Genomic DNA, 72,089 nt, shown 5'->3' on the forward strand with positions numbered 1-72,089 from the left:
TCAACAAAACGAGACAAAGTGAACATGAATGTAACAAGAAAATTTTCAGGGAAAATAAAAAAGAATCCTTTTTTTTTTTGTTTGTTTCACACACAAATATATTGTGGGTCTATATAAAAGCACCTAGCCATAAGGACCACTTTGATTATTAATTTGTATTTTTGGATCATTTTTTTAAAAGAGGGTTAAGTCTGAATTGTCAGGATAAACACACTCAGGTTGAAGGTCACTGGCATCAAACCTGCTTTGAACCTTAACTAACCAACCTTTTAAATCTTAACTACCCCAGAGATAACCTCCAGCCTTTTGGGTAAAACTTTACAATAAGGTTCATTAGTTAACATTATTAGCATTGATAAACATGATAAACATGAACTAAACAATACATATACAGCATTTATTAATATTAGTTAATGCTAATTTCGGCTTTATAAAAACCCTGAGTAGTGTATTTTTTATCTATTTTTTATCTGTGACCTAACATGAACTAACAAGGAGTGTAACAAAAATGAATGAATACTGTAACAAATGTATTGTTCATCGTTTGTTCGTGTTAGTTAATAGTTAAGTGTTGCCACCTTTTGCTTTCTCATTTAACTGTGTAGGGAATGTAGTCGGTTGTTTGGGGAGGACGGGATGTCTCTGAAGGTGTTTCTGAAGAGAACGGCGCCTTTCTCCATCTTGTGGACGCTCACTAACTACCTGTACCTGTTAGCACTGAGAAAACTAACTGCTACGGACGTCTCAGCGCTCTACTGCTGCCACAAGGCCTTTGTCTTCCTCTTGTCGTGGATTGTCCTCAAGGATCGCTTCATGGGTGTGCGGGTAGGTGGAATATAACCCTAATTATTGCTCAGTTAGTTGCAGTATTTCATGTATTAGGGATTCACGTATCAAGGTCATTTTACCTCAGCGACTGTTTGATTATGTTCGAAGTTGAAATATGGTTTCTTTGGTACAAATGATAAATGTGAGCCCGGAACTAAAACCTACCTTTTAGAACCTTTCATTAAATCATCTGGAGACACTCTGGACAACAAGTTATAATTGGTTCGTACGTTGTCTGAGCACATTCATTAATTGTTAATTCATTCATGCATTTGGGGCAACAAGAAGCTTCCCAAAGCTTTGCTGCTGTGATCAGGGAAGTTGAAACACATAATAGATATAAATGGAGAGTCAATGAGAAATCGTTTTTCGTTCAAGTTATGCTTACATCAGAAATCTTTACTTTCAATGCACTTGACGTTTCAGATCTGGTATCCGATATTTATTGTGGTATAAACCTTAATCCTTAAATATTGATTAACAGTGTCTTTGTAATCTTTCCTTATAGATTGTGGCCGCCATTATGGCTATAACAGGCATTGTGATGATGGCTTATGCTGACGGCTTTCACGGGGATTCCTTTATGGGTGTGGCTTTAGCAGTCGGCTCCGCCTCCACTTCTGCTCTCTACAAGGTGAGTGCAGCTGAAAATAACAGTTCCCAGAAGATCCTTGATGACCATTAAGACTCCTTCACTATTGATATGCTTTTCCTGCAAAACCACTCAGGTGCTGTTTAAGATGTTCCTCGGCAGTGCTAATCTGGGCGAGGCCGCTCATTTCTTCTCCACCATGGGCTTTTTCAATCTCATCTTCATCTCCTGCGTTCCACTCATCCTGTACTTCACCAAAGTGGAGCATTGGGGTTCCCTCTCCTCTTTGCCCTGGGGTTACCTCTGCGGGCTGGCAGGCCTTTGGCTAGGTAATGTGTAATTATGGAAACTGATTCTTTAGCCAATATATTCAATATTAGCTCATTTAAAAAAATATATGTAACCCTGGACCACAAATCCAGCCGTAAAAGTAAAATTGAGATTTATACTTCATCCGGAAGCTGGAAAAAAAGCTTTCCTTTACTAATCAAAAATTAAGTTTTGATATTCATGGTAGGAACTATACAAAATATCTTCATGGAACAAGATCTTTACCTAATAATTTTTGGCATAAAAGAACAATCGATCATTATACAGTGTATTTTTTGCTATTGCTAAAAAATAAACTTGTGCAATATGGCTTTGTCGTCCTGGACCGCATATAACATTTACAATAATTCAATGAAATATTGTATTTTTTCTTTCTTGTGCACAAGAAAAATAAAAATAATACTCCATATGTTACTTAGGTCACTCTTATATTTTAAGGTCAGATTCTCGCTATTACCAAACCATTACCTATGACTTTTGCCTCAATAAACAATAAAGAATATGGCCATGCAGAATATGTCATTACTTATAAACAGCCAATATACTAGTATGCTAATAAACAGCTAGTTAAGAGTGAGAATTGGTGAAAAACAATTGAAAAATATGTTTTTGGTAATGTAATGATGCGCCATCTACAGTACTAAATGGCAAATGCTAACCAGCTGGGGGAAAATAATAAATAAATAAAAGGTTTAGTTTGTATACATGCGCAGGCGTTAAATCACGCTGACGGTTTACCACTTGATCACTGCTGGTTTAGACGTGAGTTATTGTTGTAGGGGATCAAATACAACCCTTAAGTACACTACCAAGAGTGCTTTAAGTGCTTAGTAAGTGAGAGAAATCAGGTTAGAATCATCAGTTTACACCTCGAAGTGGCATTTCTTAGATATCCAATATGTGCTGCATCAGTCTATGTGGAGCATAATAGTAACAGATCCACTTATATTTACTGTATATTTGAGCTGAAGTGGAGCTCTGTATCTCTAGGGTGTTTTAAGGATAATGTGATATCCATTAACTTTTGTCACTCGTCCAAATCATGTGAAGTTCTCTGTGTATTTGGCCACTTAGAGAGGATTGAATGACAAAAGATGCTATATGGCCAAATCATAACATAAAGTTCCTATTTTTGACTCTCTCTCTCTCTCTCTCTCTCTCTCTCTCTCTCTCTCTCATAGTATTTAACATCCTGGTCAATGTAGGAGTGGTACTCACGTATCCTATTCTGATATCCATTGGGACGTTACTCAGTGTTCCAGGCAATGCAGGTGAGTCCATGCTGTACATCATTAGTGCTTGAAAATAATTACACACACACACACACACACACACACACACACACATATATATATATATAGAGAGAGAGAGAGATTGCATATAAATATACACACACAAAATGTTAGATCAAAGTCATAGATTTTTCTTATATGCCAGAATCATTAAGATATTAAGTAAAGATCATGTTCCATGAAGATATTTTAGAAACATCATACTGTAATTGTATCTTATTTTTTTATTAATAATATGCATTGCTAAGAACTTTGTTTGGACAACTTTAAAGGCAATTTAAAATTTTCAGATCAGATTCCAGATTTATAAATCTGTCCATATAAATCTAATTAGCATAATTTGGTCTTTTGAGGGTTTTTTTGCTGTAATTTTTGTCATATACATTATATTTTATTGTATTAATTAGATATGTATTTATTATTTTTGTATAATTATTGAACGTATCACAACAACATCATTTCTGTAACACATTTTTTCATATTTATTTAGGTTATTTTTAACGTTTACTATTTAAACAATTTTTTCTTACACTGTGGTAAGGAGACTTTGTGTGTAAAATATTCTTAACTGACATTAAAATAATGTCATAAGGCAAAAAATAGCAATAATTTTCTTCACTCAAAGCAAACAGCCGAGCCAATGGCAAAGGGGTGTTGAGGTTGCCAAGGTGACAGTAAAAGCCTTAAGAGGGTGCTTGTCTATAAAAAAAAAGTCTTTCAAGGTCAGTTTGTTAAATTACATGTGGCTTTTCTTCAGAAAAGAATTTATGCTTAATTATTATTTTAAACCATTTCACATTTCCATAGCCAGTAATTAGAAATCAAGGCTATTAACTTGATCTTATTTTTGTTTTTATGAGCAACGGTTTATTTTGTAGTCAACAAATAGCCACAGGATTGCAAATACTATTCATCTAAAGAGTTCTCCTTCTTAAATAACAGTAACTAATGCTGAACATATTTCCACTTTTATGAAATTTATTTGACTGGAGTTAATTGGTCAGTAATATTCTCACAGAGATTTGGACAGTCTGGGCACAAGGTCCCATTTAAATGATAGAAACTCACTCTTGTGTATAGTTTAAAAATGTATAAGAGTTTCTAACTAAACACTGCACTGTCAAAAGAAGAAAACCTGCAATTGTTAATTACATTAAATAAGTAATACGGTTCTCACCCAAGGCTGGTTAATCTCTCGTTTATGCCTAATTAATTTTATAGTTTGCTTTGACTTCTGTTACTTTAATAAGCAATCAGCCTGAAAGATGATAAAACGGACATAAAAATCGAAGATTTACTGTCTCTAGGGATCACAATATTGTGGGCACCTTTGAATGAACAAACATTAACCACCTTGCAATTCCCTAATAACCACCCAGAAGAATTACAACAAACATTCAAAACACCTTAATAATGATTTACACTACAATAAAAACTCACCTGTTTAAGGTCCTTGCACACTGAGTCCGAAATGTTTTGTATCCGTTTTGTATTTTTTTTTCTTGTACTTGTCATCTTTTCCATAAAAATTCATGATGAGGATGCAAAAAAAGTTGAAAAATCGAACATGATCAAACATTTTCTGTAAAGGGTGTAAAGTTTGGGATTTTAAAATCTTAAATATACATTTTTTTTTTTAATTTCTGAAATTAAAAATGATCCTGATTTCACAACAACAATACCTAATTCAATTAGTATAATTAAAATACCATTATACATTTTCTTTATATTTTAATGTTTAATTTTTTAATTTTTTGATTTTCTGTTATTTATTATATTATAAAAATATTATATTATTTTTCTAAGTTTTTATTTCAGTTATAGTTTTAGCTAAATCACCTTGCTATATATATATATATATATATATATATATATATATATATATATATATATATATATATATATATATATATATATAAACACATGTATACATACAGAGAGAGCTAGGTTGTAACGGATTAAGTGTAATCTGGATTGCATAATTAGATTCCATCATTTCATATTTATGTATATAAAATGCTTAGTTTATAAAATAGTGTATCGTTTAGTTTGCATAAATTTTATTTCAAGCAAAAAAAATGTTTATGGTTTCAGTTAACTACAATACTCCTTGATAGTTTGTCATAATGTCCAAAAAACATATTTGATTAATACATTTAAAATAAATAAATGTACTTGAAATTTCTGAAATGATATTAAAGTTGTTCCAAACCATATGAAACTGGCATGAATGCATTTAAGAGGTACGTTTAAGAACTCTGCACGTGTGTTTCTCTCTCCAGCTATCGACGTGCTGAAGCATGAGGTCATCTTCAGCGTGGTGCGTCTGGCTGCCACCTGCATCATCTGCCTGGGCTTCCTGCTGCTGCTGCTCCCTGAGGAGTGGGATACGGTCACCCTGCGCTTCCTCACCACCCTCGCCGACAAGAAGACGGAGGAGCACGGCGAGGAGCTCACGGAGTCCAGCGTCCACACGCGCAGCCGGAGTAGAGCCAACGGAGCCGTATCAATCCCTATGGCATGACCTTTGACCTGTGAATGAACAGCCAGCGATCGACACCGATCCTCCCTGTGGCAGCCTATGTATGTGCCAGTTTGATTGTACTTGTATTTTAGAAACACAAAAGAGAATAAGCAAAACGAAGTAGGAGGATGTTTTTTTTTCTTCAATAATCACAAGATCAACCGATCAGAACGCTAATGCCACGCTGTCCAGCTCTTTAAAGGGTCGTTCCACCCCAAAAGGACAGTTTTGTCATTAATCCAATATCCTTGTAACTTCATAATATTACTGTTTTACTGACGACAGAGAATTCAAATTACGTCTTTCATACTTTTCTGCACCTTGACAGCCGTAATTGTTCGACAGTCAATGGGACAGTCGCATCAAAAATATCTTAAATTGCGTTTCCAAGACGATCTAAGCTTTTACGGGTTTGGAACGACATGGGGGTAATTGATTCATAACAAAAAAAAATCTTACATTTTGGGGTGGAGCAAGCCTTTAATAGAGCTGAGAGCGGAGGCTAGAGTGTTCACTTACTGACAGTATTTGTTTTATTTTACAGAAGGGATCTAGCAATCTCTTCCCTGCAATCTCTATGGGAAGATACGCATCCATTCCATAGAAATGGACTTTCAGACTTTGGTCTCCCGCTGCACGACAAACCCCGCCCCTGAACCCCTCCGCTAGCCCCTTCCCATGGAATGTATTCTGTGAATATCGACTCTGTCAGGGCCAGTTCGGCTCACTGTACACATGAATGCATTCAGAGATTGGATATATATATATATATGTATATGAAGTATGAGGATTATTTGCATTGCACGTAGTAGTGTAATACATGTAGGAGTAATATATTATGCTTTAATGAATGAGCCTTTCTTTTCTTTTTATAATAAAAGACAAAAATCTGCTTTGAAAAGCGCTTGTTATTTTTTGACACTTGACGCGTAGAGCTGCAATCAATATTCTTTTCTTTATTTCAGAGAAACCTAACACGAGAAATGGGGACACTCCATACTCTAGGCCCTCCTATCCTTTCAACAAATATGTATATGTCTGAATGTTTTACAATAAATTTAAAACGCCATTCAAAAGTGAAAAATCATAGAAAAATTAAATTGATGAAAAGCTACAGTAAAGACACATCGTTATGAAAATAAAAGGCTGGAGTAATGGCTGCGTCACAAAAATACATTTGTATTTTAAATATTATTAAAATTAGAAAACCATAGAAGCCGTTTCCATCACTAAATTAAAAAACATTAGTAATAATAATTGTGACTTTTTATGTCATTCAGAAAATTACTTATCTAATACAGAAAATTAAAATTATTTTATGTAATAAAGAAAATGTGAGTTTAAAACCCGAAAGCTGTTAGACTGTTTTTGACATTATTACTTATACTTATTAACAGAAAAGAAATCAGAATTGACTTTTCACAGGGAGGCTGAATTAGGGGTGATATGACCAGTCGTTATATAGAATTTTTTTATATAGAACAGTTTTGTTTGACAAACAAACCGGACAGGAGAGAAGGCCTGCATCCCAATATACAAACTATCCATGCTAAATTCTATTTGATATTAGTAATTTGAGCAGATAGTTGTTGGACTTGAACTTGGTATGTACCGACATCTTTCCGTGTTCAAACAAGATAGACAGAACAAGACAGACCAGCTTATGTTTCATATGAAATAAAGACTCGGCTGTCATTTTTATCAGAAATGCATACAATAACTACAGTTACACATACATACAGTGGCTAACGTTTTCAACGATTTCAAGATGCATGTCAGCCGTTTATCTCTTCCTCTTTACTAATTACAGCACAAAATAAACATGAATGAGCATCTGAAGATATCCTGTTTCAACCCCAGAAAGACACCAGTACACACTTTTTGTCAAGTTCTGTCGTTAATTAACTCTCCCATCTAGTATGTTTATCCGACAAAAATGGCAGATTCTGCATTATGATTGGTCAGATCACCTGTCAATCAAACTCTCCTCAAAGGGTCAATTGTGAAGAAAAAAAACCCTTGCGATTCTGAGAAACAAAGTCAGACTTATCTGACAAGAGACCTCCTTAAAAAAAACAAACTACCAACTATGAGAAAAGTGTCAGAATAACCTAGTTTTATTTTTTATTCAATCCGAGAAATGGGCTTCCATGGAAAAACATTTTTTATATATTTTAATAAATACAACACTGGTCAGCGTACTAAACGTAACTCAAAAAAAACACTTAAACTTAAAAACAATGAAAATACATGAGTTTTATTTTATAATCACAAATCTTGGTTTCTAATCCGAGTGTTGTAAATTGAAGCATCAGTTTATCTTGTCACATTTGCCTTCTTGTATAAGAAACTAAAAAGATGGGAAAGTGGAGGAGGAATGGTATCTGTAATTGACACAGAATGGATTCGACCCTGCGTCACATGAGCATGAACGCTCTACAGGTTTTATGAGAAGGTGCGCTGGTCACTGTGCCACAGCTCTGCCTAAGATACACACCATAAAAAAACGAAACTCAAACATGCTGACCGACTAAGACAAACCTTTCATTCCCTTAATTCTCCCTGCAATAAACACGCTAGGACACCTTCACAGTCCTGCGACAGCCGCTCTGTGTGAATGCATAACGACCTCGCTTTCTTGGAAATGTAATGAGATATTAGCTGAGTGGACAGGCTGAACATCTTCAGACCTCTGGAGAAGTCCATTAAACCAAATGAAGCATAGAAAAGGAAGTGAGGGGTAACAGAAGGGGAGGTATGAAAAGCACAGAGGAAGTCTTTAAATCCAAATTATGGTGTCCAGTTCCTTCACTCTGGGAGGTGGCGATAACAGTCCCTATGCTGACACAGTTCATCAGATTTACAGCCATTTTTATGGCCTATTCAAAAGTTTGGGCTCAGTACGATTTTTAAATGTTTTTTTAAATAAAGTAGTCTCTTCTGCTTACAAAGGTGAGCCGATAAAGAAAAACATAATATGATAAAATATTATTAGGAATTTAAATAATTATTGGGCATTTAAATACATATAAATATATATTAACAAAGTTGCAACGCTTAATTTTCAGCATTTCAAATATGAAATAATTCTAATATTTGGTGTTTAAGCAGTATTTATTATTATTACCAATGATAAAAAAATATCTGTGCTGATACAAATCATTCGTTGTGGGAAAAAAACATCTCCATTCTTTCATGAATATATAGCTTTTTAGAAACATTTTAGATATTCCTGTTCATCGTAGTCATAAAGGAGCGTATCACTCAGTGGTTTTAGCAAGCAGTTTTTGTTTATTTAAAAGAAAAAAAATACTATGAAGGAGCATAATTACATTGCTGTGTAATAACTGCAGCCAAGCTTGGTTGGGTTTCTCTAATATCAAGTTATATCTGCTCTAATCAAACAAACAGAAAACTGTCACTAATTCCGTCAATCATCAAGCTTGGCTCCCTGAGCAGTCACATGCCTGAGCAATCAGTGGAGAGACGGGCCCTCTCACCGCCGTCCAACCATTAACACACAGTTATAAAGTAACCTGTGGGGACAGTCACCATGGAAACTTGCCTCATTACGCCAAAACCGAGAAATATAAAGCAAGAGAGGGGGGCACGCACCTGCCATTTCACAACACAACTTTACAGGAGTTTCATTTTGTACAGTTAAGCAGAACTGAGGGGGAATATTCTTTGTTTAGGTTAAGTCAAAACATAACTGAACAGTTTAACTGGATCGGATGCAAGTGGACATTTCTGAAGAGAACACACCATGATCTTCAGCAGTACATATGTATGGACTCCTGGATACGACATTCAGATGGAGTGAGGCCTGGATTATACCCTGAAAAGCAGGTCAAGAAATGGAGTTGAGGAACCTATTTTGATATATAACTTAACCTTGGATGGGAGTGTAAGTGCAGCATGGGGAATAGCAACTCCAGGCCAAAGATTTGCCAAGTTGCACCATCTCGTAGTGAACCAATGGAGGATGAGCCTTCACTGTTTCCAACCTCATCATGGATGATCACTTCTGTAAAAGGCACAGAGATGCAAGAGAAGGGGATTGTGGAACAGAGGAAGACCAACCATCTGCCTCCTTTAACAGGAAGACACAAAATACCATATTCTGATCATTTACAACCAGGTGAGTGTGTAATTTTTCACATTTAGCACTAATTATGGACAATATTATTATATGGTTGCGCATTCCGCGGTGCAACACCACAGTTCTAACCTTTTGAAGATCAATTTTAAACCAATTTCAGACTTTCAGCCAAATAGCACCAACTATCAAGCCTACTAATGACATTGTTAAAAGAATGCACTTTTCTACAGGCTGACATAACAACATTGACTCAGCCAATGATGTGGGATTAGGGTGGGACTATTATTTTATTTGACCAATGGCAGATAGGAGAAGTTTTCAGGATAACCTGTTTAAAAGTCACATTTTTTTACATGCAGTTCCTTTTAGTGCTATAGTAGAGAAGATACTATACACTTCGTTTTTTTGCTTTTACTATGTTTTATTAATAAGCGTAGTATGATCATGATCATTTTATTATTTCATTCATGCTTGTGAGTTTATGTTGCGTCACCAACAGGATCTCAGAGTGACTGTGATAAAACTGGTCACAGCATTATTAAGCCTCATCCACCACAACCAGCAAAGATCTGAACGTACTTTAAAGAAGGTAAATCCGAGAACACCTAATACCTCTCCTTTTAGTAAAAAAACATACATTTTGTTCTTGACAGGACAGGGAATGGAAAGATGGGCCTGTCCACTGCTATTCCACTCCCAGCCTGAGAGGGCACTGTGGCGCAAACAAAACACTAAAGGTACATTTAAATAAAACATTCATGAAACCAAACTAGTTTGAGTCTTCTCAAAGTTACAGCTAAATTCATAGACAAGACAAGTTTTACATATAAGGAACAAGGTACAGCAGAAATTCTCAACTCTGGCCCTCAAGATCCACATTAATGCAGTTTTAGCTCCCAACTTGATCAAACTCACCTGCCTGTAACTTTAAAGCAGTCATGAAGTCATGATTAGCTTGTTCAGGTGTTCGGTTAGGATTAGAACTAAACTCTGCGGGACCTCGAGAGCCAGAGTTCAGATCCCCTCATTTACAGCCACCTGTAATATTCTCAAAATACTGAAGCACATTGAAGAACATTAGTGTAATTCGTTCACTCAAACTCAATTAATGGAGGGCCACAGTTTTGCTCCACTCCTAATCAAACACACCTGATCCTCAAGGTCTTCATGATCACTAGAAACTTCCATGCATGTGTGATTTGGAGCTGTGGCCCTCCAGGAATTGAGTTTTAGACCAATTGTTCAGTTGTAAAACACTGATCTTCATCTTGCATTTTGTATTTATCCAGAAAAGGATATAAATATGAGGTATCTGATGAGTTTGTTAAGGTGTTTTAAATCTAAAAGATGTAGATAAAAAAGGAGAAGACTGACATCTGGTGAGCACTGAGCCTTGCCCTGTGGTCCCACTAGATCTGATTACTGTGTTGTTGGAGTGGAAAGTATGTTGGGGTGCTCCTGTGTTACCTTCAACTCTGGGATCCATCATCAGAGGACAGGGGACCAGGAGTAGATCCCTTTTTCAAACTCTGGAATTCCCAGGCACAGGGAAAGATCTTGCACCATCATCCAACTCATTATTTTTCTCAACGAACCTTTCCAGTTTTTTTTAATTGTACATTTGCGTCACTGAAGCCATATCTCAGTCTCTCAATCTCTAAGCTAAGGGTTTGAAACTTTCTACCGATGCTTTCATTAATGTTTGAAGTGTCATGACAAGATTTTAGCAACTACTTACAAATGCCACTTGGAATTACATTAACACGTTGAGGCTATTCTTAGGTGGATCACTCGAGCATTCTTGACCTTCGCAGGGAAACACGAAAGGTCTCCTGCTGGCACAGACGATGCTCAGTCGCCAAGCAACCAAGAAGCGGCAAGCTCAGCAGAGGTGCTTTAGGGAAAGTCAAGGGAAGCAGAAGGGGGTGTACACCTCTTATTGTGAGTCCCTTTGTTCAATCATTTTACAGATTGTTGAATTGCCCAAATAGACCTTTCCATTTTGGTTGAGTACTTCACATAACTGAAGTCTTGTCTAACAGGTGCGATAGAGGGTTTGTTTTGTGTCCAAGCCAACGCAACAAAAATCTTCTGGGATGAGTCTGAAGGACTGAAGTAGCAGTCGGGATACAATGAGTGATAAACCACCAGTGTTGGGGAAAGTTACTTTTAAAAGTAATGCCTTACAATATTGCGTTACTTCCTAAAAAAGTAACAAATTGCGTTACCTAGTTATTTTTATGGAAAGTAATATTGCGTTAATTTTTTGTGTTACTTTTTAAATATGAGCATGGCTTGATTTATTGTTTTATCTATTTATAGCAAATGTAAAAGGCCTTTCACACCAAAAAGTGTAATAAATAAACCAATAAATGTAATAAATAAATGTAATAAATAATAAATAAACCAAATAAACCTCCCAGAGTGAAGGAACTGGACACAATAATTTGGATTTAAAGACTTTTTTTAAACTTGCTTTTCATACCTCCCCTTCTGTTACCCCTCACTTCCTTTTGTATGAAAAGTAAATCCATGTTTGTACAGTAGAATACAGTAGAAGGTTCAATACTTTTCAGCAATTAAAAATAAAATCAAGCACAATTGTTAGTTTATCTAAAGTCATTTTTGCTTATTAGTATGGTTAAACTGGTTCAAGACATTGGTAAATAAAATGGCATTAATAACATATGTAATTATTGCAGGGTTGCATCATTTTTTGCATTTCGCTGTTTTAATTAATTTTGATGAATGTTTTTTTGCAAGCGGGATGAACTAATGCACATTCACATTTAGTCTAGAACTACACTGTATTCACACACAATGCCTCTGACCTTCTGATTTCTCAACCTGTCATCAATAAACGGGAAAGCAAAGTAAGCTTTACTAGCATTACTTTTTGAAAAATTAATGCGTTACTTTACTAGTTAACAATTTGACATAAACAATTTGATTATGTAACATGCGTTACCCCCAACGCTGCAAACCACTAATGGAAAATGGAATTTGAAGACCAGAAATGTAGAGTTCTGCGGAAGGAAGGAATTCTGTAAATTCTACAAGGAGCAGAACAAATCTGGACAGAGATGTGACTGGAACTGCGCCAAGGAATTCAAATGCAAACATGATGTCCCTTCGACATAGTGAAAATGAGTATGGTTATTATTCTGGTTCTCCCATCAAGATATATCTACAGGAAGAATGAGAAGTTACTGAGAGGTTTTTAACAGGCCGACTCCGAAAAGCACCGACAGTCTGAGAGGATGCAAGCACAAAGTGTCCATGAAGGAATGTTTCAATCTAATTTGTACTGCATCTGTGGCATGTTGTCTATTACTCAGACAACATTGACTCATCCTTGGGTTCATAAATGATCGGGAAATGTGATTACAGTTGTACACTTCTGGTATAGCTACTACAGCGAGCAGGCCATACCTGCTTATAATTCCTGTGGAGTCTGCAGAATTTGTGGAGGAATCTGAAGCATCTGAAGGAAACCCACACCAACATGTGAGAACAAACTTGACGCAGAATGTCCTGCTGACTCAAGAGAGACTTGGGGAACTTCTAGTTGTGTCTTCTTTTTTAAAAAAATAAAATCATCAGGTAAAAAGCTTTCTTTTAAACTTATAAACAAATAGTTACACATGATGTGGAATTATGACTATGCAAGTTAGAGTTCATGTGAATCCTTATCCTACATTTGCAGTTTGACTGTAAACAGGAGTAAATGTAGCCTGAGGTCTTGTGCAATTATGTTAAAATAAACACTGTGGTGGTTCTGAGTACAGCTGCCTCCTCTTGACAACAAATTAATTTTAACAGATTTAAATTAGCGTACTTATACATACAAATTAACATCAATGGAAAAATCAAGCACCTCAGATGCTATAAATAAAGCTACTGCATCGGAGAACAACTAATGAGAAACTTTGCTACTTTTGCTAGGATGACCTTTTTTATTTTTACTGGAGTAAGCAAGATTTAAAGGTGAAGTTTGTAATTGAGGCACTACAAGCGGCATAAAAAATTCTCTCTCACTCATATATATATATATATATATATATAAATAAAGGAAGGAAATCATAACATTAATAATTAGTTTAATTTTATAAAGAACGAGCTACAACATTTGCTTAAAAATCAAATAATTTATTTATAATTTTTAAACCAGGTCTGTTGTCCACTTGAAAACAAAGAAACTTTTGCAAGACATTTTGTCAAGGGTGAAAGTGGGAGAAAGAAGGGTGGAGAAAATGCAAACATGCAAACAGTCGCTCTATCCCCAACAAAATGGATCCATGTTTGTGGAGCAGGTCTCACTTGTCCAAATCAGCTGAAAGTACAAGAGTAACACTAACTACAACATAAACTCCACCGTTTACAGGGATGAGAATTAGCCACAAGTGCAGATTGAAAATTAGTCCCGTCAATGAATAAATCCCCAAAACAGAAGCCAGTCAGATTAGTGTCCACATCATTTAAATATGAGATCTTACCCAGCTAGAACCTGCCAGCTGTTCGGTCTAAAGCTGTTAAATGGCCATAACATTTGATGGACAGCTTACAGTAATATAATCCATAAGTCAGATATTGGCAGTGTGAAAAAAAACATCATTGTGCCAACCACAATTTGACAATACAAAAAAAAAAAAAAAAAAAAAAAAAAAGGGCAGCACTGAATGGTGAGCATCGACAGCCAGAAATGCATTATTGTCTGTCAAGGTTGGCACCCTGGGAAAGGTTTTGAATTTTATTAATAAACCTGCTGCAATTTACTCACCCTAATAGAGTTACGAGCCTGTATGACTTTCTTCTTTCAGCAGAACATCACGGAACATATTCTGAAGGACGTTTCAACTGCTTTCGTCCATACAATAAAAGTCAATGGGATCCAATGTTGTTCTGAACCCAAGCGACACTTAACTCTATATGGACAAGAAAAAAAACGATTTATCAAAATATCTTCTACAGAAAACAAAAATGCGCAGGTTTGGAACAATATGAGGGTGAGTAAATGATGATGGGAATCTAAACTATCCCTAAGTTTACAATCTGCAATCTATAGACTGACTTTGACGGTTTGTTTGGATGAAACCTACTCGGAGGCTCTCAGATTTCCATTTTAACGTCGACTGTCCACAAATCAAAAGGAATAAAAGTCCTTACAAAGACAAGTTGGCTGTTGCTAACCACCGGGACCTTGAAAGGAGCCCCTGACAAGTGAAAGGAGAATTGAACACAAACCAAACACCTGAGGCCTTACTGACAGACAGCACACGGTCTGATGCGTCAAACGGGGTTGATAGGACATTATATTTCTGGGAGATGTATTACATTTTAAGGTTAAATTAAAAAAACAAAAACAAACAAAAAAAATTCCTCTTCCCATAAATCCATCAGCAAATATCTGTTTTCAAGCGCAAATTTATAAAGCAACCCATCCATATTCTCAACAACAGAGAGCAACAGCTCTATGGGGAACTTTTCCAATGACGATCAAAAACGACAAATCAAACTTCCATATGTACATTTAGCAAATCAAAAAAAACTTGTTTCCCACTCCAAACTTGAAAAAAAAAACACAAAAAAGGTTTTCTTCCAAGAACAACTCATGAGCCAGCAGCAAAGCAAAATGGGGGTCTATTGGCAATGACATAGAAACACTTACATACAACATGGTGATGGTACAACCTGCCACAGCACGCTACTGTTAAACACAAACCCATAAAATCGCTTACCTCCGGAAACTTCCTCCGTTAAATTTTAAAACGCCTCTAAACAATGTCATCTTGCATATAAATCAATCCGTTTCATGACTTTAAAGCAACTATTTGCATGAGTCCATTGAAGCAACTGAGCTGGTGAGATCTGTATTCTGCCACCTACTGGTCCACTAACGCAGTGGCGGACGAGGAATTACATCCCATCTAATCAGTGCAAAAATGAGAAGTGCGTCCGTTTGAGGTTCATTCGTCAAGGCCAGCAAATCTGAATATCCAAACATCGTCTCAGACATGGAAAGGGAAAATCGATGATGACGGGGGTTGGGGGAACACAGGGAATACTCTTCTTTTAAGCCCGTTTAGTATCTAATTTTGTTGTACAAAACACTCATGAAGAAGCATCGAGATTTGTGTCAGAATCACAAGTCACATAAACCAATACGGCATAATGTGAGTTAATAAGACCAACTTAAAAAAAAAAAAAGCAGAGTCGCCATCTGCACTGCTTCGCAGCATTCAGGTTAAAGTGTTTCTGAATGGGTGTATGTTAGTTCGTCACAGATCGAACTTCTAAAGTGGACAAAGCTCTGCTCAGTGTTTTCCAAAACATAAAATTAAACACATAAAATAAACCACAGACCCCCGTACGCAAAAAAAAAAAAAAAAAAAAAAAAAAGCAAAAGCAGCAGGGTACAAAACAATTGTAGCCTGCAATGCTCCCGTGCACCCTCTTTAAAGAAAAAAACGAAAATTTGAGAAGTTGAGTTGAGTCGGTTTAAACACATTTTCATCCTTCAGTTTGTGATTGTTTAAAAAAAAAAAAAAAAAAAAAAGAAAAAAAGGTGTGGTGCATTGTTTGCTTTCAACATTTCCATCAACGTGTTCGGCCCAGCCCATCTCCGCTGGCCGACACAAATACACACAGGCCTTGAGTCAAGCTGTTGACACCTGAACATAGAAGCCACCGCGTTTTCCTTTTCGGTGTCGGCGTCATATTAGTACCTGACTTTTTTTTTTATCTTTTTCATTTTTTGCAATAACCTCTCGTTCTTTCGCGCAAAAGTTCTTAAAACACTTTATTATGATTGGTTGATTTTTTTTTCCTCAGAGTTTGCCCTTTGTGGCTCAGCAGAGGTCGAGTGTCTTTCTATCGATGGGAAGTCATGTGATCCGAGCCGGAGGACTGGGGCGGAGGAAGAGTAGGCCGAAGGGATGGAGAAAGAGTTGAGGGACCCCGTAGTTTGATCTAGCGAAGCCAGAGTTTGAGCCGAAGTGCGTCCACTCCGTTTAAATAATATCTAAACAGCCGCTTGTCCCTGACAAAGCCCAGGTTCTCATAGAGTTTCAGGGCTGATTTGTTGGTGATTTCCGTCTCTAGCACCACCTAAAGATAAGAACAAAGTATGTAGACATAATGGACATAGTGCAGGTTTTGAAGTACACTCTTACAAGTAAAACATAGGTGAGGGAAGACAGAATTTGTGGCATATTGGGAACTACTACATCATACTACAACATATCAGTTTATACACGGCTAATTTTTAAAAGGTTTTTAAAAGTAAAATGCAATTCTGAAAGAGACAGCAAAACTGTATTTCTAGAATCATTACTTCAGTCTCACATAATCTTCGAGGAATCACTTTAATATGTTAATCGTTGAAAACATTTTTAGAAATGCACCAAATCACATTTAACATACATAATAATGAATAGCATTTATTTTTGAGATAAGTGAAAAACGGTTCATGAATTAGTGCTGTCAAATGGACTAATCGCAAGTAAAAGTTTTTACATAATATGTGCAAATACTGTATATATGCGTGTATATAAATATGCACGCGCACATTCATATTTAAGAAATATATATATTTGTATATTTCTGTATAGTACAAATCACACACGTGTACATACACGCATAAAGAGTATTCGAGTAGAATCTACAACTAATGAATATGCGAAGTGCAGATCGGCTAATAACTACAAACACAAAGCGTTTAAAAACTACAAACATGGTGGTTATGCGAGACTGACAGCGTCTAACCTGATTAAAAATATTTTTTTACTGTTATGCACGTTATATTTTATCTGCAGGAACGTTGCAACTGCTTCATTACGCAAGGTCAACGTGCCTCTCCATTTCTCGAAAATATGGTAAGATGTTAAATTAAAAGAAATTGTTCACAGCGCAGTTTAAATGGTGACAGAATCCACGTAACTAAGCAACGGAGCGTTTGCCAAAAAACGCAGTTTGTCCCAAAGCTTGTCTACTATTCTGCTACATACTCAAAAGTATATACTTTTTCTTCACAAAAAGAGCACATAGTTTTTAGGCGGTATATGTAAGCGAATTGGGAAGCAGCACATGCCTCTTAGTCTGCAGTATGAAGTATGTAGTAGTTCCATTCCAAACACACCCAAAGTGTGAAATCCTCACGAGACGAATCTCTTACCTCATCACAGTCCCCCTCCACCATAGCATAAATGGCCTTTTTCACAAGGTTGGTGCCTAACAAAGAGTAAGTACAAGAATCAATAACTCATTCCAAGTATTATACCTGTTGAACATGGTAAATACAAAACAAATGGGAAAAAAAAAAAAAAAACACACACACGGAACGGTCAAGCTCCTTCAACACAGAATGGCAAACCCTTGATTCATAGCAGTTCAAAGACATGTATCCATGAGCTGACACTGAAGCAGACGCGTGTCCTATAAAAAGACCTGTTTCTGTTGCCATTCTGAGATGACGGCTACCAACGCTAGCATGGCTCTTACCGATGCCTTTCCTGCGAAATTTGGAGTCCACAGCAAGCATGGCGATGTATCCGCGACGGAACATCTTCTTATGCATGTCTAGCTTACACACAATGGCACCGACACAGTCCTTCTCAACCATCGCCTGTGACACATCACAGAAAGACAGTCATCAGAGACACTGCAATTACTCTTGTGGGCTCTGAACTATGAGCGAAACAATGACAAATATCTCTATTATTAAGCTCAAATTGGGATAATTACACAACCCTGGCCTCGTGGTGTTCATGAAGATATAAATGCTCTTTAACACCCCGAAAGTATCATAGTTCTGACATAGTCAAGCTAAACTGTGGTATTTTTTTTTTTTTTTTTAAATAAGGGCATAGTAACCACAGGTAAAACCATTAGCATGGTTAGATTCATGTAACTATGGTTTCTGTGAAACAAACTATGGTTTTTGTCAAACTACAATGACTTCTGTCAAAAAAAAAAAAAAAATAGCACTTTAGAAATACTATGGTACTGAATGTTTAACTTACCCCAGTAATGGTCCTAAATGCAAGGTACACTTAAAACAACAACATAGGCATACCATGACACTTGTTGGTAACCATCAGATACAAAATATACTTCTTCACCCCCAACGAATTTAATATGAAACCTTTTTGCAAATGATACAATAATATATTTAGTGTTACTACAGTAACACTAAATACGGTATATATTTGAGTGATGGCGTGGCTACATTCATCGTCGACTAAATCACTTTAAACTATTTTATCTTTTTTTATGCAATACACAAATACAAACAGTATAATGTGTCTTTTTATGTGGTTATTTAGTCATGTCATGTATTTCAAACACAGCATGCAACAAAATGTATATTTATACTGTTTACCGTGACAGTTTATTACGATTACGGTAACATGGCTATGCAATGTTATGGACACATACCATAGTGATATCATGCTATAATTTTATGTAAATCGCTGTATTATTTAAACATGAGATACATCAAGATGTTAATCAATCACTAAAATTTCACACATCACTAGACCGTGACATTACTAGCCATATCATAATTTTGAATATAACAGAGACGATGCTGAAGGCTCTGACACCGATGAAACTTGATCGATATTTGGTGCTTGTCGTAAATGAATGTACTTTACCATAAGTTTGTTTGGCATGAAAATGGCAAATTTTCAAAGACATGGACAAACGTTTTAAAAAAAAAAAAAATACGTTTTCCAACAGTGTAATGTTCTAGGACATGGTTATAAAAATGGACATGTTTTTGAAACACATCATGGTTGAAAACGCATTTTGACTTCTTTTTTTGTTGACACTAACTATAGTAACATGTTTATTTTAGTCAAGGTAACATGGCATGTGTCCAATACAATGGTAATACCGTACTGTTCTCTGGTGCACAGGACATAGGAAAACGCGAATCAGCACTATTTACGCACGTTTAACGCACTAATGTCGGCTATTTTGTTATACGAGATTTGATTTTGGAGGCTTTGACACTGATATCTTCAACACCATCAAAAATAACCGAATGACAGGATACGTACCAGAAAGCAGAGCTGAGGCCAGTTGTGAATAAAGTACCTATAGGTGTATATGGAGTAGGGCTCAGATAAGTCTTTAGTTATGAGTCGGATGATATCGGGCATCTGGAGCTCAGACTCGTATCTCACGTATCGGATGGAGTCGTCGTGCTCCTCCAGCGCTAGCCTCGACATCCCCGCCACCGGAGCGCTGTCAGCCGCCGCCTGATCTACTCCAGCGCGCTGCGGGCCTGGGCCTGACTCAGCCCCGTCCATCGGCGCTGCCGCAGCCGCCCGAGCCCGATCCCCCGAACCAGTCCTGCTACTTACATCGTTCTCCAGTCGACAAGAGCTGCTCTCCGTGATCGCCATGCTATCAGTGCAGTTTATCCCGTTGTTCGGCGGCGACTGGCTCTGCGATATATCACTACATCGTTTATTTCTCGTGAAATTGTTGTTTTCCGTGTGATCGCTCCGCGTTTCGCCGATGCCGTCCAGGCGGTGGTCAGAAGCGGCGTTTTGATTGTCGGACGGGCGGTGTTGCTGGACGTGGTTCTGGAGGTGAGTGTGGTTGCACTGAACCCCGTTCAGCTGGGCTGTGTGGAACTGGGCGGCTGATGCATTAGGATGCACGTTGTTCTGGTTGGATTTGACTATCGCCTTGTGGTCGCTGGCGTGCTGGTGTCCAGGGCCGGGGCTGATGATGTCCCGTCCCTCATCGGTGCCCAGTAAGGTGCACCCGTCCACGGGCAGTGGTGTGATCTCGCTCGGGGATGAAGGCAGTGCGTTAGGCCCAGGCGGCACTTCAGCCATTCCACTGCATACAGTTACTATGATGACAGAAAAACGGGGTCGGAATAAGCTTCTCACAGCGAACGACGACAAACACAGACGTGCGTCCGGCTGCTGGTATCTGATAAACGTAAAAACAACGTAAAGTTCGTGGACTATCTCGTGTCTGTTCCTGCCATTACTCAATTCACTCCACACTGGCCTATTATCTGCCGTAAAGCAAAGCGGATGATTTACGACACTATGTCGGCGCTTTGCAGTGACGGATGCTGGGAAATTTAGTTTTTAATATATCGATAGGACTCGGTTACACTTCCTGAACCATTTTTTACACAAATTAAAGGCGCGCTTTTTTTTTTTTTTTTTTTTTTTACTAATTTATTAATTCATTTAGTGTTTGTTTGTTTAAAGCATGCATAAATTATCAATTAGTTATTTTCAATTTTCCTTTCAGTTTTAATTTAGTCTTAGTAATTTTATTTTATTAGGCTATTATTTCTGTTTAGCTTTAGTTTTCGTTTTAGTATTTCTTGAAGTGTAAACGTACTTTTTTAGTCTGTTGCCATTTGTAGTTTAGCTAAAATTTAAAAAATAGAATTTCTTTAAAAGTTATTTTATTTTAACTGTTGTTTCAATGTACGCAAACGATTTGAAAACTAAAACAGTTTTATTAACAAAAAATATTTAACGATCGTCCACAACCAAGCTATAGCAATCTGTTTTTGTTTTATAAAGCAAACGTGGAATTCTCAGTGGGCTACACCAAAATTAATTCTAAAACTTCTAAAAAGCGGTTTTAAAACCTATTCAATCCCAAGAAACAACCATTATAGTCTCCCTACAATACGGATGTATTAAGTTTATTTCTACGAAGAGCCACTAGATGGACCTATACATCAAATGATGAGAGTCATTGCCCCAGGGCTCATCGTGGGTGTTCATTGATGCAGAGTGTGCGCTCTTCTAAAAATGACTTTATATGCTACAGAAAAAAATGAAAAAATATTCTTTAATTAGATCAGGCTGAAGTAGTGGGCTAGGAAAGGTATAAAAAAATAATTTTGAGTATGTTCTTAATTGAAACATTTACCCGTTTTGTTTTGTTTTAATTACCTGTTCAAAAAATCCTCAAAAAGAAAACGATTTTAATGACAGCTATTTTTTTTAAATGTAAAGATGTTGTTTTACTAAGTCACTTTTTTGCTAAATTGTGTGTGTGTGTGTGTGTGTGTGTGTGTGTGTGTGTGTGTGTATATATATATAAATCTTAAATGAATCTTTAATACATTTAATACAAAATGAGTTTATATATTATAGAATTTATATATTATATAATTCTAGCTATTCAATTTTGTTGGAAGACATTTTTTCAATATCATAAAGACCACAGTAAAGATTTAAAAAAAAAAAAATTAACCATCTTTTTTTCTAGTTATGATTCCTAATTATTGTAGACATTCCAGTAAGAATCCTGAATGGCCCTATTGACTCCAGGTCAGGAGCCAGTCAGATTAGGAGGAACTCTCTGATAAGCTCTGAATACAGACACGTAGAGCGAATGAAGAGGACCTTATTGGAGACTTGCTTCAGCCATAAGATTGATCACGCTCGTTGTTCTAAAGAGGAAATCCTTGTGAGAATGCAGCCCTGCCTTGTTCTTACAGAAGCGCAGAAAGGCAATCAGCAGCCGTGGCAGACAATTAATCTCTCAGACAATGCTTTGCTTCAGTGGAGAGCTCTTATGTGGCTCCAGCTGAACCATCATCATCTCGCTGTCTTCTCCATGGGAATTCTCAGCCGTAATTGACAGCCAAATGCAACTCAGCTGCTATATATACCTATGCAGAAATGGTTTTCTGCCCAGAGCCACGCTATGTATATAAGGTGACTCACAATTCATGCACCTGGTTAGGTTTAGAACATTTTTCTAAGGAGATACATCCTATATCTTCAGGCTGCTTAATTGATTTCCTATTGTAACAATAAAAGACCAGAATTAAAGGGTCCTTTAGTTGCAAGTTGGATGATTGGTATTTTTAAGTCTCCTTTAACTGTTGGGCAGGAGAGAGACCGAGACAAGCTTAAGTGGGACCTCTATGGGTCACTTTGGAAACTAATTAAGAACCTCTTTGGATACCAGTCTGGTATTTCTCCTTAACAATTGCCTCCTCTCCTTCTCTCCCATCAAAATACGCTCTTTTCAGCCTCATCAAACAAACACAGGGCCAAAGTCCTCTTGTGAGTGAGCTCAAGGAGACTCTATATAAACCAGCTGAACAGCTAATCGGGAAAACCAAAGCCCGAACACTGGTAAACACTCGGGGCCCAGTCTGAAGCAAAATGAAAGAACTGTTAATTGAATTTTAATTCTTCATTACTTCTTATTAGTAAAGATGAAAGAGCACTGGACTAAAAATGGTGCAGATAAAAAAAAAAACGTTTCTTATTGTGCTGTATAAAAGGCTTAGTTCAACACAAAATATATTTATGACTGGAAAATGATATTATATAATAAGTGTTAGGTTCTCTGACCAGTCATTCATTATATATCGGCCCATTTTCAACTAAATAAAGGAGTCATATGCACTCAAAGAAAAAAGTCAGTATAAGTTAACACTGTATGACAGCAGCGTTTGCACACAGAGTATCATTTAATGCCTGATGCTTGTTTATTATATACACAATGATTTCTTAAGGTCGCTGGGTCTTCACAACACCATGAGCCCAGAGGACACCGGGGAATCACCGGTGGAGTTCCAAATGTAATATTCTGAGGAGACCAGCTCTCGTGCTAGAGGAAAAAATAAAAGCGTACAGGTTCATTTTCATTGCTGATATACTCAACCTTTTTTCCTTGTGTACTTATTTCAACATGCAGTATAAATTAAGCATATATTAATCCAGTAAATATTTTTTTTCCTTAAATATATAAATGGATGTGTTTGTATTTATATATACTTAATATATTATATACACAGTGTGTGCACATAAATATACACACACAGACATAATGTAAACAGCATTAATTTATACATAATAAATATACACCTTACCATACATTACATAAACTTGCTTTCATTTGTGATTAAGCATTTGACGGCACTAATATATTTCTATTTTATTTAATATTTTCATAGCATTTTTTCTTTATTTTGATTTCTGTTTCAATCATTTCAGTTTAAGCTTATTTTAATTCAGTTAGTTGCCAATGCAACATTTTTCTATTGAGGATTTCCTATCTAATATTTAGTTCTTTACTTTATTTCAATTAACAAAACTGATTTTCAAAGTTTGCATTAGTTTAAGCCACCGATAACAAGACTATCAGTGAAACACTCACTTGTGACAATGCGCGGTTTGGCCGATGAGTAAACCTGCACTGAGTGTTGGTCCACACAGCAACCAGACAGAGTCAAATCTGGCACGCGGAAATAAAGCTAGAAAGAACACAGTGGCAGATGTATTGAAAAGCCGTTTTATATAAACAACAAATCAGCTGATGTTGAATTCAAGCTCACTTTTACATATGCAGTGAGTCCTGTGCACAGAGGGTCTGTCGGTCCAGCAACAGTCCCTGAAAAATGAACAGTCCCTTCCAGTGTTGCTTCACGGGACTTTGGAAACTTCTGACCTGAAGAGGTAAAAAGACAAACGTCAGCGATATAATTAGAAATGAAACATTAAAATATCAAAAGACGGACAGACCAACCAAGTAACCAAACCAGTAGGTTCTTCTCTTTAGACACTTCGAGCTGTCCTGAGCTCACTTTGACCTCCACAATTCCCATTAGATTCCTGTAAAGAGGCACGTACGAGAACACTGAAACAGCCAGTGTGCCATTTATAAGCATAGCAAAACAGAACCTGAAGAGCTAAAGACAGACCGCTACATAAAGAACCGTTATAAACACCTGACAGTGTACCAGACGCATTTGAAATACAGAATTGAGCTACAAATTTGTGTAACTTACTGATTGAAAAATGGAATGTGGGCCTCACAGTACTCAAAGCTGTTTTTGACGCTTTCATGGAGCTTCAAGACAACATTAACCTTCAGGTGATTCTCCTCTGCCTTCAGCTTGTAGGAGCCAAGAATTGGTGGCACAGGTACCTCAAAGAAAGTTATAAAGCCAAGTCAGTTATAGATACTATAGTTTTAGTGTGTGTCTGTGTGTGTGTGTGTACTAATGAGAGAGAATTAAAGCAAAATACATACAGTGTTTGTTGTCTGTTTTTTTCAGAAATGATGTATTAAATTGATTAGAAGTGATATTAAGGTTATTTATAATCAAACAAATGCTGCTCTTTTGAACTTTCCTTTCATCAGAGAAACGCAAAGAAAAATCTATATCTATAAATCTATAAGCACCAAATCCTCATATTAGAATTATTTCTGAAGGATCAATTGGAGTAACGAAGCTGAAAATTCAGTTAGCTTTTGCCATGACATTTTATACATTGTTACTAACATTAAACTACACAATGTTACTGTTTTTGCTGTGATCAAATAAGAATCTTACCGAGCCAAACTTTTGAATGGTGCATTTTTGAGACAAAACATAAGACAAACTCCCGCCAGTGTGAGCTTTACCTGTGAGGTGTAGCTACAGAGTCTGAAAAGCTCCACAGGTGGTGAAAAAGGGAACTTGTACGGCCCTGAAAAGGCGGAACCGTCATTCTCGTCCACGCTGCAGGCGGTAAGGATGCTTGCATCCAGAGACGTCACGCAGGGATGGACAAGAATGTCCTGCAGGGGCGAGCCGTTGGGAGGGAGTGTGAGGGTGACGGTCACATTGGGCAGAACACCTTCAACCTCGCACTGAAAAACATGACGTCATGAATGTGATACAAGTTTAGAACCCAATATAACACTAAACAATGTGTTCAGCGGGAACTAACTTTGCACATGACCATGCCGTACACGTCCCAAATGTCCTGTTGACTGCTCTTGCCGTACTGCATGGACCTCACCTTCTCGGAAAGGGCCACACTTACTACAGCCCTGCCTCGATGGACCCCTGCCTTCCAAGCTGGCTGCTTTTGAGCACCCCCTGGGCTTGGAGCCACAGCAGCAGGCACCGATCCAGCAGGAGGAGGGGTGTCCAGTGGCCTCCCCAAAGGGCAAACCTGCAGGAGCACCGAGGGGAGAGCAGCCAAACGGGAGGCCAGCACATCAGGCTCTGGTTTACCTCCAGGGCCACAAAGGAAATCCTGCAGGCCTGACAAAAGAGTTAAGCCCTGAGAGACTGAGGCCAGGCTGGGAAGGGGTGGCCGAGGCTCAGGAGGTGCTTCCACTAGAGGAAGACAGGCTAGGATTAAAGCTCCCTGAGTGACCGTGAGCAAAGGCCAGAGGGTTTTCCCACCGGGACCGTCCAAACGCAGCTCCACAGCCGGTGAGCGGTGCTGACGGCCGCAATCATCCCGCACTTCTACGTAAGGTTTGTCGGCATCGACCAGGCCCAGCTCTGTCAGCAGAAGCTTGGGTACGACGAGGTCCTCCGGAACGGCCACATAATGAGTTCCAGCCAAGGATTTGGCACGGAGCTCAACCGTTGGGAATCTCCTGAATTAAAAAAACATGACAAAAGAAAAATAACAAATCGACTATGCTGGCAAAAGCATTCCAATTGAATTTGAACGATAATTAAAATTTCATAGTTATGGGCCTAGGTGTGAACAGCCCTTAAGCATATCCCATCATTCATCATGTTCAAGAACTAATGTGCCCTGAAATCACATGTGTGCACTTACATACTAGTAAACTGTACTACATTCTACTGTATAAACAATGTAGCTCTTTCTCAATTCATAACAGCATCCTATTCTAACTATTTCTATCATATGATTTGGCAGTTGTAAACTCCACAATTTGGCAAATGTAGTATATAATCCAAATATTCCATGCTGAAAATGTGTATGCGTGCTGTACGAGGTACAAATACTATGTGAAGGTACAGCAGGCATACAAAACCAGTCTTAAGTGGCATTGGTTTATTCGTAGCAATAGCCAATATACTGTACAGAAGAAAAAAAAAATTATTTTTTGTATACCAAAGTCATTGCAATATTAAGTAAAGACCATGTTTCATAAAATATTTTGTTCATTTTCTACTGTAAAAATATCAAAACTTAATTTTTGATTAGCAATATCCATTGCTAAGAACTTAATTTGTACAACTTTAAAGACGATTTTCTCAACATTGTGATTTTGCAAGATTTGTATTAATTTTTTTTAGTTGCAGGGTCACATATACAGTACAGATGCAAAAAAAAGAACTACAGCATGCTAGTATGCTATTCTAAAAGGCTAATTTGAAGTAATATTGAGTATGCAGTACATACGTTACAGTATGCAATACGCTAATATTCCTTCACAGAAAATATCCTTACCTGGAAAACCGCACTTTTCCAGATTCACCCTTCTCGTGTGTGATAACCCACAGTGCCCGTATACTCATGCTGCTGTTTCCGTCCCTATGGATGAGCGGGACTACTCTAACATGTCAAACATGTAGTGAAGTATGCAGTAATTACTAGCTCCCTGGGAAGGATTTTTATTTAGTTTAGTTTTTTTTTTTTTTCAAAGCTCGCTAGTGTGTGACCGATATAAACGTCAGATCTTAACATAACATGTTTAAAACAATGACAAGAAAATAAAGGAACTCGCCTCTGTCATGTTATTCACATGTGACAGCTTCTTCCTGTTTGCCGACGATCACGTGACATTATGGGGCGTGGTCGTGTCGCTGCGGCGGAGCTGACGTAGGATCAGCCGTAAAAAGCTGCGCCTTTTTCAGCTACGTTACAGCAGAACCTCAAAAACCGATCCCAGACCTGCCCTCAAACGTAGCCCTCTTAGCCTCACCCCGTATCTTTTCTTTCTATTTCCGGCCCGGTCATGGCAGCTGGATGCAGGAAGCAATTGTTTTCAGAATAGACATAAACAACAAGGAGCAAAATATAGCCTCTAATATAATATTTGCGGGCTTACCGTTTGCTTTCTGGCGCTGTGAAATATGGCTAACGTTACAACAGCTCAGTTATTCGAGGTACGTCTGTTTTTTTCTAAAGATGTCACGAAGGCTGTCACGCTACGGCTCTGCTGTTTTCATAGCTCATATAACGTTAGCAAAGTGCAGTTTTTACATGGTTTACTTACGACATTATAATAAATTGCTGCATGCAGACAGTAGATTAGCGCTAATGAGAAGCTAAACACCACACTGTCACATAAATGCTCTGGCCAGCTCTTCTGGTTTGTGTTGTCAGTCTGTACAGTTATTTAAAATTATGAATACAAACCGCGGATCTGTAATAGAGAGCATTATATGTAGATCAGTAAAACAAACTAGACCACCTTTGTATAAACGGACCAGCTGGGCATCCTAATTCATTAAAGCTTAATAGTCTGTTCATGTCGTTAGCAATTACGTTTTGCTACTTATTTAATGCTATCTTTGTGATCTTATTAGGAACCGTTTGATGCTGATGAGTATATTGAGAGACTAGCGTGGAGAACCCCTGGAGGAGGCTCCAAAGGAGGTGCAGAGGCATTTGACCCCAAAAAGTGAGTCTTACTCTATTTATAATTGCCATAAGAATACGCTGCATTCGTTTGACTTCATCTATTAAATGCTTTTTTTTTTACCTTAAAGGTTTGAAAGTTTTGGTTTGAGTTATATGAGATACTAAGTGAAAACAAGATATCAGTGTAGATGGCAACCCCTTCAATACTGTACAAAAAGATGGATGCACCTCATGAAAATGTTAATTAGAAATGGTTAAGAGTGTGCAGAGTTATACAGTAGAGGTTGATCTGTTTTAAGATTGAATCAACCTTTTTATTTCACGTTATAAACACTGTAGTACACTAAGAGAGAGCTGAACGGAATGGGATCTTGTAGTTTTGAATGTACTTTATTATTTTAAAATATGGAAATAAATATTGAATAAAGTATTAGTAATTGTGCATACTCTTTTGATTGGTAATGTAGTTGTTAGATTGTGTTAACTTTCAGCTCTACAGCTATCGCATTATTTAAATTCCTTAGAGGTTTATATATGTGAAGTGCGTTAGTGCTGCATATGCATTACATAAATCTTTATTTTTACATCATACACATTAAACTCTGATTTCTATAGGATTGAACCATGCCACACATTTTAATTAATTAAAAATAGTACATTTTAAGATACCCTCAAGATCATAAAAGTCATAAAAGCTATTCTATTTATTTAGCTCTTTTTATTTCAATCCATTTTACATGTTTGTTCCAAATTAAAGCAAAAAATGGAAAAAGAGAAGATGTGCGTTTTCTGGATGTAGTTATACATAAATTGGCCCAAGAAAGTATTTAAATCCTAAACCACACTTAAACTTGTTGTTGCCTTATAAAAAAGATGATTTTCAAAAAATAGCCTATAGCGCAAACACTTTTATAGCAAAATATTGCACAAATGAGAATAAAAATAATGTTTAAATAGATAAAACAAAAGATTTCCTGTTTAGAAAAAAGACAAAAGAGTTTGGAAACTTTTCTATTGTCAAATGTTGGACACCCGTCGTGTTGGGCATCAATTGGTGACACCCGCGCAAAACTGACTTCAAACCTCTGCTGAAGCATAGTTAGTAAAGTTATTTGAGGGAAAACAAATAAAATGACTTATTTGCAAATAAATCCACTTGCAGTGGAATTCAAAAGTGTCTAAAACTTGTTTAAAGTTCCTTTTCTAATAAACGGTGTGGACGTGATCACAACATATCAAATTGTTGAAGTTTGACTAGTCTGACGGTCATTTCACTGTCAGAGACAAAAGCATAAATAAGACAAGAAGTTTACTTTAACACACACACACACACACACACACACACACACACACACACACGGACACAGCAAAAGTGCTTTTGACTGCCAGAGCAGAAACATCGCTCCAAATTTTACACCAAGCTCTCAAATAACCGACCATGAAGAGGCTGTTGTGAGCTGGGCAAACCATTGACTTACAAATGATGGAAGAGAACAAATTTGAGGGGAAAAGATGGAGGGGAAAAAGAACTTAAGCTGCCAGCAGCGTTTAGGGAATTACGGTGATATGAGATTATATACTCATCACTTCAGAATGTTTTGCTACCACCCAGAGAATCCAAACTTGCTGAGTTGGAGCTTTTGACTTTGCTGTCCTACAAGTTCTTTGAAATGCAGCTGATGAAGCTTTTGGTTGTATGCGTGAGGTTTCCTAAATATACGCTCACACGCACAACGCAGAGAGACACTTTTTATGAAGTACCACAATTTATGGTAACAGGCCATTAGCTTATTTGCTGCCGAGGTAAGTGCTTATGTGATCTTGACAAATAAGATGCTCTCCCTGGATGCTTTTTTCGCTTCACAGTTTGAGATCAGTCTCTCAGATTTTTTCAGCGTCTATTTGGAGAAGCATTCATGAAAGATAAATGAATCTCAGCCCAGCATATACTGATCCCTGCCGTTGAGCTGGTTTCAGGATCTGGGAACAGAGCTTCAGGCATTTTTCTGTGATTGGTCAGGTTTTATATAACATTTCCTCACAGATTACATGCTAGCCAAGCTAACTTAATTTTGGGACATAAGCCTACCTCGCGCAAATCAGACTGTGAAATGGGCCGTTTTTCAATGTTCTCTGGACACAAAGAGTGTTCTTTGGAACGCTCACCGAAGCCTCTGCTCTAGTGTACTTTTCATGTATGAAAATGACTCTGGAGTTCTGGTTGTCAGCGATTCTTCTCCTTTTGGCAGGTGACTAGTAGGCCACGTGAACAAATTTCAACATGCAGTGGCATCCAGAAGTGTGTGACCACTTGGGATAATGATAAATTTATCCTTTATTGTCTGCATGACAATTAGTTACAGTTGAATAAAAAAAACGAACCCAAATTCTCTGAGCATTTGGCAGTCCATAACTGTAAAATTTGATGATTATGATTTGAGTATGCTAAGAACAGCATTCTTATCAAAGCAAGACTGTATGTTTAAATGTATTGACTTGTTTGTTGTCTCGAATGCGCTTATTTGCTTGGTGAACTAGACATAGCACGTAATAGGTAATAATAGTCTATTTTATTACTTGTATGTCATCTTACATGTTATGCAGGTGACTGTTGACAAATATTAAACACAAAACCTTATGGAACACAAAACCTTAGGTCTTAAGTCAGTAAGACTTTATATAGCCAAAGATACAGTGTGTGTGTGTGTGTGTGTATATATATATATATATATAATTATGTGTGTGTGTGGTATATTAAGTAAAGATCATGCTCCTAGAGTAAATATGTTAAAATGTCATTTGGACAACTTTAAAGCTGATTTTCTCAATATTTAGATTTTTTGCACCCTTCGATTCCAGATTTTCAAATAGTTGTATCTCGGCCCAACCCTAACAAACCATACATCAGTGGAAAGCTTTTATTCGGCTTTTTAGATGTATATTGTATGTATAACTCTTAATTTTGAAAAATTGACACTTATTACTGATTTTGTGGTCCAGGGTCACATAAGATTAAAAATATTAAAACCCTATAAATACAGTTATGCCAAAAAACTTTTGATAGTGGTGCAGAAATTCTCCTGAATGAGTTTTTGTCTAATATTTGTGTCATAGCATAAGCGATATCACACAAGCTGTGAGAGCAAAATGACATGAGTGCTTAAAGTGACCCTGTTATGGGTTATGAAATGTTCATAATTTATTTTTGGGAGTCCCGAGCAACAGGTTGTCATGCATGCAAGGTCAAAACACACTTACACTGCCTATAATAATATGCATTTATGTTTAGATTATTTGCTTAATAACTCCCAAACGATTTATATAATGAATTATTTTTCTTGTGTGACGCTAAGCTGCGTTGATTGATGAGATTGGTCTAATTTTTCTTCCATCTTAATTCCCCATAAAGGGGAGTTTGTGAGCGCAATACTGCTCTGTGCACAGCGTTACGGGAGGAAACTGCTTATTTTTTACCATGCCAAAAATTAATCTGTATTTTCATTCAGACCAATGCCAACAAGTGGATGGGCATTATGCTAATGTTTCATGTTGACGTCAACACAGAAAGGCTTTCAATCATTCAGTGTCAGCTCTTTCTTTAAAAACTTTGTAGGATGTTTTTATTCACTTAGAGCTGTGTTACACACTGCACGAAAGGTCATTTAAATAAAATCCATAAAAGAGTCTAGGACTGGGCAATATATTGCAAAATATATTTATGCACATCTCGTCAGTAAAGCTGGTTCTTTGAATAGAGGTAACTCTCCATCTCCTGATATATTGCCCAGCCCTAACAGAGGCACTTTAAGTTATCTGGCTATTGTCACAGTCAAATGTAATATGCAAATATTTAAATTAATTAATCAACGCATCATGTAAAAACGACTCACAGCCCAGTTGATGTAATTTAAGCGCATTCATTCTTTTTATATTCAGACCATATACACCCAGAAGGAAATGTAACATGGATAACAGGACTTTCCTTGCTCTTTTAAAATAAAGGTTCAGTATGCACACCACCAAAAGTATTGAATTTAAAAATTTAAGTTTTTTACTTACACTTTTGATCAAGAATTATGCGAATTTTAATAAAAAAAAAAAAAAAAAAAGAAACTGACCTCAAACTTTCAAACAGAAAAATGTTATTCAGAATGTATCACAATTATGTGCCACCGCACTAACATATGACTGGCCAAATTTATCAACCCACTAGCATACTGTACTGTCCATGCATACTCAGAAATAAAATGTTGACACCAAGCATCTATTATTATAAATCACAAGGCAAACATAAATGTTATGTTTAAGTCTATATACAAGGCTTATGGAATAATAAATTATAGTGGTAATGTTGCATAATTATGTAGGTTATACATGAACTGCATGAACTGTATACTTACAACTTTTATATTACAGAGGTGTTGTGAAACTAAATTAGGTATTAGCTGCAAGACACCAAGAATGACATTATAAGTGGACTTCAGGGAAAAAAATTAAAGGCTACAAATATGTATAGTGTTGTATTCCCTTTAATGAGTTTAAAGTATTTAAAATGCTTGTCAAGACAGAAATTGAGCTTTACTGCCTGCAGCTCTTTAATGTCATGTCTTTGGTTTCAGGTTGCTGGAAGAGTTCGTGAACCACATTGAGGAACTAAAACAGCTGGATGAAAGGATTCAAAGGAAGGTGGAGAAGTTGGAGCAGCAATGTCACCGCGAAGCCAAGGAGTTTGCCCACAAGGTCCAAGACCTGCAGAGAAGCAACCAAGTCAGTGACTTTTACATTTTGCATTTATTTTACACATTTGGAGAGCCATGTGTCACTTTACCATGAATTATATAACATGTGCCCTTAAATGTACCCCATTTTACCTTCACTTTCTTGTTATGCTTGTTTCAAAGGTAGCCTTCCAGCACTTCCAGGAGTTGGATGAACATATCAGTTACGTGGCCACCAAGGTGTGTCATCTGGGAGATCAGCTAGAAGGTGTTAATACTCCAAGACAGAGGGCAGTGGAGGCTCAAAGACTCATGACATACTTCAATGAGTTCCTGGATGGAGAACTGCGCAGTGATGTCTTCAACAATCCTGAGAAGGTCAGATATTAGATTGTTTAGTGATACTACATCTTAAAGTTTTATAAATTTACAAACCAAGTCACAGAAGCCACATTCAAATTACAAAAAATGCCTAGGTCTACAATTGCATATTGGACTATTTTTATTATAATGTGTAGCATCACCATGGTCTGTAGCATAAGTGTAGTATTTCAAGTGTAGCTAAATCGTTCTTAATCATGAGCATGCATGATCGGAGTAAATGCAGTTGTTGAGTGGCATCAGACATACAGTGTTGTATCTTTTGAGGATTACAGTTGTGTTGTAAAATGATTGTGTGGGATAGCTTTTCTTTTTTTATCATATATCATCTGATTATGCTATTTTAGCTTATGAGCTGGTTATTCATTTATAACTAGGATTGTCAGAGCAAGTGAGGGGCAGGTTGCATCAGCTGTGGGAAAGTTAGTTGTGACGTGTACCCTACTGTTATAACATATGAACTATTATATTAGCATAATTATGCTTATGAATGTAAATATTTAACAAAAACATTAGGGTTGGAATAAAACACTGTGTCTGACAGATTTCAGTAACACTAGTTTACATTTTAAGAGAACAGTATGTGAATCATTTAAACTATCTGATACAGCTGCGTTTAAAATTGAACTGGAGGTTAAGTGCTAGGCGTCCGGCCAGAGGAGAACTGGCCCAAACGGAGTCTGCCTTTTTTTTTTTCTCCATTCTGTATGGATGGGGTTTTGGTTCCTTGCCGCTGTGTTGGGGACACTTAATCTCTAGCGACAGTCTCTGCATTTACTAACAAATTGTTCAATCTCATCATTATACATCCATGTCATTGTATTCTTTCCAAACTCTGTCCTGGAGGGTTTAGCACCAACTTGCCTCAACACACGCATAGAAGTTTCTAACATGCCTAGTAAGAGCTTGATTAGCTGCTTCAGGTGTGTTTAATTAGAGTTGTAGCTAAACTTTGTAGGACACCAACTCTCAAGGATCTTTGGACAGCCCCGGTCTAGACAGTGGTCCGTGTTGAAGCTGTAACCGAAGCAACTGTTGCAACCAAAGCCGATAAAATTTTGTTTCTCACGCAACAGTGATGCATACTGCCATAATGGATGCCTGAGGCTAATATATGTGGCCTGCTTAGATGTTGATGTACGCCAGCTTAATTGGAAATGCCACTTTATAAATTAATCTCTCAAGTCACTCTGTAATGATGTGACCAACCCTGGGTGGCAAGTCTTACATCTTATGATGCTATTAGCATAAGGCCACCAACATGCTTCCAGAGAGCCATGTGGGAATATACCCGCCAGACTTTTCAATATTTCTCAAGACGAACACGCCTCCAGAAGAGAAAAGAGGGGAAGTGAGAGGAGCTGCCGGTGAATAGCTGAGGGGGGAAGGAGAGAAGGGAAATGGAAGGAACGAAGGCTGGGTTAATCCCTGTGAAAGGGAGGGCCGGGCCCAGGCAGCGAGGAGACAAGCGCCGGTAAAACCCCCTACTGCTGGGAGACGGCTACATCACTTACATGGGATTTAGCTAATCTTAGCTGGGGGACAGATACTTAGAAAACCTCGGCGAGGAGAGCGGAAAAGGGATGGATCCACCTCACGGGAGCACAATAATGATGTTAGCTGAGGCAGGCAGGAAAAGGAGAGTGGGAACAGAGGATATGTGGACGGCAGGGCCTTTCGTATCGCCTTTTTCTTCTCCTCGTCCATCGGGCTTGTAGGGAGAGGTAGGGGGTTCTTGTCAGGGTCCTGTTTTTGCCTAGACCTCCTACCTGCCTATGGGGACAGATTATGGGAGGTGATTTACCGAGGGATTAGCCATAGTCCATTCTTAATAGTCATGAGTGAGCGTGAGGTGTTGGCTGGGCAGTGGCTGACGGACAGGGGTTAAGGTCTAATGATAATGAGGTTCAGGTGTGCAGGACTGAGCTAACTCTTATCATCCTCGTGGTGGACAAGCAGAGTGAGAGGGACAGTAAGCCGTAAGCCGATCCCCAGATTTAAGGGTGCTGCCTCTGGCCTCTGTTTGTGTGCTGAGGTGCCTGTCCTGTAGCGACCATATTCCCACTTTCACCATGGTCTGTTTTCATCCAAAACAGATAAAAGAAGCTGCAGACATCATTCAGAAGTTGCACCTGATCGCTCAGGAGCTGCCGTTCGATAGGTAAGCAACCTGCGGTTGGATTCAAAGCCATATTGGAGGTTTGGGGAATGGTGTAGTAATGGTGTACTGTACAATAGATTATTTAAACAGCACTGGTGACATGTTGAACACCAAGGTGTGTATGCGTGGTGTAACACATACCTTTTGAAAATATATATGATTTTTGAGGCGTTCAAGACATGCGCAGTAGAAAGTTTCATCTTCGTTCAGTATCTGTGCTGTTTGTCACTAGACGTTGTAACTAGGGTGTTTTTGATAATTCCCTTGATCGATCTCCATTTAAACTAGCAATCAATTAATTGATTAATCCTTAAAGCTGCAGTCCATATCTTTTTTATGTTCAGAATTTACAACATGTAGCAATCAATTAATTGATTAATCCTTAAAGCTGCAATTGAAAATGAAAATTCTGTCATCAATTAATTATGCCGTTCCAAACCCATAAGACCTTCATCGTCAGAACACAAATTAAGACATTTTTGATGAACTCTAAGAGCTCTCTGACCGACTGCAACACAACCGTAATTTCTCCAGTCCCAGAAATGTAGTAAGGACATGGGTAAAACAGTCCAAGTGACCTTACTGGCTCAACTTCCATTTTGCGCTACAGGAATACCTATTAATTCATTCCTTCATTGTAGTTAAAAATATTGGTTAACTAGGGAGCAAATTAATAAAACATGGACCGTGGACACAAATGAATAAGCCGTAGGAACGAATTAAGAAGATGTAGGAATTAATTATATGTCCTGCTCATGTTCTGCAGCTTTGTCAAAGATTGACTAACTGTTACACTGTGTAAGATTTCCATTGGAACTGAAAGCATGAATCTAGTTACTTTTTCACATCAAAACGCAAAACTGTGACATTTAATTCACTGACACTCTTCACTTGGCAGCACTAAAACCTGCAGCGCATATACTCCTTCCAGGCAACCTGCCAAAAAAGCTTGCTGATTTTAGGTTTAAAAGGGTAATAATTTATACAAGTAAAAAAAATATGAAAATATAAATATTAGCATTGCATAGCAACTGTTGCTTCATTTCAACTGTAAAACAACAGCCTAGGCCGATATTGTCATCTTGCTAAACAAGTAATTATGGCACAAAAATGTACATTTGCATATGCAACCTGAAAGAACTAAAATTATTGGGCTACATGCGCCCTGTTTTGCTTATTAAATTTATGCATATGCGCTTCACGTAAACCCTGAACATCTAAAAATCTAAGTATACTTCGGGCCTAAATCCGAAATATGCAAGTTCTTTGTCAGACAATTTTCCAAACATTTCTCCTATCTGCTTTTTGTAGTATTTTAACTTCAGCTTGAAGAAAGTACAACAGGCAAAATTCAGAGCAAGCAAATATAGTAAAGCATTGACCAAAACTTAACAGGCTAAAACTTTTTCATTCGCATAGCTTGTTTTGACTGTGTCTGAGATCTAAGCAAAAGTTCAAACAATTTTATTGTGTTTTGGACAAAAAAAAGTTTTAAATTACCTCTGTTCTTCTCTCTTTCCCATGCTTGTTTTCTGTGTTACGTCTCTATTCAGATTTTCTGATGTCAAGGCCAAGATAGCAAGTAAGCAGCAGTAGACTAAATAAGGCAACAGCGTTATTTACATATCAGCTAAATATGCAGTGTTGATGTAAGCTCTGTGTTTATTTGAAAGGTAAATATCATGACCTTGAGCGTCAGTTGATCCAAGAGTTTACAGCCGCTCAGCGAAGAGGAGAGATTGGGCGCATGCGCGAGGTGGCAGCAGTCCTGCTACATTTTAAGGTTTGTTGGTAGATACAGTGAATATGATCATAATAGTAATCATAATGATGCGAAATTATTATTTCTTATTCTTATCTCATTTGGTTACAGGGTTATGCTCACTGTGTAGATGTCTACATCAAGCAGTGCCAAGAGGTACCAGACTGAATCTGAGACTATTTAGTGTTTCTGTTTTATCTACCAAGAGTAAATTTTCTCTTAGGCCCAGTGTTCGTACTGTTATGCTACCAGTTTCTTTTGGTGTTTGTAGGGAGCGTACATGCGGAATGATGTATTTGAAGACATTGCAATTCTGTGTCAGCGGGTTAATAAACAAGTTGGAGAGGTTTTCTGCAGTCCGGAAACGGTCATGGCTAAACTCATTCAGAGCATCTTTGAGAATAAGATACAGGTACGTAACACGTGTACACATTTTAAAAATGGTATAATTGTGTTTGGTGATGCTGTTGCTTATGCTTTATGATGGTATTCCTAAATGACTCGATCCTGGTCTGAGTTGTCTGTTAGGTCTATACTCAGTGAGCATATCTGCAATGTATTTAGGTCCTATTATGCCACTGAGTGATTTAGAAATGAGTAAAAGTACTTCACAGGAAGCCAGTGTAAGGACCTGAGGACTGGTGTTATATGCTCAGGTTTTTTTTTTTTTTTGGTTGAAGTCAGAATCTTGGCAGCAGCGTTCTGGATGAGCTGCAGCTGTCTAATAGTCTTAACCATTAGACAGAACACACAAAAATCTGATGGCAGCTCAATTAATCTGCCTTTAGACTCAAAGACTTGATGTGTAGATCTGTTTTGACATATCAGATTGTCCCATCAGTTACCATGACTTCAGTTATTCACTGAGCTCTGCATTCTCACTAAAACGTCCATTATGATTATAAAAGCTGTCTACACTGCACAATAAATCTTGGAGGTTGATTGGTTGGCTACAAGGATCAATGCTGCAAAAACATAGAAAAACAATAGAAGTATGGTGATGCTTAAAGCATGCAAACTAAAATACATGTGGGAATGGCTCAGATTATCTGTTTTATGATATTAGGCTCATGTCAAAGAACGATTAGATGAGACCCGCAACTCTGATGTGGAGCAATACCTCAAGAACCTCTATGACCTCTATACAAGGTATCAATCATTATTATTTCATTATTATTAATTATTACAACTATTGACTTTGCTCTCATCGAACGCTGGAAATGGTACAAAGTCTGAAATATATGTCAAATTAATGTGCTTTACTGCCATGACCCATTTTGTTTTTAGGACAACGGCACTGGCTGCTAAACTCTCAGACTTTAACTTGGGCTCAGACAAGCACACGTTTCTATCTAAGCTGATAAAGAATATATTCTCCTCTTATCTGGAGAGCTACATAGACATGGAGAGACAATATCTCCAAAACCGCAGTGGCATGATTCTTCAGCGCTATTACGACTCTAAGAACCACCAAAAACGACCTGTAGGCACTGGAAGGTGAGGAACTTCTGGTTTTCCAAAGTTACTCTGAAAACTTACAGGGGTTTTGTCAAAGACATGTCTTTAGATAGATTTCTTACCGTTACTTCCGTCTCTTCTATACATTTTGACAGCATCCAGGAGCTAAAAGAGAGGATCAGACAACGCACTAACCTGCCTCTGGGACCCAGCATTGACACACATGGAGAGACTTTCCTCTCACAAGAGGTTGTAGTCAACCTGCTGCAAGAAACCCGACATGCCTTTGAGAGATGCAACAAGGTATAAGAATTCTAAGCACTGCTTTAGTACAAAAACATCTCTAGGCTTTTGTTGCTGTTGGAAGTTGTGGTCTGTAAACATCAGCATGACAGACCCTCTTTCTGTTATTGTTGCAGCTGTCAGATCCAGCAGATCTACCAAAAAATGCCTTCTCCATTTTCTTGCTTTTGGTGGAGTATCTGTGTGTGGACCATATAGACTACGCCCTTGAGATTGGACTGTCAGGTATGGCAAAAACCATCTACGAAATGGAACAGTTCATAATAAAATGTTGTACGATAATTTAATGAAAGGTTGTTAATGTAAACTAAAATGCAAAGAATTGCAAAAAAATATGAGAATAACTATCATTATGGAGAAAAGGCAAAAAACAGTAGTTCAGTTTAGTCTCTGTCAGCTAGTCATGGGTCGCGTGGTTTATTTTGAGGTCGTTCTATACAATGGAGACCACAGGAAGAATATAAGAGATTCCTGAAATGGACTTTACATGCCAATACTGTCTTTTGTTTTGTCTTTTGACTTGCACAGCCATCCCGTCTGCGGATGCCAAAAATGCCAACCTTTACTTTTTGGATGTGGTTCAGCAGGCCAACACGATCTTTCATCTCTTTGACAAGCAGTTTAATGATCATCTTATGCCTCTTATTAGGTAAGCTTAACCGACTGTCACTGCCTTCTATATTCCAACTGCTGACTGGTGTCTTTACCGTTTCATTTGTTTAAACTCTGACCCCTGTAGCTCCTCTCCTAAGCTGACGGAGTGCCTGCACAAGAAGAAAGAGGTGATCGAGCAGATGGAGGTGAAGTTGGACACCGGGATTGATCGGTTGGTTCAAAAACTTCAGCAAACTCTTGTTTAATGGGACTTTGTCTTAATCAAATTGTATCTTTGACAACTTCATTGCCAGTAATTGCACTTTCTTTGTTTTTAGGACACTAAATTGCATGATAGGCCAGATGAAGCACATCCTAGCGACTGAACAAAAGAAAACAGACTTCAAGCCAGAAGACGAGAACAATGTCATGATACAGTACACTACAGTAAGTCCTTGTGTTCTATAGTAATTGTCTTGTGAAATGAAAATATTCTCGTAATAACAGTATGTTTAGTATTCATAGACGTATTCTGCCTGATTTTGGTTCTGAAAGTCATATTTTATGTGCTCTGACTTTAAGGCGTGCTCAAAGGTGTGTGCCTATGTGAGCAAGCAAGTGGAGCGTGTGCGGCGGTCCATGGATGGTAAAAATGTGGACACTGTTTTGACTGAGCTGGGAGTGCGGTTCCATAGGCTTATCCACGAGCACCTGCAGCAGTTCAGCTACAGCTCCATGGGTGGTATGCTCGCCATCTGTGATGTGGCAGAATACCGCAGGTCCGCCAAAGATTTCAGGGTAAGGAGAGGTCAAAGGTCTTATTTTGGCAACCTCATAGCATAATGTAATTTTAATTTTTTGTTTTTTTTGTGTCATTCTGTCAATTGCTCATCCTCATGTTGATCTTCGAAACAAAAATTTTTAACACATTTTTAACAAGAGACATTTCTGTCTCTGCTCTTAATGTCCATTTCCCCAAAAACTTACGCTTCAAAAGGTTCATAGAGGTTAATTGTAAATGTAATTTATTTAAATTTAATATTTTAGTTTAATTAAAGTCTTTTGAAGAGACATGATTACTTAAATAGAAAAATTTAGGCTTTTATTCTCCTGTAAGCAGTAAGTGTTTGACATGCACTAGTGTAACTGGTTCTAATAGAAGCTCAAACATGATTGTGTGGCACAAAAGGACAAACAACTTTGGTTTTGTATTGTAACCAGATCCATCTGGGAATTTTTTTCACATCTTCTGCATAGATCATGAGAGAAAATCTGAATTTAAATTAGTTTATATATATTGTAAAATAATATAAAAGGTTCTGAATATTTTATTGATTACAAATGTAAACAGTATACTTTTTTTCTGTAGTGAATTTTGTGTGTATTTGTGTTTTTGTGTGTGTGTGTGTGTGTGTATTATTTGTATGTGATATATTTGTAATTGTCTATATTTGAACATAATCATGACCCAAAACATAGTCAGATTTTACTAAAAGTAGACAAAGAGAACCCAGTCAGGCAAATGAGACAAAAATATTTTGTCATTTATTTAGATAAATGATCCAGTAGTTACATATCTGTGAGTGATGAAAGTATGTGAATCCCTAGGATTAGCAGTTAATTTGAAGCTGAAATTAGAGTCCATCTGTTCATATGTTTTTTTTTTTTTCTTCAATCGGTGACATGATTATCAGGTGTCAGTGCATGCCCTGTTTTATTTAAAGAACCGGGATCTGTCAAAGTCTGATCGTGTCTGTGGAAAGTGTATCAAGCTAAGGAGAACTCAGAAAAATAGTTGTTGTTGCTCATCAGTCTGGAAAAGGTTGCAAAGTGTACAAATGGAAGAAATTCAAGACTGTTGTTACACCTCACCAAGAGTGGTAATAGTTTGCAAAGGAACCCAGGGTAACTTTATAGCAACTGAAGGTCTTTCTTACGAATGCTGATGTTAATGTTGATGAGTCAACCTTCAGCAGAACGCCGATTGACCAAAGTGTGCATGACAAGAGTTCCAAAAACAACATCGCTGCTAAAGGTTAACTAAAGGTTATGTCGACAAGCCATATGGTTATTGGAAAAATGTTTTGTGGACAGATGAGACCAAAATTTTACTTTTTGGTTGAAATGGTAAGTGTTTGGAGAAAAGAACAGACTGCTTTCTAGCATAAAAATCTTAAACCATCTGTGAAACATGATTGTATCGTTGTTTGGGTCTGTTTCGCTGCTTCTGGGCCAGGATGGCTTGCCATGATTGATGGAACAATGATTTCTGAATTATACTAAATTCTAAAGGCCATTCCACTAAAGAATGGTTAAAGAAGAAAAAAGTTCATGTTTTGGAAAGGCTTAGTCAAAGACCTTAATCCAATTGAAATGTTGTGGTGGGACTGGAAGCAAGCAGTTCACAGGGTGAAGGCCACCATCATAGGAATGGGCTTAGATTTCTGACTGATCAGCAGTTACAAGAAACGTATAGCTGCAGTTATTGCTAGAAAATGGGGTCAGGCCAAATTTTGAAAGCAAAGGTTCACACATTTTTTCCACAGACATGTATCATAATTTCTCTCAATTAATTAATAAATGACAGGTTTTTTTTTCCGCTCATTTGTTTAATTTGTGTACTTTTAGGACTTCTTAGTATGTTTTGGGTCTTATTCATCTAGAAATATAGAAAATCCTAAAGTGTTTACAAACTTTATATCACCAAGAGGTTATATTGTTCATTGGTTAATGGTTATTGGCCAAAAACTATTTACTGAAAACAGTTTTTTATGCTTAATATTTTGTGTAAATTGGTGTTACACAAACATTCATTTAATACTTTTAGATTAAAAATGAATTAAATGCATGGTTTTATTTAGCAGGGATTCATTACATTGATCAAAATTACAGTAAAGTCATCTTAAAATGATAGAAAATATTTCTTTCAAATAATTCATATTCTTTTGAATTTTCTATTTATCAAAAAATCTGAAAAATATTACTTTTTTTGTAACTAAAGAGAATTAAAATGACCAGTAACAAAATAAATTGCAACTGCAACCGACCCGCAATGAAACTTCTTGTTTAAGGAAATAGTCAGCCTCTGCAGGAAAGTAATTATTTCTGCGTGTGGTGTTAATGAATAGCACTGTAAATAATTTTCGTTCAATTTTCCTTTAAGTGACGGACTAACAGCTGCATGTAAATCCTCCACAGGTTCCTCTCGTGCTCCAGCTCTTCGACACCCTTCATGCTCTGTGTAACCTCCTGGTTGTTGCCCCAGATAACCTCAAGCAGGTGTGCTCTGGAGAGCAGCTGACCAACCTCGACAGGAACCTCCTCCACGCTTTCGTCCAACTGAGAGTAGACTATCGCTCAGCAAGACTGGGACGGCATTTCAGCTAATGACTGGCAGGGCCGGCCAATTACCGCACGGAGCTGCAAGAAACACAAGTGGCCAATCTCGAGTGGCTGTTGAACCGTCTTTGTCTGTGATTCAGTGTGGAAATTAAACTTTGTGTTAAACGAACAAAAGAGCAACTGTTTCCGAGCCCAACACTTCCCAGGTTGCTCAGTTTTAAGTTGCTCGTTTTGTTCTAAATGCAGGTTTTAATGCGAGCGTAGTGTTTTGCTCATATTTTGTTTATGATATCATTTTAGAAAGATATATATATATAATGAGGGTAGAGGGCTGTTTTGTACATTTTTCCCTGTGTCTCCATTGTCTTAATGGAGAAAGGATGATCATCTTAGATGAACTGAAGTGGGCCACTCAAATGATTCTGCCACTGGACTTGGGTGGTCAAGAGACTCATTTTTATTTGCTTTTATTTTGATTGTGCCAAATCCATCCTCTGCGGCTCTACCGGGGAGGAAAGGGGTGGTTCTGCGAGTTTGTCCAGCTCATTTCACTCAGGCTCTTGTGCACACACAGGGCTTCAAAGAGAAGACAATTACTGCTTTGAGCTGAACAATGCAGGTGTTACACAAACGTTGCCATGCTTTGAAAGGTAATCTTCAAGTATGAAACATCATTTCATACTCTAGGAATACCATCTTCAACGAGCGCATTCATTTTAAGATGCATGTAGAGATGTTTAAGGCTCAATTCTGTCGAAAGAAGTAATCTAGTGCTACCCCGCAAACTGCTAAGCTGACCTTTCCGATGCTAAAATGTAACTTCATGAACAACAATCCGGAGATGTAGAAGATAATTACTGCATCTGTGCTAAGAACCTGCTGCTTACTAAAACTGAAGTAAAATTTGCATATACTTATATAGCATTAACATAATAAATACATGAAGCAAGCAGCATTGATAGTCGAATGAGATTACTAAGGGCTCAGGTCACATACTGTTTGTTGTTGTTTTTTTTTAAGGATTGATGATTTGATTCTCAATTAGGACTTCTCTTCAAACGGATATTCTGAAGTTCGGTGATTTGAAATGTGGGTGTTACCAGCAGTCACGGACCATTTATCCAAGACGCTTTCATCTGACAGGGATGTGTTGAATGCAGTATTGTCATACGACTAGTTTAACCCTTAACCTCTGATTAAAGAGGCAGGGGTCAAGATCTTTGACCTCTAGGAACGACCTAGGTGTTAGACTGTTAGAAACGTTTAGATGGCCTGATAATAGATTCCGTTATACTGTACTGATTTCAAAAATGAATTCATGTCAAAATGATGCCGTTCGAGCTGATTCGTGTGTAGAAGCTGCTCATTATAATCAGTTATTTCCAAAAAAAATAAAACGTGTGGAACAATGTGACGTTTTATTAATGGGCGTTTCCAAAGCCAGAGGGTTTTACTATTACGCAGTACGTTTTCGTATCTAAATCACGTCTTAATAAATTAGGTGAAACTTGACCCAGAGTATAATTAAATATAATAAAGTGAACATATGGGTTACATAATTTCGCCACTTTGATTTGAGCAGATGCACCAGTGTGTTCTGGGAACATCGTTTTAATTAACGGTCAGTTAAATCTTTATATAAATCGTTTAAGTCTTTTTCCAACTCGTATTACTCATTTTTCACTCTATATAATAACCTGTAGTATTGACTGAAAATGTATCATTGATGAAGGAGAATGTACAGATAGAATGATATACGTTCTTTGGAGCAGACTTCGTAAGTCTTTGAAAAATAGACTCTTCTCAAGGACTCATCGTGTATTCTTAGCCATGAAGGTTTAGGGTAATGTCTTCCCAAAGGAGGAAAATTATTCCCGCGACTTAAAAGACAAAATGGGAGAAAACTGCTAAGCTTAACCGCCCAGCAGTGTTTAAGATGTGTGCGGTCGTCACGGCCAGGAAAGGCAGAGAGAGATAGAAACGCTCCAGAGCTGAACTGAGCCTCTGTTTTCACCACAGCCACGTTCCTACAACGGCAAACAGGCAAAGTTAAACAGCACTATTAATTAGGCTAATATGAATATGATCGCTGCCAGTGAAATTCAATTCTCTCAGCCCTAATCACGACCGGATAGCTTGTAAAAATTATTTTGTTAGGCCCTGGTGCAAACATCGCGGCCTTTTCCAAACATTTGAGAACTATTTGTTTTGCATGGCGATTAGCGTTTGCCGGCAGCGAGCGAGCGAGCGCGGGAAGCGGCTCCCGCGGGAACGGCTGACTCAGGGCGAGCGCGAGCGAACGCGGGCCGCCGCCGCCGCTGCTGTTGTTTGTGGAGGTCTGTGTGTTTGAGCAGGTGGCGAGGATTAGCGGCGCTGTCAACACTGAACGCTGGATAAAGCCTCTGCTCACCCTTTCCTCAGTCTGCTCATTAGAGCTCATCATTTTACCATTTCACTCTCGCGCGCGTTTCTGAGGAGGTAAGGTTCGTTTATCCTCATGTGGGATGGTGATCTTTCTCCAGTCGTGGATCAGTCGAAAGTCGTTAAAAACAAACTTTTTTTTCCCGCGTTTTTGGAACGGCGTCGTTAAATCAACAAACTTTGCAGGACGGTTCTCCGCTAGCATTAAATGTTAAACTTTTTGATATCAGCATTTAAATCCTGCGAAAATATTTTTACGTTACGCTTTTTATAGCGTTTAATAACAGTTGCAGCTAATTAAAGCAAATGTCACTGTTTTTAAATGACAAGTTATTTTTGAAGGTCGCTTTGGGACAAGCGGTTGCGGTTTAGTCGTACAATTTATTGTTGTTTGTCATTTAGTTTATCTTTTTAATATCCAAAAACAATGGTTGGATATTGTTGAATGTTATCTCCTACGTTTTCACGGAAAATGACTTTGGAGAATAAAAGTACCCTGAGGAATATTCACCGGAAGAAATAGCTCTTTCCTGTCACACTGTGTTTTTGTACACACTTTAGTGGGAATACAATAGTTTTCTACTTTAAGTGAATCACTTTGTTTGTCAGAAATCTGAAAAATATCAACTTGCATTAAACACACATGAACCAGTCTTTCTTATGAAATATATTAGCATTTGCTGTATGATTTAGATGAAGAACTGTGTATAAACGTGCTAAAGTTAGCATGTTATTGTTTTTATAAATAATAAATGCAAAAACAAAAAAACACGAAATTAAATCTTTGAGGGTAAAGTGTTATAAAAAATATACATTTATTTCACATGAGTTTTATTTTTCTAAATTATATATAATGTATATTTTTAAAAAAAAAAAAAAAAACTCTTTTTTTTTATTATTAGTTCATTAAACCTTTAGGTGAAAAGAGACTCTTAAAGCTTTACATATGAGCTTTATGTTTTGTATTTTACAGATCAGGCCATAAAAACTTCTGATGGCTTGTAATGTGATTTTAACAATCTAGTGGTCTACCGTTAAATGTATATAAATATCAGCTGTCACTCTATAACTCCCAATAATTAGTCTGAATAATCTTATGTTTGAATTAAAGTAAATGTAAGTCCAGGAAGTAGATTTACATTCATTTAGAAAAATAATTTAATATTTTACAGAAAAAAAGACAAGAAAAAGTGTACTAAATTGTGATTATATTGACAGTTTGGAGAGCTTTTTTGGGTTAAGAGCTTTGTATTAACCAGACGCACGCCTTGTTTCTCAGAGTTAACTTTTCGCTCCGCTTTTCTGGGCCCCGGTTTGAAAAATAAAAGCTCAAACCCTGCATCTCGGTGTCGCTTGGTCATGTTCGTACAACTTTACTGTAGCTTGTGGTTACGTGAGCCTGCCCACACGCTTAATTAGTTATTAAATAGTAAATCCAGCATTGTTCGCAGCGTTATTAGAGCTCCCACCGCCATCGGTTTGGTCCACGCTGCCTCCAGTGCCCTCCAGTGTTATGGCAGCCCACAAATCCCAGCTTGAGCGCATCACTCTCTCAAATCGCCCTCTCTCTGCCTCCTGGAGCAGTGACAATACAGCATTACAGCACTCAATCCATGTCAACAGCAGCTTTGCTTAATGCCAGCTCAAAGCTTTTAAGCTAAATCTTCACCTAATGATGCTGAACGATTAGCCCTTTGCTCTTATGCCTGTCGATAGACTCGTATCAATTAGTGTTTGTTTGTTTGTTTGTCGGTGTATTGAGGTGAAGCTCTTACGCGTTACAGTATTCGAGTTCAAGGCGCGCTCTACAGTACATTTACAACTCTTTTTTATTTTTTTATTAAATATTGTTGCTTGGGAAATCGAAGGGCGATTAAGCTGCTAAATTCTCGCCATAAGGAAGCGCAGTTTTTAATATGAAGTTAATTTGTTGTTTTAATGCGAATCGTCCACTTTTTTTAAAGCACAGATTGTATTGAGGCATCATTTCCGTTGCATTTTTTTTCTGCACTCTTTGTCTTTTTGTGTTCATGAGTATTTTGTGTGCGTGTGTGCAGATGTAATGCAGCGGCAGCCCCGTCTCCTGTTGTGAAGCAGATGTTGCCCTCTGTTTTTACCCACCTCTGCACCCTTTATCCCATGCCAAGTCCCAAAAAGTAGCGGTGCCATGCTAGGTGAGGGGCACAATGGATATGAGAAAATCCAGCACAATACAGGTATGAATCTTGGGTAAGTTTGGCGTGCAATTTGGATTTATTCCTGATGTTATTTTAATTGACATAAATTGTACATTTGTCTTCGTGCATTTAAAACTCTCTATTTTTAAAACTTTGAAGACATTGTAATTCTGATAGCCTTTTTATTTTATTTTATTTTATAATTCAGCAATTTTATATAAGCAATATCATATGCATGTTTTGTTTACATTTAACAAGTCACATATATATATATATAATTTTTTTATATATATATTTTTGTGTAAAATCATATAATGCACATCAATGACATTAACCAGCATCTTTATATATTTAAAAAAATCATACATGAAAGATATGTATTTATATTATATACTATATATAATATACAATATAAAACATAGTTTTGTATATTAAATAATATCCGTTTTTTGCGTCATTTAATAATGATGCCTGACTATTGCCTGAAGTGATTTCGAAATGATCAATCCCCATCCAATGCCAAAAGCAAACCCGCTTCATTTTCCACATAATGTGTTTCTTTGATCCTAAAATAAAACAATACATGGAATATTTTAAGGTTCTTGGCGCTGAGCGGGAAACCACTGAGCCAAGCCCTGCCTGAAAAACCAAAATGCATACAGGGTTCTTTTCGTTGGGCTTTGAGCCTGCAGTAAACCTGATGGAAAGGCAGAGGGCAGTAGTGCACTGAAGCAGCCCCCCAACAAGCCCTCTCTCCCACACTCCCTCTTTCACAATGGAAGTGCGCCCGGGGGGGAAGTGTTGCTTTTTTAGGTCTATAAGCCCGTATCCCTTAATCCCTCGCCATGATTGACAATCATGATTTAGGGTATATGGTGTCCCATTCTAATCCAGCAGCACTGCTTTCATTTGCATACTTGCCGTGCGTGGCCTCATTTTCAGGGGAGGCATACTGCCTGCTGCCTTTGTAAGAGATGCAGAGAGAGAGGAGAGGAAAAGAGAGGGAGAGAGAGAGAGAACAAAAAGGGAAATAGGAGATAGAAAGAGAGCTGAGAGGAGAGAGAATTTAGAAAAGAGAGTTGGCTGGCATTGAGGAGAGAGAGAGAAAGAGCAAGGGAGAGAATGATGAAAATTAGATTAGAGAGAGAGAGATTAGAAATTGGGAATGTTTGTGTATGTCTGCCAGGAGTGAGGATAACTGTGTGTGAGAGAGACAGTGTGTGTGTGCGTGTGTGTGTACCAAAGTCAGTCCTTGCCATCTAGCCACTTCAGTATCTCTCAATTGCCCTCCAGCTCTAAAGATGCGTCCCAAGGCACATCGCACAGACGAGAGAGAGAGACAAGGAGAAAGGCTAAATTAGCATTAACTTAATTAATGAGGCATTTGCGATAACAACATGGAATGTCATATGACACCTGCAAATAAAAATTACGATTCGGAACAAATTTGTAACCGGCGATTTCGAAAAAGCTGTACATCCGAGCACAACTTGAATATCAAAAGAATGAAAAAAAATCATAAGAGCAGAATTAATCATATCTGACCTTGATTTTCCGTGTATTTTTTTTTTTTTAACTGCCTTCCCCCAGCGCATTGCAAAAATGTCATTTGCCGTGTCTTGTTTTCATACATTGAAAACTTTAGTAATTTTGTATGATATCATTATGTGCGAAGGGGAGGTCAAACATTTACAGTCCAAACATTCAAACAGAAGGTCAAACATTTACAGTCCAAACATTCAAACAAAAGGTCAATCATTCAAACGGAAGGTTTTGTTGTGACAGATTTATCAATTTAGGTTCGCTGCCGTTTGAACGATAAAATGTAGATTTGTGGATTTTAAAACATCAAGTAATCAGTTATTCAGAGATATCAGTGAAATGTTTTTGTGGCCAAGAAAATTTGAAAAAAAAATGTTTAAAACAATGAAGTAATTTAATATAGTTATTTATTATTATTATATATATTTTTTATAATGCATGCATTTTTTTAATTTATTTTTGATGATTTATGAGTCATGGTAATTCATCAAACAATGGAATTAAAACCAATATAATACAGTAACAAATAAGTATTAAAAGTCAATATAAATGATAATAAATGACATAATATTAATTATAACAATAATTTCTATTATTTTTTTATGATGATCTTTGTCCAAACAACAATGTGAATAAAACCAAATATACTTGAATACGTATTAAATTAATTGTATTAAATAACAGTAGCCATGCTATGATATGAATAATAGACATTATTAAATAAATAATAATTACGTTATTAAATAACTTGAGCAAATAAATGAATACTGCTTGCTTATTTATTTATTGCTTATTATTTGTCTTTGGTGAAACAACAATTGAATTAAAACCAAATATAATCATTATTAAAGAACAGTAATGCACATAATTATTATAATGAACATCGCTTGCTTATTTACAAATGTACTTTTGTAGAAATGATCTTTGGTTAAAGAACAACGGAATAAAAAAGACACAAAAACAACATGTGTGCCTTGATGAAGGAAAACACGATGCACACTTACTTGTGTGTGTGTGTGTGTGTGTGTGTGTGTGAGAGACAGAGAGAGAGCAGGTGAGTGTCTTGCAGATGCTGTAGGAAGTATGATGAATCTAATCTGATTATTATCTGTCTAAGCTTCGACTTCCCGTAACTTATCCAGTGTTTACTAGACTAAGCAGTTTCTATTCGACGCAGACTATCCACACGCATTAACACTCACCCAATTTGTTATTTACTAAAACCGAGCCCGTGCGCTTTCGCATTGTGTGCTTGCGTTGTGTGTGCGCATTATACAGCGTATCTCTGAGTCTGAAGGAGACATGGGGGGAAAAAAAAAACCCCTTCACTTATTCCCCCATTTTGAGAAATTAAACTCTTGTACTTGATCCAGCTAACAGGATTTTCTTAAATTACTTTATAAAAGACCATCTTTTAACTTCCCTCTCTCACATGCAATCCATTCATTAGTAGGTCTGCCTGAAGGGCCTCCCCACATCAATTGCTTGGGTTAAAGTTACAAACTTAGGCAGCTCTGTGATGCTCAGCGCTCATGGTGGTTTGCGGAGGCGGGGGCCGGAATTATTAATTTCTCAAGTATTAGAAAAAATAACGAGATTGAATTAAGAGTATTGGCCCTCCGTTATCCTGGGCGACTAGCCTCGGGGTCCGACTGTGGTGGAGGACATTATGCAAATGCTGCCTCTCTATATCTTCTCTCTCCCTCTCTTTTTTTTTTTTCTTTCTGCTCTCTGAACGAAAGCCACAGGAGTAGCACGGGACGGCGTATCGTTCCGCACGTCCTCGCGCGTCTGTCTTCTTCACTCGTCCCCGAACTTCGCACACTTTACGAGAACAGAATTCTCTGTTTCTTCCCATCTCTCCTTCTCTTTCTCTCCGTTTCTCTAATCTCAGAGCAGGAAGAGATTGTGACGGGTCCCATAAAAGAGACAGCTGTCAAAACACGGCCTGTTCCTGTCATCCCAGCCCTCCCTCTGTCTCTCTCTCTCTCTCTCTCTCTCTCTCTCTCTCTCTCTCTCTCTCTCTCTCTCTCTCTCTGAGGTGCTGATGCTCCTGCAATCTCTGGATGTGAAATGAGAGAGAGGATAATCTGCATCTCTGTCTGTGTCAGTCTCGGTTTCCTTTTCGCTCTTTTCGCTTCCTCTTCAGTTTCACTCTGACAGCTGGATAAAAACTCCGAGCTGGAACATATTGTGTTGCTCCTCACTGCTCGCATAACATACTGTATTAACCAAACTGCGTATTTTCCAAATCAACACCGGAATGACCGGTTTCCAGAGACTGCCATTCAACAGAGTAGGTTTAACAGTGCCTTAAAATGCAACCAAAAGTTTTAACGGCTTGATGCTTTAGTCGAAACTTTCTACCTTCCTGAGATGTCATACACAAGGAGAAGCTTTTCACACATATTTTAAATTTCATGCGATGCCATAGAAGAACCCGTTCATATAATTTCATCGAAATTAACAATTACGAAGACGAGACGTAAGAGATTTAAGATAAATGTTTAAAGTCGAAATGAAACATTGTTGACGATGATGTGATTCAAGGCACACGTACACAAAAAATATGCTTTTTTAAAAATAATTCAACATCGGTAATGATCCACCTGAGCAGCGTGAAGTGAATTAATACTGGTAAATGACAAATACTTAAAGTTCACAATGGCCTAGATTCACAGACAGGGCTTAGACTAAGCCAGGACTAAACAACAGTTCAGTTATTACATTCAAGTTATTTTTATTAACGTGCTTTAGAAAAAAAAACTGTCAGTGCACATTTCTTTCAGTTAAAACAGTTCAGACTTGCATTTTAGTCTGGGACTAGGTTTAAAACTGAAACGTGAATATTATAATGTTATAACAGGAGCTCAGGTTTTTACAGCTAAGACAGTTCATATAGTTTCATATAGACAATGGTGATAAAACTAATATAATATAAACAAAATATAATCATTTATTTAAATATATTATGCGCTGGAATATTTTTGTTACAATTTGCACTTCCTTAATGAAATATTCACAAAACATTATATTTTTATTAAAATGTGTAGAAAATAACTTTTTTTTTAGGTTACTGTAATATCAGAAGAGGTTTTATAACTTCCTGTTATGTCATAGTAGTTCTTGTAATGCCCCCACCGGAGGAACCTTTTTATCCTCTTTCAATTACGTAAATTACGCATTTAGATTTCATCTCTGTCATCACAAAACCCACAGCACATGACACGGACAGCTCCGATCACGACCGCTTGCTGACATTTGTGAATACTTTGAATAAAGAGGCTGCTGTCGGTCACTCTGTTCCTGTAAAACGGCTCAAGAGGGAAACTGGTTCTCTAGGAACTACCCTGCTGGCTAGTTTCTAGAAACAAGTTCGTAGAACTACATGCTGCAAAAGCCCCTAATGCAAATATAGCATTTTAAATCTTTTTTTTTTATAACTTTTAAACCGAATAACAATACAGAACCCTTTTTTTGGCTTTAACCAGTGCTCAGGGTGTTGCTATGCAGGTGGTTGCTTGAGTGTTTTTGGGTGGATGCTGAGTGATTGCTTTTCTTGGCAAAGTCACAAGAGCCCAGCACTAGTTATATTATATTTTGGTCTCACAATATGAGTTTTAGGCTCATTTAAGTTACTTTTTTTATTCGGTGGCAGAGTTTGAGAGATAAACACTGAAGTAGCCTGAATTCAAAATGATGAAAAGTATTCAAAAGTATTTGTTATCTAACAGCAACAGCATCAAAAAATGACTTTTCATAAAGCAAACTGTGAAAAGTAAGCGATCAGCTGTTTACCTGGTGTTTCTAAGCTGTTATATTGGGCAAGTACAACATGTAAAAATCTAAATTAAAACATAAAAAATTCAATTCTGGCAAATGTCAAATCAGCATGCCCTCTCTATGACATTACAACTCGTGTGTGGTAATGACATTGAGTCTCCTACATGTAAGACTTACGATCATTTATATACTCGTAATTATGATATATCTGAGTTAATTCGTAGGGCACATAATACTTACGACTATTGTGCTCAACCAAAAAGTACGAGAAATAGTAGCATGCTTTTAATAACACAGTAAAGCCATACAAGGATGGATAACAAGAGGAGCTCCGAGATGGTTTTGACATCCGGTTCAGAACAGCCATCCTGGTGGAGTTCAGGATCAGCTGGCAGTGCTCAGGTCTCTTCCTCCATGCAGCTTGAGATGAGAGGCGAATAAGTACAGACAGATCTGATGTCAGTAAATATTAGCTTTACGCCTGCCGCTACATTTGTATGTATACGTTTCCTTGATTCCTTGACAAGCTGATTGCATATTCAGAGGCAGATGTTTCTGGAGTTGTAGCGCAGGAGAGCGAGGGAAAGCGGTAGAGTGTAGGGGAGGGGGGCTCCTGTCAGAGGAGAAGGTAATTGGCCCCCAGGCGATGGCGGGTACAAAGAGAGAGTGCGAGAGAGGCAATAGCTCTCGTCCTCCGCTCCCCCTCGCCGTCTCTCATCTCTGCTTCTCTGCAGATCTGATAAAGATAAACGTGTGGCAAACGTGTCATTTGATGAAGGAGGCTCTGGGCAAACACGGGCGACATGATGAGCCTGTGATCTGCCTGCATGAGTGTCAGCAGGAGACGGGCCAGAGATCTCAATCCAGAGCCTCGCTCTCACTCTCCAGTTCTCTGACTGTCTCTTCTGCTGATTTTGCTGTTGTACATTACAACCAGGCACATATATTTATTTGGATGTTTTTTCCAAGTTCCCTGGGCTAGATCCGAATACGCCACATATTTTAGACAGTATGTGTAAGTGTATTAATGTAATGTATTAATGTAATATAGTCAAGTTTGCAGGTGGAATGATTTTCCTAAACCTATCCTAAATCTTTCTTAAACCTGTATATAGATAGATATAGATGTACATGTATTTAGATATAGATGTATGTATGTATGTATATGTATATATGTATATTTTAGGGGTTGGAGAAAAAATCGATTCTCCAATGCATTGTAATTCTCCAAATGATTCTGAGCTTGTTTTTTCCTTTTAATATGTCACGTGCATTTTAAATATGTAATTGTTTTGTTTTTTTGTTTTTTTTTTAAAGTAGCCTGCATATATAATAAAAAAGTATTTTTGCACGAAATTTTTTTTTTAAAATGTATATGAAAATGTAGCCATTTGCAGTAACATGGAAAACTGAGAATGAAATATTCCCATGGTCTCACAGACAAGGCATAAGCTACAGTCCCAGACTAAAATGCATGTTTGAGCTGTCTCAACTTAAAAAATCTTGCTCTCAAATCTTAAAATATGTTATTTTCATTGTTCTGTGTCAAGATGCACTTTTTGTAAAAATTGCTTAAATAATTCAACTAAGTCCTAGACCTTGTTTAAGCTAAGCCCCGTTTGTGAAACCAGGCCATTGAGCTGATAAGGATAATCGTAATTAAATAAAGCCAATATAACCAAGATTCTCACCCATACTTCTAAGATGGCAGTACTGACGTACAGATATTCCAACTATAGACAAAAAGCATAGAAACGCCAATGTTGGTTAAGAGGTAAAGTAAAGATGCATTTGTGTGAATTAATTGTGGAAAAACTGTAGATCGTTTTGAAATCAGATAATGATCGGATCGTGAAGTGCCTGAAGATTCCCACCCTAAAATATATACATGTATATCATTTATTCTTTCTATATCTCTTTATTTTTTTAGCTTATATGTCTCATATTCTAGAAGCTATTTGAAACTTTGCACTGCTAGCACTTTACATGTTTATTGTATTTCTTTGTAAGTTGATATAATACTAATAATAATAAGCGAAAATGTACCGTGAATATATAGAAGATGTAAAGAGTATTTTGAGATTCAACCTTTTATCTTTATTTTTTTTATTTGATTTAATTATTTGTTTTTAACCTATGCAATTCATGGTAATTTTTATGCATTTGCATGCTTAATTTTTAAGCGAGCATGAAATGGAAATTTACCCCATCTATTTTTATTATCAATTACGTGATATTGATCTTATTATGAAAGATTAATCTATGCATGTTTTATTTTTTTTTCACGTAATCTGGTGACATATGATGATTTTTGTCTTTGAACTTTCTTTCTTATTGTAGACTGCAAGCTTGCATTAAGATCTGCCTCCATCCATGGAGGAATTTATCCATCCCTAACTTTTTTCTCTATTTAGACTCTACCTTACAACTCATGAAAAGATCTGTCTTACTTTTCAACTTTAAGGAAAACCAGAGAACAACTGGTCCATAGTGTACTAAAGATTTTGTGTAGAACAGGAAACGGGAAGCACCACTGGAGGAAGCAGCAGTCATGAGCACATTTTTGGACTACCTCTACAAAATAAATTGTGTGCTCATATATTTGAGGGAAAGAGAGCAAGGAGCTTTGTCAATGGAGTGTGTGTGTGTGTGCGCGTCACCCAGCTTTGAAAGCCAAGCCCCCTGGGCGAGGGCTGTGAAGAGCTCGAATGAGACATGCACAATCAGTTCCACTCTTTAAACCTCTCTCAGAAGCATATCTACTGCCACAGTGCTGTCTTCACAGGCCTCTCCATCAGTTAGTGGGCTGTGAGCTGGCACACCGCTCTGGCATATTCCTCCTGGTCTCAGTGAGGTGCAGATGGAGACCCTTTTGCCTTATTATCTCTCTTCATTATTTTTTTTTCCATTTGAACCATTACTCAATTCAAACAGTATCTTAATTTTTACTGACAACCTTTATTTTTATCAGTTGTTTCCTCTTGGAAGATATAACTTTGATTTCCATCATTGGTCACTTTGTCAATTTTCTGTTCTCATTCTCATATAAACCTCGCAAGGTCTTTATTTATGCTGCATTCCATTCAAATTGTAAAGTCTGGATGATGGCGAACTTGGAAGGTCTTGTTGAAGTTTCTATGACATGCTAGCTTAAATGTGCTGGTGTGAGAAAGTATACACAGGACTTTGGTTAAAAAATGTTTTTGTACAAAATGTAAAAAGTTATAAAAAAAAGAAAAGAAAAGAAGAACATTTACAAGCTAATTATAGACCTTATTTGGGGTGGGACTTTCATTAGGCAAAAAAAATCAGTTAAACAGTTTGTAAAGTTGGAAAATTCAATGCAGTGGTATTTTAAAGAGATTAAATGTGCATTGGATACAAGTTGGCATTTGTTTTAAGATGCATTGTTTATAATCTATTTGCATTAGTAAAACGGTAAAAAGTTGTGGTGAATTTCAAACACTGTACATAAAGGTACAATAAGGTACAAAAGCTGTCACTTGTACAGTACCTTTTCAAAAGGTATATTTTTGTACCAATTAGATTCAAATATGTACATATTAGTACTTTATTAGTACTTTAGTACTTTAAGTACTAATATATATCTTTTCGATAACAAATTGGACGCTTTAGGCACAAACATGTACCACCCCTGTGACAGCTTTTTATACCTTTATTTCTTAATTTTTTTCATAGCATCATTTAGGTACCTTGAGTCCAAGTGATGTTTGGCAGGTTGCAGTGCCCTGTTGCATCCAATCTATCTCTAAAAACCAGATTCTAATGTGACTCAGAATAAATGGTGCTATCAACGGCCTGTGTATTATAAAGTGATTTGTTCATTAAACCAAATAATGGCATTGTAAGTCCTTGCAACATTACCAAGGGACGTGTCACATGACCAGTGGTGCCATTCGGCAGAAACACACGCAGGTCCGTCGGGATGCTGACATGTGTTTAGGGGTGGTTGTGGGAGGAGGGAAGGGTGGTGCATTTGGAGGGTGCCTCTCCGGGGGTCACCATGTTTGACTCTTCCCACAATCCCCTTAGAACAAAGGCGTCATTGACAGGAGGAATGTGCCAGGCCACCAGCTAACATGCTAACACCCTCCTCGAGCTCCCTCCCCCTTAACACACGGGGTCTAACCAAGTGATTAGTTGGGGATTAAAATATTTGCTGTGCAAATACCTGCCGTGGCTGTCCAAATCAACGCCACAGCGTAGTTCAAAGACACTCGTTGAACTCGAGCAAGACCTCTAAACTCATGTCTCAGACCCACCCCAGACAACTTCGCAACAGCGCACTTTGGCAGACGTCTATTAATGACCATACTATAGCCATACACCCCAAAATAAACTTTTTGAAATTATATTAACCCTCATGTTGTTACAAACCTGTATTTGTTTCTTTCTTCAGTAGAACACAAAAAGTATGGTTGATAACCATATAGTTTTGTTGACTATTAACATTGTACAGAAAAAACACATTTCTCTAAATATCTTATTTTATGTTCCACAGTCACATGCAGTCTTTAGATGCCATTTAAGTCTTCTCATTAAGTACTTTTAGATGTACGTTTGTGCTGCAGCAGGATTAACCTTCACTCTCAATTTCTCTGACCAAGAATAAGATTGATGATTTTTGTAATTTAAAAATAATTCAAGGATTAAATATACAACACTGCCAACACTGTGCAATGGCTTTCTGTAGTCAGATTAACTTTTATACAAGCTGGACTGAAGGTACAAATTTCATAGGCCAGAAAAACTTCCACTATCCATTGCCTGGTTTTTGGTTGTATTTGTGTACCTTTGGCACTGGTCGGACCACCATCAGTGGCTTTTGGGCCGATTCAGCATTGCACCCATTGGTGAGAAAGACCACACTGATTGGCTGTTCAGTTTAGCAAAATGAAAAGAAAAACAAAAAAGACAAAGATGGCGCACACAGAGAAGGCTTTTCTAATTTGTTTGTTACATGACAAATCCAGTTTAGACATTCTACTAACTATGAGTAGATTGTTAGTGTATGGTTAGGGTTAGTAGAATAAGTAGACATATGCTTGCAAAGTTTCTGAAAGTCAGTATGTTGTATGTTGTGGGCCGATCAATATAAAGTGTTTTGAATAAAATAAAAATAAAGTGAAGTTATTAAGCAGACAGTCTACTAATAATGACTGCTAGTTGACAGTAGAATGTCTAAAGTGGACTATCGAAATAAAGTGTTTGCAAAATCCAATATAGACTGTGGGTTTTTATCAGCAGGATGTCACATACACAACTTCCTCATATCATATAAATAAATATTGAAGAAAAGAAGAAATAATTGGAGCATATTAAAGTGAAGTAAATCACAGAACTATCTAATATATGAATCTGTGTTTATGATTCCAAAAATGTAAAAAATATGCTGATAAATACTATTTTGCAACATCAAGCACAACATAGCATACTCTTTTTAGCTAAAATGAATAGCCAGAATAGCTGGAAGTGGCTCTGGGAGGCTTGCAAATGCAAGTTAAAATGACCTCACCTGCTCTTAGGTTAAAACCTAGATAACTAAATTTAGAAATGTGACAGCTTTAGCGAAAAATTAGAAGTCCTTTAAATCCACCTGAAATAAAATCGCATGTATTGCTTTAGTGTGCCTTAATCTAATTTTTCCAGTGCATGTCAGTGCACTTCAAGTGTTCGTATCACTTCAAGGAGCTTTTATATGGGGAAACTTTTAACGCACAATATTTAGTTTCAAACAATATTGCAATCAACATTTTTGTTATTTAGTTATTACAACCAGCTGTTATTTAACAATGAACTTTATAAAAACTAATTTCTTGCTCACGCTAGCTGCCAGATGCTTTATGGCTCCATGGGTTGAAACAATGGGTGTAAACACACACACAAACACGCACAAACCCCAAACCATGAGTCCGACCACAACCTGTGCCCACAACAATGTGACCTGTACTTTTCTTTTCTTTTTTTTTTTCGCAGTCATGTGCAGTTCTTTTATTAAGGAGCCCTAACCCCTACGACTCCAACCTTCAGTATTATATTTAACCTCCAGCAGTCATTTGGCACCAGTTTCTCTTGATTTTCGGGCTGCCTCCCTCCACACACCTTTTCATCACGCTGCATTTACTTATGTACGGCTGGTTGTTGAAGCAAAGATTTAATTACTTTCTGTTAAATTAATTTGAGAAGGAAAATAAACAGGCTGGTGGTAGGTCTGGGGAACAAAAGGCATGGAGATGCTGGGAGCGAGAGCGAAGAGTGAGCGTTGCTGAATGAGGCAAGGCACGCGGGGAAAGAAAAAAGCAGCCGGGCTCCGACAGGTTTCAATTAAACAGACCCCTAGCAGCTCAGACCAGTGCTACCTGCAGCCCTTTAGAAACTTATTGATGCAGTCCATATAAACATCAATCACTGTCAGGCATCTAGGCCTTCTTTCGTTCACTCACCCCACACCGCCGTGACTACATGTGCATTTATTAAAACGTTAAGTCCATGTTTTAATCTTTTAGTCTGCAGTGTTTTAAAGGGATAGCTCTGTCATTATTTACTCACCCTCATTTATTTTTGAACCAGTATGACTTTCATTCTTCCATAAAGCACAAAATACGATTGTTTTTACGCTATACTGGTCGCTCTTTTCCATGCACTTACAAATAATGCTTTTAATTTCAAAAAGCACCATATGGTTCAAAAATATATCCTATCTATAGTTAAAACAGACCTTGTGTAATAATCAGGCCCTTACTGACTAAAAATCTTGACATTCACTCTCCTTGGTGCAGTCATGGTTTTTATGTTTAATGGAGTTCTTTTCAGGTCTTTTCAATGAATCAGTTCGTTTGAATCAGTTCATTTGATTCATTATACTTGTTTTTAGTTATTAATTCAGGTTTAGGACTGAATTGATGTAATGTATGTTTTAGGTCATTTGTATTTTCATCAACAAAACAAAAATTGGTTTTAAGCCAGTAATTTCTATCTTTTGCTGTAGTGTGTCTTTCAGTATACATTTTCAAACATTCCCTTTGCTATTAATTGTAATAATCCAGTGAGATTTCTGCACACACAAGGTGTCTGATGATAACCAGTGCTCCACACAGATCTGATCTCATCCGCGTGCAGTCTGTCTGAGAGAGACCTAATCCAGAAGAACTGTGACAACATCTCCAGGATGTTTCAAGAAACCTACCTGCAAAGCTACCTGAAAAAAATGTGCAAGTAAAGGACAAAAGCTGTTTTAGGAATAATGGCGGTCACACCAAATGTTGATTTGATTTATTTAACAGAGGTTAAATCAAATCTATATGACATTATTTTTGACAGCATCTTCATTTTACAGCATTTTTACACAAGCTATCTTGAAGCATCTTGGAGACATTGTTCTCCACAGTTCTTCTGGATTAGTCTGTCTCAGTTTGTTTCTGTATCTTCATGTCACTCCAGACAGACTGATGATGATCAGATCAGATCTCTGTGTAGAGCAGTGGCACTGCAATTAACTGCAATTAATGGCAAAGTGAATGTTCGGAAATATAAACTGATGTTTCCTACTGACACACAAAAGCAAAACAGAAATTGCTGGTGTAAAAGATTTCTACACAGTACTGTGTGTGTGTGTGTGTGTGTGTGTGTGTGTGTGTGTACATACAGATTCTTGTCATTTTGAGTAACAAATTAAATGTTGTATGTAATTGTATATTACCCATGAGTGCATACATATACCGTTTAGTTAGATTAGATTAGACAAAATAGTGTTATTGAGATAATAAACACAAATAGCTTTTGCGAGGAGATCGTTCCTGCAAAGATATGAGTTCAATTAAGGAAATTAAGGATAAGATGGTCTGTATTTTCTGTTTGTATATTTTGTATAATATATGTATACTGTTCGTACAGAATTTGCTCTATAGTTAGTGCGATATATTGTGTTTACTTTTCTCTTTTGATCTCGCATTGTCCATTATGGAGTCACGTTTACAAACGTGTTCTCGCAATGAATGGAGAATATTTGCTAAATCTTTTCTCAAAATTTTTCCATCAGGTCTTGATTAATTTGTATTTGGCATTAGCATGGCTGTGAGGTTAGTGAGGTGAGTCAGCACTATGTACAGGGCCTGCTTTAATGCCTTTTTCTGGACTCACTCCAGGGCTTTTAAGAATAACCACTCCCCTCCACGTCTTACGTTCATCACTGCTGTGGCCACACATGTGTCGTACTTCATATTTAGAGCATTTTCGGAAATGTTGGAGGGAGGTGGCGCCTGTGTCAACTCGATTATTGTCCAATGACTTCGCTGTTTTACTGTGCATAAATGGAAATGTATTTATACCCCCGTATGCTACAAATTCTAGAGTGTGTGTGTGTGTGTGTGTGGACAGATGATGATAAAGAACAATGCAATTGTGTAATGAGTCAACTGGTTGGTTTCAAATTTTATCAGTTTTATAATATTGATTTAGTGGGATTATGCCAGGTACTTAAATCTTCAACTTCATTTGTTATAAACACTCACTCATGACAAATGAAATAAGTTAGGATATATTACTTTCATACAATATCTTTATATGTCATATTTAAATGGTTTATGTTAAGATGTATATATCTTAAATGAAACCGTAATTTCAGTTTCTACATTAAAAAGAATGTGTGTATCAGAAACACGTTTATTTTTCTGGCATACTTTCCTGCCAGAGGAATTGTTTAAAAAGTATTTTCACAGCAAAACAGCAGACATGTTTTCGCTACATATAAAATAAACATCTCAGAAAGTGTTTAGCTGTCACATGACTCGAACAGCTTCCGGGTGGTCACAGTTATGTCTCTCAGCTATGTCTGCCCACCCACAGAACGTAGGTGTTGGTAAATGAGTGGAAAATTTGGATGGGGAAAAGAGTGTGTGTGATTCTGTGTAGCCCTCAGCAGTCTAAATCCATTATGCTACCTCCATAAGATCTGTGTGATGTCAATGTAGTGGAGGTGGTTTGCCAACAAATTATCCTTTTCACAAGCATCATGTTGGTTTGATTATTTCAACTCTGATGTAAACAGTCACGTGTACTGCGGCACAACTAACACAAGATGATGCCCATGAGTCCATGCATATACCATTTAACACTTCCAGAACTGGCCAACAGGTATCTACTCAGTGGGCCAGTACAGCTAAGTAGTCACTAACATGCTTTCTCTATCTCTCAAACTGAGTGTCAGTCAGGGGTAGCGAAGCATAGCATGTAATCTATAAATGGGGTGTGTTTTAAAAGGACCCCATGAGCTCTCTTAATCACTTTATCAAATTGTAAGATCAATAAAGCTTGGTTTCTTTAGACTGTGTTTCATTGTAGATGGGCAAAATAGAGAGAGGGTACTCGGGAACCACAATTCTTGGCACTTGTGCATTTTTTTGCACTAAAATTAAGTAGGATTAAATGGGTTAGGAGGTTTGCTGGTTTATGGAAGTTCAGCATGAATCCCTCAGGCTTTGGGTCATGTGACGATTACTGAATGAGCCCTGTGACCAACTGCAGAGAATTTTATACCACATGCATTTATGCATTTACTTATTTTAAATGATTAAATATGTAGCATTAATGATGCCTTAAACTGAAGCAGTATTGTTAAACTGTTTAATTGATGTTGAAGATATTACAATAATATACATCATTATTATTGATCAATTAGCATATCAAGATTTATTTTCTTAATAAGACCTAGAACTTTTTAATCTTTATTTTGAACATAGGTCTTCTGTAATTTTGTTAGATATGTTTAAAATGAAACAAGCTAAAATTAGTCATATGCTACATTCAGTACTTTATATTCACTCTAACCCCCCACTTAGAGTGTAATAGTGTTTAGTTTAGTTTTTAGTGTCTGTATTTGATTGCACACCAATTTTAACATCGCAAGAATGCTTTTTTCAACTAAAATTTGATAGCACACCACTGAAATCCCTTGTTTCAACTGAAGTGTGCTCAATTATTCCCACTTTAATTAACAGTCAAGTTCCGGAACACTAGAAATCAATTCAGTTTCTGTTGATTTGTGTTCCTTTGTAAAATATTTTCTGTTTCAGTGTTTTCTATGATCTGTAAGCCCTGTTAAGAAATTGAAAATTTTCTGGTCTGTGTTAAAGAGACAAAAAGAGAGCGATAGAGGACAAGAGATATACAAACGGAGAGAATGTGATGCCTGTAACTGTGGGTGGCAAGAGGAGCAGGCTACCTAATCTGCTGTGCCTCACTACACCCTAAACAAGGATTAGACACCATGGCCAGGCCTCATGACTGCCCTGCTGCCGTAGCACACACACAGACCGCATTTGTGTTTGCATCAACTTCTAATCCATATTAAATAAGTTTACACAGCCTTAACCAGGCTTTTGGTGAATGGCATGACAGCCCTCACTTCTCCTAGTAGTTGTTATACATCAATGCCAAGTTAATTCCCACCTATGTAAAATTATTTGGGTGTCTAGGAAGTTGATTTACTCATTCATTCGTTCACTCGCTCACTGTAATACTAATGAGAGAGCCATAAACTGTATATGAGTTCAATAATTCTTGATAGAAGGTTGAAAGTCTGGATCTTCTCACTAGACAGTTTTTAATGACACAGACCAAAGATTTTTTTTCCTTGCATACACATTTGAAGCTTCACCAAAGGAGAAAAATGTTGCATGTGCCCATCAAAAGAGCATGGAGGTCGAAGATTTGTGTTTTCTGTGAAAAATTACTTGTCTTGAGTCATCAGCTCAAGTCCAAGTAATAAGTAATTGCAACAAAATCAAAGTGAAGTCTCAAGTATTCTAATATTTACCAAGTCAAATCATCAAAATTGTGATTTGAGTCTCACTCGGGTCCACATATGAGATAGATGCATATACAGATAGATTCCCTCAAGGGGAAAATTAGTTAACTAATGCATTGCTTTCCCCATCCTAGTTAGTGAAGTGTAATGGAAGAATTAATTGCTTTTCCTGCAAGTATCCGAACCATGTGGAGAGGTGCAGTCCTGATAGAAAATAAGTTCCAGAGCAAGTGTGTCTCCTGGAAGAGTGAAATCCTCCCCATGAGAGCTATTTGTCAGGGTGTCTGCCTACTCTCTTTGCCATCGCTGTTCGGTGTAAATATTCATGAGGATTTGAGCAGTATAAATAGCAGAGGTGTCCACACTGCCACAACGCTCTCTATCTATGCAGAGAAAAAAGACGGCTTAATGGGCTTATTATGAGGCACATTACATCACCAATGCCCAATTAAAAATCTCCATAAGAGGAGAGGAGGCAGCTTATGCTGGTAAACTTTGAACAGTGCACTTTAAAAGTTGCAAGTAAAGGCATCTTGTGACTGTGAAGTTGGGAGTGTGTTCAAACGAGTGAGCCCCTTGAGACTATAAATAAGTACAACCAAGGTCACTTTTTGACTCTAGAAGGAATCTTTTTTATGCTGTCCATGTATTGTATTTACAAACATCTCTGCCTTTTTTAGTAATTGGTGTTGCTCCTTTGTTTAGGTATAGTCAAACTTCAAATTTCGGCTGATGGGTAGTTGATGGTGCAAAGTCAATGATTCATGGTGTCTTTTAATATAAGATTTACAGCTCATTTTATAAAACACCTAGTGAAATATAAGCCTTAACATTGTTTAGTAGTCCAATGATGTTACAATCAACATTCAAAGCTGTAAAGTTCTGGATGTGTGGAGAAGCAGGTCAGATTTACGAGATAAAGAAGGCGGGGCCATGCAGTGTATGTAAAGTTAGGTTAATAGGTTTTGTAGGGGACCTCGACGATCACCTAGAATGTACGACACACTTCTGAGAACATGTCATGGATGCCTGCAACTTGTGTTATAAACAAATACAGCTGCAATGGCAGGTGGGCAGGTGTGCAAGAGATGGGAGCGAAGATGTAGAACAGCAATCTCATGATGAGTCCAGCTCTGATAGCGAATGGAAGATTGGGCTCAGTCAGGACCTAGAAGACGACAGGAAAGACGAAGAAGGGGGCAAGAGAAAAGGGACATAGAGAAATTCTAGAGGACAAAAGTCAGCAGGCAGTAGCAGCAGGCAGCCCCTAAGGACTGGAAGCACCCTGTTCTCCCAGGCCTCCCCTCACTGGGTGCTGGTCCAGATGCAGATGTGGAAAAGGGAGAGACAATCGGGCCGGGCAGCACGATGGGCATGAAGGGAGGGAAATGGGGAGAGAGAAAGAGAGGGGGAACAAGTACCATCCCCGCCGCTTTTTATCGCAGCCATTGATCGTGGCATGTGTGCATTGATCCAAGTCGACCATCTGCTAGAGTTAGATAAGCATGTGAGGGTCTGGGCATTGTACTGTCACTCAGAGAGAGAGAAAGAGAGGGAGAAAGTGAGAGATGGGGGAAAGAGAGGGAGAGAGACGGCGAGAGATTAAGCGGAGAAATAGTGAGACAGTGCGAAAGACAGCGAGAGAGAATGTTAGAGACGGAGGAATAAAGAGATAGGGTAGAGTCAGCGAGAGAGGAGAGAAGTGATGATGATGGGGAGGAAGGGAGGGAGGGATGGATGGATGGGGGTTTGCTTCTGCTGCAGGGAATTACGGAGGCAGGATTAGCCTCTTCACTCCCAGGAAACTGAATTTTAAACGGCTGTCTCCTGGCTCTTTCCCTTTCTCTGTCTCTTTCGCTCTCTCCCGTGCTAACCCTACCCCCACAGTGCCGCTTTCTCTCTCAACTGTACCTCATTAGATCTGTACCTCATCAGAGTTTGCGTTCCAAGTGAAGGGGCCACTAACATCACATATACCCTGAAGGTTCACTGAGTCATCCAAGTTCCCCTTAGACTCTTTGTCTGTCTCCTGGTCTCAAATCTCGCATTGTTTACTGCTTAGCCTGTTAAAGAAGCTCCCCTATCCCTATGCCATCTATCCATCATGCCATCATCTAATTTGTTCTCTGGCCTACTCTTGTCTTCCAACCTTTTTTAGTTACTGTCTACTAAGCATGTGCTTTGCTTATATATTTTGATATGCAAATTGGACTTGGTTAATGTTTGACAACTTCAAATGAATTCACATATAATAGACCACTGATGTGAACATAACCACCACAGAGCCACCACAGACATTGAGGAGGACACATCTCTCCAAAATAGTAGTCTAAATAGTAGTTGGCAGTGTTGTTTCTTTAATGACCAATTATTACATTTTAACATTTGTTCTTGGATCTTTAGTTATAATCGTAGTGCTAAGAGTGTTAACCTTCTCTTGTCTCCCATTAACAAGAAGTTTGCCTTGAAGGAGATCTTCCAAATCTGAACATGCTATTTTAACACTAGTTATCATGTCAGTAACTCTTGTAAGGTCCCCTAAAATAGTAAGAAAGGTACCTACTGTAGATACCTAAAGATGACGTGATTTTTTTGATTGTTTGGGGAGTTTCTCAGGTCTTGAGGAAGGCCCCTTCTTCTCTCTTGTTCTGGACTCTTATTTGGAACATGAATACTAAGGTTTTGAGGGAGTCCCGCAGCATACCCTGTTGCCAAGGAGCCCACAAAAGAGCAACAACAGCTTTCCGAGGGACACGAGGTATTCTGCCACCCACACCTCCTTTAGCCTTCTCCGCCCTCTGTCCTTCCATCCCGCACTCCATTCTCTCTGTTGTGGCAACTTTTTACTTCACTTCATTTTCCTCTTTAGAATGTGCACATTGGGGTCTGACTCCCAGTTAGGACTGTGCCATTGTTGAGGTGTGTGTGGTGGGGGGGGTTCCATCGGGTATGGGGGGATTAGCGAGGCCGGTTGGATCATCTTACAGCCGCCAACCCCCCTCCCGACCAGACCCGCGGACAATGGGGATTAAACTTCTCTTATTCTTCCCCCCAAATCGACGGGATGACAAAGACGGTATTCCTCTGGGCCTTTTAACACCGGGCTGCACAGCTGAAGTTACGGTCGGGGGTGGCTAGGGACTGCAAGTGGGGGTGCGAGGGCGCCTTGGAGAAAATTAATCCTATGGAATTTTCTCCCTCACCTCTCCTTCTCCTGCTCATTGCAAATGGAGCTTTGTGGCCCCTCTCTGCTATCTTGCCCCACCAATCACAATGAACGAACACACACATATATGCATGTAAGTTGGTGAAAGGGCCACAAGAAGGATAACACCGATGCCTTGCTCCGTGTTTAACACCCTAAAAGACAAACCAGCAGACGCCAGCCAGGAACGCTTTGAGTAAAGACCAATAAAGATCTACGTGAGCTGGTGTGGCAGCACAGGCCGAGGTGTCAATAAGCTCATTTGGCAGTTGACAGTGATAGCTTTAATTAAGTTTCTTATACACCGGTCTCCCGCTGGACATCCACTTAGTTTAATCACCATATGCCATTCAGAGGCGGCCTACACGCGTAATAGCCTTTTGAGTGCCTCTCACATCACTTCCACACCATTGCAGCTTGTTCCCACTGTATTTGTGCTGGACAGGAAGTGCAGCACGTACTGCAGGTACAATACGTTAATATTTTTTTCCAAGTTATGAGGGTAATTTAAACCAACATCCAGAAAAGGGGGTGGGCTAAAAAGACAAGGCGGCTTTGGCAGTACTAATGGTATGAAGTTCAGACTCCACTGGAACCTGCTGCTGTCGTAATTCTTGTCAACCAGCACATTCCTTTAGGAGTTTCACAAGTTAAGTAGCCAGGTGAAATAGTCACTGGTTGTGCTAGTGAACTGTCATAGCTATGCTTTTCATTGGCAAACTGAGCTGGTGTCTAGTATAATCTTTCTTATTTGACAAAGTCTTGCTAGTTTTGATACGTGGTGAAAGCACCTGCATACCATCATCCTATGTTTCTACTGCTGTATTTTCTGTTTGGTAATGTGACCTGTTGACACTAAGGGCACTTTCACACAGTTTGTGTGCACCTAGGTTCATTTGACTTCATCCAGTTTTCAAAGCTGTGGTATGTACCTGTAAACCAAAAATCAGAATCCACTTAAAAAGGTGGTTCATGTGTTATGTGGTTCTCTAATGACAACTCAGTCTGCCTAAATCATATACGTGAACCTGTTATTTAAGAAGTGGATTTGGTCAAATGTGTGTGTGTGTGTGTGTGTGTATGTGCTCACTCACTTCTCTGACAAATGGGACTGATGGAGGAGTGAGAAACTCTCATAGACCAAGCAATCAAAAATGAAACCTCTGTCAATTATGCACCCCAAAGTTGTTTCAAATCCGTAAGCCCTTCGTTTATCCTTGGAACACACATTAACATATTTTTGATAAAATTTGAGAGCTTTCTGACCTTGCATAGACAGCAAGAAGGTACTACCATGTTTAAGGCCCAGAAAGGTAGTTAGGACATTGTTAAAGTAGTCCACATCAGTGGTTCAACCTAAATGCAACCTAAATTGAGCAAACAGATTGATTTGGGGATCCCTTTGCACTTTGTTTCCAAGTCCATTCCAGTTGTTCAATGTCAACCCATTAACATGCACTGTGAACATTTGGCTTTCAACAACAAATGGCAACCTTTCACACACAATACAAGCTGAATGATTTGTCTCATAAAAATGCATCTTTCACTTATTAGGGCGAGGATATGCAAAATGTTTGCACGTTATCTTGTTCTTTTCACCCTAGCCTCTCTCTCACCCCTCCCCTCCTATCTCTCAGTTCCTCTCTCTCACTCCCACTCTCAAACATGCATGTTTTCTCCCTCCCTCGCTCTTCCTCTCTCCGCAGTAAATAAAAGATTAAATGAGTGTTCTAAAAACACACACTGGTCACCAGAAGATAATTGTTTCAGCTTTGTTTACTGTGCGTGAGTGTTTTCTCTCTCTCTTCTCTCCTCCCCCCTCGTCCTTTTTTTTCTTTTTCATTGTGCACCATAATTAAAATTCCTTTATTTTCAAAGAAGTTTTACAAGAAGCAGCTAAATTGCCTTTTTTGTGTTTATGTTGCTGTCATTAGCCCACTGTTGTATTTTAGGACGAATGAGAAAGGAGAAAAAGAAGTAAAGAGAGAGAGAGAAACTCACTCCGAATGTCCTTGGGAAAGACAGGAAGATCCACTTCATAGCATGTTTATTCAGTTCATGCTGTCCTTTCACCAATCTCTCCTCTATTGCAACCCATCTCCTTTCCACTCCCTCTTTTTAGAAAAGATCAGCTCAAAGTCATTTAGTCTCAAGGGTTTGAACCTCTTCTGATGTGCTGAAATTAGAACTATACTCATTTGTTGCATTGTTGACGATCCTAATTGACACTATGCACTATGCAGAATTTTTTAGATCGACAAATCTGCACATATAACAAAGGACATGGATATAGTGATTCCCTAATGGGTCTGAACCGTCTGTGCTTAACCATGCCTATCAGCAGAGAAACACAATAAATATGAATTTCCGGAGCGTGTGAGAATGCTGTCATGGATGTTCTGCAATCACCCTCCCTTTCCGGTCTGTTTTATTTCCCCCAAACACTGCATTTGGAAAACAGACAGGGAGCTCGTTATTAAAAAGGTGACAATGAGATTTTGAGCTAAAATTTGCCACATGCCTCTTTTGTAACCCATGCACGATCAAGGCCATCTGACACCAGCTGACTGTGAATTGCCACCAGAGGCCGGATGCCAGCAAACTCATCCTGTGCTGCCACTGCAGAAAAGGAAACATAGCAAATTAATATTCATCCATTGACTAGAACAGAAACGCATCGATTTAGTGGCAATAGCGCCAGTTCCCTAAAACACTGCTTTTAATCCCAAAGCACTGAAAAGATTTATGCTAAATGGGTAAAATGTACAATCTTAGATTTTAAATATTGATTTGAGTTTGCATTTGGCTTGCAACATTTCCAAAAAAAAAAAAAAAAAAAAAAAAGTTGCCTTTTGTATTTCAGCACTTATGACTTCCACACGTAGATAGCTTTCTGTTTCGATCCTGCCTGCCTTCTGCTTTTGCTTAGTCAGGCACTCATAATTGAATCTCAGGTTAAGATTACTTCTAGCAGCCACACTTGACTCGGTCAAAAACAACTATTACAGAGATCCAATGTTTTTTTTACACGGCTCTTCACATTGATTAGGCAATGTGCTGCCATGAGAAATGCACTGGATTCTAAATGACAGTCATTTGCATTAAATAAGAAGTGCGGGGCACTGGGGACCTTGCCTGCCTGAATCATATTGGCGCTGGAAGGAAATCACACAGCGCTATGGGTTTTATTCTCAGTCAACACACGTGTGATTCAAACATGTTTCATCACCTGTTCTTTGTCATGTGCATTAGGAAGGGTGCTTCTTTCCTTTCTCTTTAGCTGACAATTTCACCTGACCCATATAACTAATTAGCTGTGTTTCATTGACAAATTTTTTGTAATATATATTTTATATATTCATTTTAATTAGTTATTTTGCTTAAAAATTATTTGTGCACATTAAAAGTTCCGGACATTTAGATATTAAATGTTTAAATAAAAAAAAAAATAATGTTAAATTAACGTAAATTGTGTTTAAAAACGCTGAAAATAAATGTTTAGGATTTACCTTGAAAACTTTAACTCAGGAAATAACAGTAAATGTCACAAAAAATCCTAAGAAACTGCAAGTGATATTCAAATTAAGCATTAAATGCATGAGTAGAATGACTGAAAATCGTTTTTCTTGTTAATACTAAATACTAAAGTAATCAGTAGCACTTTATTTCGATAGCAACTAAATATCAACTAGCGGTTATTAGAATATTAGTAGACTGTCTGATTAATAACTTCTAACACTTTATTTTGATGGGTCCACAACATAACTTTGCAAGTATATGTTAACTTATTCTACTAACCCTACACTAACAGTCTACTTTTAGAGTTAGTAGACATGTAGTTGCAAATTAATGAAAATATTTCACATGCTGTTACAAAAAAAAGTTATAGTTAGTGGAACATCTAAAGTGGACTATCAAAATAAAGTATAACCAAGTGATCTTTTATTTGCCATAATGAAAAGTAAAGTAATAATAGATTGTTCCTGCTCTTTCTTAGTCTGCATTTTGTATTGAAAGGTTTAACCAGCATAGACGTCTATGCTGATCCAGGTTGGTTTGTACTTGTTAGTTTTGATGCTGGTCTAAATGATGGACCTGCATAGGCATAATGTTCATTTTTTTAGCACAAAATATCCATGATGCATAAGTTACCCAGGAGGCCCAGTGGTCCACCAGCATCGCATGCTATTGGACCAGCATACAAAACACAACATATGCTGGTGACCAGCTATGCGGGTCTTTTCAACAGGGTTGGAGTTCTCAGAAAAAAAAACCCCATCATAAATAGGCGTAAATCAGCTGTAGCTGGTTGGCATCACTTGAGAAAGACACAAACAGATCTTGAACTCCAACTACCGTTAATGACTTAGGCTATTTTGAATTTCTTCATAGGTTTGACAGTCTGTCCTTTCTAAGTCCCACTCTCCATCATTTAACCTCCTGGTCAGACAGAAGAACAGAGGAACAGAGGGTTCTGGGAAAGGAGGGGTGAGTGAGGTAAGAAAGAAAGAAGGCCTCTAAAAAAAAAAAAATAAAAAAAATCTTTTTATTTTCAAATGAAAGGGCAAAAAAACGTTTTGCTTGCCTCCTCCTGAAGCGCTGTCAAACTCAATCAGCAGTGAGGACTGCTGATGGCTGTTCATTGGCCAGACTCTAGTTGTGGACAATGGAGTTTGCTGTGAGCCACGGCGCACACACATACTGCGCTGCGCTCGCAGCCAATCACGACTCTCTCAGAACAAGCCTGTCAGAGAACAGTGAACAAAACCCCAAAGACACGTATTTACCGCATAAACAGAAAGGCATAAACATTCACCACTTTCACTGAAACCATTGTTCGACATAAAAGAGAAATTTATAAAAGAGAAACCGATACAACTTCGCTAAACAACAACATTACGGCCACCTGCTTACAGTGCTGCCTCGCATCAGAAATGCACAGCAAAATCATAAATTGGCCGTAATCGCAATTATGAACATATCACTTCCATAAAACAAGCACGCAGGCACACACAATCCACGTGTGCACACAAATGAAAATGGGCCTATAATATGACTGGAGTAAAATGGCCTTGAGCCTCAAGCCCTTTGCTCAGAACCCAAAAAGGCCTTGAATAGACAAGCCTCAAATCACATTGTCGAACAAATCTGGTATTAAGAAGAGGAAGAGAAGACTTTGCCCCAATTTACCGTCTCTGAAGACTTTAGTTAAGCTAGTTACTCTGGAGCTTAGGTGGAGATGAGGGGGCTACGCTAGTGTGTGTGTGTGTGTGTGTGTGTGTGTGTGTGTGTGTGTGTGTGTGTGTATAAATCCCTCTTCGTGTTTCAGGGACTGGGAGAAGGGGCCACTGGTCGCCAGACGCCCAGAGTCTGACACTCCTTCAACTTGAACC

The 72,089-nt window shown here is 37.9% G+C and overlaps 4 protein-coding genes across 6 annotated transcripts in view; 2 read left to right on the plus strand and 2 right to left on the minus strand.

Annotated features, from left to right (window-relative positions):
* The window catches only part of slc35f4 (solute carrier family 35 member F4), a 20,904-nt gene extending 14,685 nt beyond the window's left edge, over positions 1-6,219 (plus strand). The window contains exons 3-8 of one of the 3 annotated variants that reach the window (XR_006252984.1): positions 606-825; positions 1,337-1,462; positions 1,557-1,749; positions 2,932-3,021; positions 5,325-5,625; positions 6,111-6,219. Coding sequence is in view for 2 of the 3 variants with exons in the window: in XM_043262401.1 (XP_043118336.1) it covers positions 606-825; positions 1,337-1,462; positions 1,557-1,749; positions 2,932-3,021; positions 5,325-5,566 (871 nt within the window). In the remaining variant the exon portion in view is untranslated. Of the gene's footprint in view, positions 1-605; positions 826-1,336; positions 1,463-1,556; positions 1,750-2,931; positions 3,022-5,324 lie in introns of all 3 variants that reach the window. The other 2 variants (XM_043262401.1, XM_043262403.1) reach the window with 2 other exon arrangements.
* Positions 6,220-13,796: 7,577 nt separating this feature from the next.
* On the minus strand, positions 13,797-20,730 carry naa30 (N-alpha-acetyltransferase 30, NatC catalytic subunit). Its single transcript, XM_043263426.1, has 4 exons — positions 19,730-20,730; positions 18,168-18,291; positions 17,842-17,897; positions 13,797-16,775 (listed from the first exon to the last, which is right to left on the minus strand). Exons 1-4 carry the CDS (start codon positions 20,516-20,518, stop codon positions 16,638-16,640), a joined length of 1,107 nt encoding a protein of 368 aa, XP_043119361.1. The 5' UTR covers positions 20,519-20,730; the 3' UTR covers positions 13,797-16,637.
* Positions 20,731-23,010: 2,280 nt separating this feature from the next.
* On the minus strand, positions 23,011-27,200 carry ap5m1 (adaptor related protein complex 5 subunit mu 1). The gene is made up of 8 exons (XM_043262282.1): positions 26,888-27,200; positions 25,397-26,060; positions 25,089-25,316; positions 24,469-24,608; positions 24,207-24,292; positions 24,016-24,128; positions 23,838-23,934; positions 23,011-23,288 (listed from the first exon to the last, which is right to left on the minus strand). The coding sequence occupies exons 1-8, from the start codon at positions 26,953-26,955 to the stop codon at positions 23,206-23,208; spliced, it is 1,479 nt and encodes a 492-aa protein (XP_043118217.1). The 5' UTR covers positions 26,956-27,200; the 3' UTR covers positions 23,011-23,205.
* Positions 27,201-27,370: 170 nt separating this feature from the next.
* exoc5 (exocyst complex component 5) lies at positions 27,371-44,154 on the plus strand. Its single transcript, XM_043263414.1, has 18 exons — positions 27,371-27,546; positions 27,970-28,064; positions 32,644-32,791; positions 32,926-33,120; positions 35,220-35,284; positions 36,838-36,866; positions 36,958-37,067; positions 37,158-37,202; positions 37,318-37,458; positions 38,113-38,195; positions 38,334-38,543; positions 38,660-38,807; positions 38,924-39,032; positions 39,336-39,456; positions 39,547-39,633; positions 39,740-39,848; positions 39,984-40,199; positions 42,600-44,154. Exons 1-18 carry the CDS (start codon positions 27,514-27,516, stop codon positions 42,786-42,788), a joined length of 2,133 nt encoding a protein of 710 aa, XP_043119349.1. The 5' UTR covers positions 27,371-27,513; the 3' UTR covers positions 42,789-44,154.
* Positions 44,155-72,089: the final 27,935 nt, after the last annotated feature.

The sequence above is a fragment of the Puntigrus tetrazona genome, chromosome 17 (assembly GCF_018831695.1).
Source record: "Puntigrus tetrazona isolate hp1 chromosome 17, ASM1883169v1, whole genome shotgun sequence".
NCBI classification, from domain to species: domain Eukaryota; kingdom Metazoa; phylum Chordata; class Actinopteri; order Cypriniformes; family Cyprinidae; genus Puntigrus; species Puntigrus tetrazona.

Excerpts from the sequence above, each read along its gene's own strand:
- naa30 (XM_043263426.1), bottom strand. The coding sequence starts at position 20,518 with ATGGCTGAAGTGCCGCCTGGGCCTAACGCACTGCCTTCATCCCCGAGC. Across the intron at positions 18,292-19,729 it reads GGCCTCAGCTCTGCTTTCTG|GCGATGGTTGAGAAGGACTG; the intron begins GTACGTATCCTG and ends GATGTGTCACAG. Across the intron at positions 17,898-18,167 it reads ATTTCGCAGGAAAGGCATCG|GCACCAACCTTGTGAAAAAG; the intron begins GTAAGAGCCATG and ends ACTCTTTGTTAG.
- ap5m1 (XM_043262282.1), bottom strand. The coding sequence starts at position 26,955 with ATGAGTATACGGGCACTGTGGGTTATCACACACGAGAAGGGTGAATCT. Across the intron at positions 26,061-26,887 it reads GGAAAAGTGCGGTTTTCCAG|GAGATTCCCAACGGTTGAGC; the intron begins GTAAGGATATTT and ends TTTTTAATTCAG. Across the intron at positions 24,293-24,468 it reads CACATTCCATTTTTCAATCA|GAATCTAATGGGAATTGTGG; the intron begins GTAAGTTACACA and ends GCCTCTTTACAG.
- exoc5 (XM_043263414.1), top strand. The coding sequence starts at position 27,514 with ATGGCTAACGTTACAACAGCTCAGTTATTCGAG. Across the intron at positions 28,065-32,643 it reads GAGGCATTTGACCCCAAAAA|GTTGCTGGAAGAGTTCGTGA; the intron begins GTGAGTCTTACT and ends CTTTGGTTTCAG. Across the intron at positions 38,544-38,659 it reads CGACCTGTAGGCACTGGAAG|CATCCAGGAGCTAAAAGAGA; the intron begins GTGAGGAACTTC and ends ACATTTTGACAG.